This window comes from Mixophyes fleayi, chromosome 2 (assembly GCF_038048845.1).
Source record: "Mixophyes fleayi isolate aMixFle1 chromosome 2, aMixFle1.hap1, whole genome shotgun sequence".
In the NCBI taxonomy this organism is placed as follows: domain Eukaryota; kingdom Metazoa; phylum Chordata; class Amphibia; order Anura; family Limnodynastidae; genus Mixophyes; species Mixophyes fleayi.
This window is the reverse complement of record NC_134403.1, coordinates 246,872,515-246,944,603: the sequence shown is the minus strand read 5'-3', so window position 1 is coordinate 246,944,603 and position 72,089 is coordinate 246,872,515. Positions and strand designations below refer to the sequence as shown.

The window sequence follows — 72,089 nt, the reverse complement described above, 5'->3', positions numbered from 1 at the left end:
AAGGGAAGACTTGTCCAGGTGCAGGTAGGTAGCGGGAGAGTCAGTGCTCTGCGTATAGCAAGTTGTACCACTGCTGTGAAGGGAAGACTTGTCCAGGTGTAGGTAGGTAGCGGGAGAGTCAGTGGTCTGCGTATAGCAAGTTGTACCACTGCTGTGATGAGGTGAGGACTTGTCCAGGTGCGGATAAGTGGAGGAGTGATAAGAGTCTATAACTGTATAAATACAATTGGAGAGCAGAGGAGCTAGTCCCAAACAGATATGCAGCATCACAGCTAATAGTCTATAGCGGGTATGTATACCGCTGCTGAGTAGAGAGGCTTGTCCAAAGCGGATATGCAGGATAACAACTGATAGACAATAACAAGTATGCATACCGCTGCTGAGTAGAGAAGCTTGTCCAATGAGGATATGCAGGCACAGCAGGGGAGCTGAGAGACTGTAGCGGGTATGGGAACCGCCGATGAGTAGAGCAGGTAATCCAGCAGACAGCTGAAGACACGAGCAGGACACAGGAGTCAGTAGTGGGTATGGGAACCGCCGATGAGCAGAGCAGGTAATCCAGCAGGAAACTGAAGATACGAGCAGGACACAGGAGACACCTTCAGAGACTCACAGGGAATGAGACTCAAGATCAGGCAACGATACAATGGCCACAGGTGCCTTAAATAGGGAGAGGTGATTGATCCACCAATTAGGTTAAAAGCAAGGTCATAAGAGTTCACGGATGCTGCGCATGCGCAGTCCATCAAGATGGCGGATGGCCGCGGCTCAGGACAGACGCCGGCAGGAAGGATAGAGAACCACGCACCAGCGCAGAGGCACTCACGGTCCGGTGAGTGACACCTACCCATCTGTCACATAATTGTGCCAGGCTCTCCACTTAATTAGCGGGGACGATGTTGAAGTGGAATATGGGACACCCAGGGTTTCCATTTCGAAATATGAAATTGATTTTGGAGATCACCTTGGCCAGGGTAGGGGGGAGAAGCTGCTTCCAAGCCTGAGCTATAGCTGCTTTGGTTGCTATTAATATCTAGCCTGTCACGTATCTATCCCAACTGGGAAGAGTAGGGGGATAGTATTGCAATAAAGCTAACTCTGGTGTGGGGAGGACCGAGTGATGAAGGACTGAGCTTATCATTTGAAAGGCCTTATTCCATATAGGCCTTGCTACAGGGCATGACCAAAATATATGGAAAATATCGCCACGCTCAGAACAATTACGCCAACATAGTGGAGATATGGAAGGCCAGATTTTATGAAGTTTGTCTGGGGTAACATACATTCTATTCAATAATTTTACCAGCATCTCAGTATGGTTAAGGCACTTGGACATTTTAAAGGAGTTGGCAAAAATATGTTCCCAGTCTTCTTCTGACAAATCTAACTGAAGGTCTGATTCCCATTGGATCTGAGGTTTAGACTTAGGAGCAATATCCAGACTCAATAAGGTTTTATACCAGAGGGTAATACTGGCTCTACTACTACCTTTAGGTAATGGGGAGTAATACCTGGCTAAGGGAGGTGTCACGGGCACTAGGAGTCTTTGCCCAGGATATCACCAGATGATGTTCTTACCAGAGTAATATAGCTGGTACTATGGTCCTCTGGTAGCAGGGTGACAACGGAACAGGAGAATCAGCAGATGGTGAGAGAATGCTCAAGGAAAGTCTATGACTAGCAGCAACTGGTAATGACTTAGATGTATGAACACGAGGAACCAGATGGACAAGTAAACGTGAGGAGAGTCAGTGGTCTGCGTACAGCAAGTTGTACCACTGCTATAGTGAGGAGGAATGTCCAGGAGTAGAGAGGAGGTAGTGAAAGTCAGTGGTCTGCGTATAGCAAGTTGTACCACTGTCTATAGTGAAGGAATGGGTTCCAGGTGCAAGTAGGTAACGGGGAAGTCAGTGGTCTGCGTACAGCAAGTTGTACCACTGCTTATGTGAGAGGATACTTGAAACTGGTGCCAATGGGAAACAGGAGTCAGTGGTCTGCATTCAGCAAATTGTACCACTGCTATATATATGTGAGGAGGGGCACGAGGAGATGAATAGAATACAGAGGATACACGGGCGGCACACGGAACTTGATCCCACGATGATAACCACAATACAATAATAACTGACAAGCGCTGCTTGAAGTATGCAAAGTCACTATAGAGATCCAGGTAATAGGAAACAAAGTCAATAGTAACAATAGCTTCAGTAGATGGAAGACTCCGGAGATGAACACAACACAGTCCAGACGGATATGCAACACAATAGCAAAGTCAATGGAAAGTATGCATACCGCGGTTCAGGAGAGCAGGCTGTCAAGGAGAAGTGCAGGGATACCTGAACGGCTGAACGCCGGCAGGAGGAGAGACCACTGGAGGATGGAAGCGGTAATCAGGTTGGTGCAGCGCACGAAAGGTAACCGGTAATCAAAGGAGCAATACTCAGGAAGCAGTAGTAAGTAAAACTGGAAACATGATGAACACGGGAGAGTTGAGGCTGTCTGTTATCCGGCAGTAGTAGCGGAGGCAGCGGAGGGGAGACACGCTGAACACAGGAGAGTAGAGGCGGTCTGGAATCCGGCAGCTGTAGCAGATAGGAATCAGTGGAGAGCTGACACGATGAACACAGGAGAGTTGAGACGGTCTGGAACCCAGCAGTAGTAACGGAGGCAGCGGAGAGCAGACACGCTGAACACAGGAGAGTTGAGGCGGTCTGGAATCCGGCAGCAGTAGCAGATAGGAATCACCTGAGTGCAGACACGATGAACACAGGATAGTTGAGACGGTCTGAGATCCGACAGCAGTAGCAGATAGGAATCAGCTAAGTGCATACACGATGAACACAGGAGAGTTGAAGTGGTCTGGAAACCACAATCGTAGTAGACAGGAATCAGCTGGAGCTGAGTACACGAGGAAACACAGGAACACCTTCAGAGGCTCATGGGGAATGAGACTCCAAGATCAGGCAACTAGGTAATGATCACAGGTGGTTTAATAAGCGAGGGTTGCCTGATCATCCAATTAATTAAAAGCAACAGGTACTGAAGGTTTCATAAGGGCTGCACATGCGCAGACCCGCAGGATGGCGGACGGTCACGGTTCCTAAACACAGGAGAAATGGCACTCACAGTACAGTGAGTGACAGGAGGGCCTATTGCCGGAATACTCAACGGTAGGGAAGGTAATAGATGTCTGATTTGGAGGTATTTGTAAAAGTCGCCTTTGGGCAACGGATACAGGGCACTGAGGTGTGAGTAGGAAAAGAGCCCACCCGAGTCCAGCAAGTGTCCTAGAGTCTGAATACCCCTACCAATCCATCCAGAAAGATTCAAGTCTGGTATATGTTTGGCGACCACCCGTAGAGACACACCCGTCGTGGGACGCAGCAGCCCCTCGGTACTCCAGCATAACCAATCCCACACAGTCAAGGTATCTCTGATAAGGGCCGGCAAGGTCTCCACAGGAGGTCTCCACTGAACAGGTATCCATAAAAGATCCGTTAAGGGGAATTCTGGAATAAACTCTAACTCCAGATCTACCCAAGGTTTCCAGGCACATATTTTAAAACCTTACTTTGTGACATGGTTTTGCTAAATTTCGAAGTGACAAATTTATTGTGCATTACCTTGCTTCAGAAATCTGGCCCTCTAGGTCCCAGCATGGCCATGCAGCCATTGAGTATTCTTGGCCTTGTAGTACTAGTGCTACTTTGGTTAAACCTGGCCATCCTGGGACCTATAGTGGTCCATTGAACTTTTACCATGGAATATTATTAACACACACACACACACACACACACACACACACACACACACACACACACACACACACACACACACACACACACACACACACACACACACACACACACTATAAGTTAAGGGGGGGGGGGCTAGTGGTACATCTCCCTAGGGATAATTAACCTTTGTGGGACCTTTGTCTGTACAAATGTAATTTTTTATTTATGTTATGCTTTATTAATGGATTCCTGCTATCCTCATCAATGACTTACTGAGGAATGAAATTTTATGCAACACAGAGGGTATAGTAGTGCCCTTAACAGTGAGAGAGATTGCAGGGCAGTTGCTGACTCTGGAATAAGAGACAATAAAAAGCTCTGTTTAGAACATGTTGAGCTTTTGGTATCGTGACATCCATGGGGCGAATGTAGAAAGACAGTGGTTTACAACAGATAGTACCAAAGGAAATAGGACAGGGAAAGCAATGTACATTTGGGTGTTCTCAGCGTATAGGTGGTATTGGAGGCTAAATGAGCAAATTAGTGCCCCAAGAGAAGAGGTGTACATTATTAAAGTACAATATTTAGAAAAAAAAGGAGCCTTGTGGGACCACAATAGAAAGTTGGAATGTAGGGGAGAATGTGCAAGAGGTGGATACACTACAGGAGCGGTTCGAGAGAACTGTGTCACGGTGGACAATGGAGTGAAGGGTGTGTTCAACAGTGTCCAAAGCAGCAGAGTTACAGGAGAATGATTGAGAATTCAAAAACATTATATTTATTCATAAACACATTTTCTGTAATCAAATCAAACAAATTAAAAAAAACTAAATACAAAATCCTTAAAAAAATAAATAATAAAATGTATATATATATATATATATATATATATATATATATATATATATATATATATATATCCACCCACATCAAATACAAACGCATGGATGTTGGATTTTTTCAATGGTCAGAGGTGTTGCAAGACAGGTCATGCTGGAACCCAAAAAGTCTTTGTTATCTGTTTAAAATATTATACAGATGTGGCTGAGAAATATCCGGTCAACGGGTGAGTAGCAGCAAGCACTACAGCATACAGCAGGAGGCCGGTTTACCACAGATGTGGCTAAGAAGTATCCAGCCAACAGGTGAGAATCAGTGGTTACTACAGCATACAGAGGGAGGCAGGTTTACCATGGATATGGCTAAGAAGTATCCGGCCAACAGGTGAGGAGTAGCGGTCACTACAGCATACAGCGGGAGGCAGGTTTACCACGGATGTGGCTGAGAAGTATCTGGCCAACAGGTGAGAAGCAGCGGTCACTACAGCATGCAGCAAGAGGCAGGTTTACCACGGATGTGGCTGAGAAGTATCCGGCCAACAGGTGAGAAGCAGCGGTCACTACAGCATACAGCGGGAGGAAGGTTTACCACGGATGTGGCTGAGAGGTATTTGGCCAACAGGTGGGAAGTAGCGGTCACCACAGCATACAGCAGGAGGCAGGTTTACCACGGATGTGGCTAAGAAGTCTCCGGCCAACAGGTGAGAAGCAGCGGTCACTACAGCATACAGCAGGAGGCAGGTTTACCACGGATGTGGCTGAGAAGTATCCGGTCAACAGGTGAGAAGCAGCGGTCACTACAGCATACAGCGGGAGGCAGGTTTACCACGGATGTGGCTGAGAAGTATCCGGCCAACAGGTGAGAAGCAGTGGTCACTACAGCATACAGCGGGAGGCAGGTTTACCACGGATGTGGCTGAGAAGTATCCGGCCAACAGGTGAGAAGCAATAGAAGTAGTCAGAGACCAGTGCAATGAAGCTGGAATACTGAGAGTAACTGCAGCCACAGGAACGGAGTACACAGCTGACACGAGGAGGTGAGAATCAAGATCAGACAATTAAGGAGTGGTCAGAGGTGCCTTAAATAGGGAGAAGGCTAATGGAGAGCCAATACCAATAAAGGAAAAGTTATAAAGGGCCATCCTGGTCTGCACATGCGCAGAAGCACAGTCAAGATGGTGGAAGGCTGTGGCGCAGCACAGGCGTTGGCAGAGGGGCAATTGGCCCAATTCTAGGTCTAGAAATCCGGTGAGTGACAGGTACCTTTAACCAGTGAGAGCAAATAAACATCTTGCTTCAAAGAGTCGTACAGGTTATATTGTTTAACCAAGGAAGCTAGAGTCAGTGAGCCTTTGAAGGAGGAAGGGTTCATTTTTGAAGAGGGAGGAGAAGATTTGTCTAGGGAAGGGTCAAGATCTACATTAAAGTCTCCACCTATTATCAGGTGTCCTTGTGGTAGTCTCTCAATATAGTTAAATAGATTAGTGAAAAAAGGACTTTGTCCTTGGTTGGGGCACAGACAGATACCAGGGTGATTGGGTAAGAACAAAAGCGCCAGTTACCATCAGAAAGCGGCCATCTGGGTCTGTATTTGAGAAAGGTACCTTCCTATGAATAAGTATTGCTATTCCTCTTTTTTTGCAGTCGGCAAAGGCAAAATAAGTCTGTGAGAACTGTTTACCTCGGAGTTGAGTGTAAGTACCTGTGAGGTGCAATAAGGACAAAGAGATAATAAGAGAGGCAGTTAGCCTTTCCAATAGAATAGGGGGGGGTGGGCGAGGAGAGAGGGATAAAGATAGCCACATTGAGAGAAGGGAAGGAAAGAGGGAAAGGAAAGCCCAATTGGGCAAAAACCCTTAAACATAGGAACCCAGGAGGGGTTCAGAAGTGCGACACAGAAAGTACTCATTATAATCACAAACTAAGAGGGTGTATGGGGGTAGGCCTGTGGTCTGAAAGAGGAGAATCAGGACCAGTGGCCAGGCTTAACAGTATAAAGTGAGTAACAGATTACCATGGACAATGTGCAACAATGTGGTAATAATAAGAAGATCAACAAATATAACTGATATATTTAAGTGTAAATATGGAGCAAGGAGAGAAGAAGGAAGCGGAAGGGAGGGGACAGAGGGAGAGTATAGGGGGAAGTGAAGAGGAAGGAAAGGGGGAGAAGACTGGGGGAGGGAAGGGAGGGAAAGAATGAAGAATGGGAGAGCGGTATGTCTTCCAGAAGGAAGGAAGAAGAAAAAAGGGAGGGGCCCGATTCATCAAAATTCGCAAACGCATCTGCTAAATGGCTCTGCGCATGCGCGAAACGACGCTTAAGCAGCGCAAAACACTACATACGCTACTCAAGCACGGCAGATACAGCTCTCCAAAAGGCGACTCAATCTCAAACTCCAACGCAAATAGATTTGAGATGACTGCTGACCACTTGAGAACATATGGGTGGGAATGGGCGGAGAGTAGGCGCGGACTGGGCGGAGATGAGATAGTACTTGAGTAAAGTAGGCGTTATGCTTTTTCACTTGAGAATAGTAGGCGTTCCCTCTGCCCAGATGAGTGAAACTGACGTCACTCCTGTCTCAAATCTTTCACAAAAGTTAAGGAAGGCCAGGGTCATGTTTAACTCCAATACAGCTAGCTAAAACCACTATTAAACGCCTTTAGGAGCATCTTTTGCGTTTAAAATGCAAAACGAAATATGCACAACATACATACATATCAATACAGACTGCCTGTGGCAATTTTTTTATTTTGTTAAAAAAAAAAATTTATTGAGCTTTTACATATCTTACAAATGTTCCATTAGTATGTTTGTGTAAATTAAGCTTGTTTTGCTTTAAATACCCCTTTCTAATCAATGCAATTCGCAAGTGCAACATGTTTGATGTTATTTTGGCCCTTTGGCCTCAATCCGGAACTGCCGGAATGCCGGAATTAGTTAGCTGGAAATAGCGCCCTCTGCTGCTTACTGCCTCTTCAGTAAAGAGGACTGCCTTTTATAGGCCTGTACACTGCTAGCCACATATCTTCTCAGCATTATGGGGAGAATCCAGGTCACAGTGCATTCCGGCTGCCGGAATGGTTGCCTCAGTGCATTCCACATTCATTCCACTGCCGGAATGGTTGCCTCAGTGCATTCCACATTCATTCCACTGCCGGAATGGTTGCCTCAGTGCATTCCACATTCATTCCACTGCCGGAATGGTTGCCTCAGTGCATTCCACATTCATTCCACTGCCGGAATGGTTGCCTCAGTGCATTTCACATTAATTCCGGCTGCCGGAATTGTTGTGCACACTGCATGGGTAATTATTTCATTTTATGTAAAATGTCTCCCAAACAATAGACTTTGTCATAAATATTTATGATAAATCTCCAACCATTCTGAACAATTACCAATATCATTAGTCTCAATATGTTACATGCCTGATTTGACAGTTGGTGATGGTGCGTTTGCAAGAACAAATAATATTAATAGACATATAATAACTCGAAAATATATTTTAGGGTTTTACACACATGATTTATGCAAATTTAAAACAAGTGTACTATTACCACAGGGACACTTTTAACAGCAACACAAATTGTCTAAGGATATTAATGATCCCTAAGAGCCGAGGGCTGGTGAGGACTCGAACCCACGTAGCAAGCTGGCAAGGTGGATTGGCTAACTGCTACACCACTGTACAAGTGGTGATGTCAAGGGAATAGAATACAAATTAAAGATGACCAGCAACTTCTAGCATAAGTTGTTTCCCTTAAAACATGGGGAAAATGCCAATACTTGGAAATATTATACCCAGAAAGATTTGGTGCATGCAGAGTCACAATTTATGCATATCGAAATATATCCATGTTGATAAATACAAATCAAAAATAGAACATTTATTGCTCCCATTTCTACAATTTGATTTGGTGGAGCACTTAGCTTTTTCCACTGTTGCCAGTACAGAATTCACATATCTTTGAAATCCAAAGTCTTTGCCAACAACTGCTTTGCTGTGTTGTAGCTGATAACACTGTTGAACATTACATATAGCCACCTTACACACCAAAACATATACTAAGTCACAGAGTGGAATAAATACCCTCAAACTTGTAAATATACCAAGGTTAGCCACATACACGCATCATTCAGGGTTCAAACTCATTACCTTGTTGTTGCAAGCTCATTTCTTTATTCACTGAGTTATACTTCACATTGAAACACCAACACCAAACTGCACATTAACTAGTTAGCACAGCTGAATGACTGTCTTAGACCTGATAAATTGGCCATGTTGCAATTAATATGAACAGCATGATGGATAACGTGGTATTCAAATATTAACCCTAGATAAACACACACATTAATAAAAACACTGTTTTACTAAAGCAGCAGAAGCTGCAAAAACGTCACCAAACAAACGCGAATTAAGCGCGTTTGCGAATCTTACGCTAAATACAAGCAGTTGCATATAGTTTTTTACTTTTAGGAGTATGCTTAATAATGTGTTTTATTAACTCACTTGGTGCTTAGGGTTGACCTGGGGCCTCGAACTTCTGCACTTAGTATTGGGGGGTGAAATACATAACCACTACACTATCGTGGCACATCTAAATGTAGCACATGCAAATGAATAATACCTCATAGAATTGTACTTAAAACTATTTTACCCATACTATTGCCACAACACTAACAGCTTAGCTCATTAATGACATCTGTAATAATCGTTATAATCTCTACTTACCTACAGAAAATAAACGTTGCTCACATGTCAGGTCACTTTTACACAAAACCACACTTGGCTAATTAGAACGCACCTGCGTGCTCCTAATGACGTGTCGGGCATACTCTCCGGCCTACTCACCTGCATTTAATTCACTAATTACAGTGTTACTTAAAAAGACCTTGCTTGGCTTTCTGTGTTGTTGAGAGATTCACAATTCTGGGTAAGTAGCCCTTAATGGTGAAATGTTTCATAATCTCTGCAGTTTATTGCTGTACCTTGCTCAACACTCATGTTTATTTGTAGGAAAAGATATTGGTGAGATACAGATAGAAAATTATGCTGAAAGGTCATAATGGTTAAGAATTTTATGTTGAAGGTTAGTGGAAAAGTCTTTAATTAGCTGCAGAGTTTGAATATTGAGGCAACTGTGTAGACTTGGGATGTGTCTCTGCATAGATACCTCTCGACTGTAGTGACACACATAAAGATTATCCATCTATATTGATTTATTTTGTACCTGTTTACCCTCCCCTCCACAGATCTTGTTCCTGGATTGTGTTTTTTGGGTGTCTAGTGATTGCTTATTGACATTCCACATTTGTCTGTGTCTGGGGTAAGTAGAAACCAGATATTGTTTTATTACATACCCCTTGTTAAAATACTTTGCATTAAGAATGTCCATACTGTTTTTTGTTTTTTTTCTCTTTTCTTTTTCTAATACCTTTTTATTTGAAGTGTGGTTTTTCAGACCCTACCTTAAAGACACATTAACACTCTGTGCTTGAGTCATTAAGGAGAGCAAAGGATAAAAAATAAGTAAATGTTCTAGTGGACAAAGCATGTTACAATGTAAGGGGTCAATGTTGTAATTTTTTTTATTTATTTTTTTGGAACAAAACATAAATATCTTCACATTTAAAAGATCAGTGGTCAAATCATGTGCAAGCTTAGTCAAGGGTTGATTATCTAAGGTATGGTTATTCAAAATGGGAATATGAATAGACATGGTCTGGTGTGTTACTGAAATGGTTTATATGTGTAATAATAGGGGAAAAACCATGCCTACCTGTATTTTACCTTTACAATGTGTGTAGAAAGTATAGCTTCATGCCTCCAAGTTTAGCCTTAATGTCTTTAGCTAAATGCACGTTAATGGGGTAGTTTAAATCAACAGCCTAATGTGGCAACATAATTGATGTTTGGTTTTTCTACAGTTTATTGATCAGCACATATAGTGTTGAGAAGTGCACATTATTGACACTTTATTTGTTTTTCTTATATCTACAGCCTTTAGATTACACTTGGCCTGCAGTGCTGGCTTTTCTGCCATTGCACTTCCCTTTGGAGTTGGTGGATGTTGCCATGGTGAAGGGTGTTTTCAAATGTAAGTAGTATAGTGCTATCTGCACTAAAATGTGATTGGCCAGTGAGTGTGCTCCATACAATAATGTCGTCGTTACTAAGCCTGCAATGTGTGGTTGCACAAACAAAACATATGGGCAGATGCTAGCTATGTAACATATGGGTTTGGTGTTTCAAATTAAGTCAAATAGTGCATTCAGAATCCTAGGTATAGTCCAAACACACAAGCCATTATTATACACTATAATATTACTGGCTTTTTTACACATGCCAATACATTGCTCAATCTCTTGATATCAAAATGCAAGTTGTCTGACCTAATATTGCCATATTAATTTGTTGCCTTTCGTTCAACAGGGTGTGTTGGCGTGGATTTTGGATTTGTGCAATTCGTGTCTCACTACATGTTGTTGAATTTCCCCAGAGCTCCAAGCCTGCTTATGTCTCTCTTCAGTCTGGCCAGATTGTCATCTCTTAATCCAAGGAATTTTTACACACACAGACCATTACCTTGTTTGCTTTGTTTTTGTCAGCACATTTGAATTCATATATGTAATAAATCTAGCCTATGCTGCAAATGTGTCAGCAATCAGTTGTCATGCCATTTTGTACCATTACTACAGTGCACTGAATAATATTTTAATACCCATAAATCCATGTGTAGTGCTTTCAAAACTATTGTGGAACAGGTTTTATTTTAAATGAATATATGAAATCTAGGTGTGGTTATTTTCTCCTTTGCCACAGATACACCATAGCCTACAAACACGCTCAATGGGGTAAATGTATAGTTTTAGAAAATGGCTATAGTGTGGAGGTTTGTATGTGTGTTTGGTGCTTAGTAGTAAATTGTTTGGACACTTTCAGCTTTTAGAGCGAACATGTGATGTGCATAGGAATATAGGCATCACATTACAGGTAAATGTATATAAAGAAAGCAAAAATGTTAGCAGTGTCAGGTCACACACTACCAACTTTTGGCCCTTGGCCAAATGGGATAACAATATTTTTCGCTTGTGCTAGTGGCACTTTGTTTCAAAGTGTTCCAACACCCACATGCCAGACACAAACCCCACACTAACAATTATGGGGAATGCATTAGGGCACTAAGCTAGTGGAGTCTTGCTACAAGGCTATAATACCATCACCTAGGGCCTGAATCATTAGTAATCTTCTTATATTGTGCAAAAGGTAAGATGCTTATTGTTACGAAGAAACGGGGAGATAAGAGTGAAGCAAAGATGGATTTTCATCCTAGCGTAAGAAATTCGTCACTTATGCAGTGGCTTTTGCTTCTTATCTCCCTTTTCTGAGCATGAACAGAGTGGATTAGCTTAAGATAAGCAAAAAATGACATAAGATCCTTAATGAATCAGGCCCCTAGTTTGCTAATTGGTCAAGGCAGCTATATGTAAACTTACAGCCACCATAGATACTCCACATGAGAACTAGTTACATTAGTCTGATTACCCATTGTTAGGCAGCAGTCACTTGATCTGTTTGCTGAACCTGATAATGCAGGTCTCCAATGTTATTGTGGTGTAGAAATGTGAAATTTATTCTCAATACCATTTTCATGTAGCTTGCCCTCTTAAAGTGGAAAGTAGTGACAAATTAACATTCCACCTTTGTTTCTCTTCAAAGTGTGTGTCGTAATACCACCTATGTCTGTTTAAACATGCTAGTCAATGTTAACAATAATTTGCAGCATTTGTCCATGCCTTGGGCAAGGGAAGTACAAAGCCTTAATGTACAGATATCCTCCCTTTAGGATTTTGGCTCCATGTTCAAATTCCTTTACCACCATCTAATCCAGGGGTGGGCAAACCTGTCCTCAAGGGCCATATCCAGTTCATGTTTTTAGGATTTCTTTAATCATGTACAGCTGAGTTAATCTATTTGGCTGGGTCAGTAATTATCCCACCTGTTTCTACAGACAGAAATCCTAAAAACATGAACTGGATATGGCCCTTGAGGACAGGTTTGCCCACCCCTGATCTAATCCAAGAGTGTTGGGCCGAGCACACAGTATTTTGAGGGATTAATGTCTGGTAGATATTGTTGATGTTTACATTGTTAGGTGAGGCATCCAGTTTTTTTTGGCTTATAGAGGGTGAACGTGTGCAATGGGTACCTGTGTCTGTATTGGCAAGAAATCACAACATACCAAGCTTCACATGATAATATGTTGCCTGTTATATAAAATTGCTTGGCCTTGCATAAATGTTTTCCAAAACTGGAAGGGAGCCAAATCCAAGTGACGTGCCCACTTTAACAATGAATGTATCAGTGTACATTACGTAAGAAACTCTAGGGTCTGTTTGTTATAATAATGTATTCAAGGTTCCAGATTGGTTTAAACTATCATGGATTGGGGGGATCAGATCATAGAGTTTTGAAAAGCCTTTACAGGATAGAGGTGTTTGGTGTACAAACTACCTCTTGGAGTCTACTTACTTGTATTACAGAGTGTGCTTCTTTGCCTGACCAAACCATATCTATACTCAAAGCTTTTTCATTTGCGTCTTACATGATTAGTCAGACACACAGCACTACATACACCCTTATAGTGTGTCAAACTGTCACGTTAGTCTGTATTTCTTGATCCGAATCAGGGACCCTTGGGATTACCTGCAGCAGGTCTGAATCTGAACAGAGCAGCCTGGATGATCTTCCTGCTCATGTTCTTGCTGATTGTCCAATCTAGTAGGGGAATGAGCAGTCTGAGAATGGGGACACAAACACTGATTTTGTAATGCAGCCAGAAACACTGGGGCCAATAACTATCCACTGGAGAGAAGTGTGTTGTTCAGGCAATGAACAGATCACAGCAGCAGCTTTAAATGGTTTGTCCCAAGCAACTATTGGCTGAGCACTTAATGGGATCACAGGTGCTGAATCTGGTTGATCTGGAATGATCACCTGACTGCATCCAAGATGCCTGTGCACATGCAGCAGAACAAACAGTGTGTGTTTGATTACAAACGGAGCTGTGGAGGACGGGAATGTTGCTGACGACCAGAAGGCACCCAGGTAGCCGTGATATGACAGCGGCTGATGGGGTAAGTGCACCTAAGATCCAAATGTGAGACCCAACCTATATGTGCTTAGTGCAATAAGGTCATGAGGTTACATGTAAATAACTGTTATGCTAAATGACGTCGAGTGTACCACACACTGTGCATTAGCACTAATCTTAAATACAAATCCCTTATTAGATTTTTAGAATTAGCACAGATTCGTACCTGTACAAAATAGTAGTTAACAATATTTGTCCTGTGCCATCATGGGAAAAAAAAAATTAAAATTTATTTGGGTTACCTTAACACCTGTCTTTTGTGGCTCCTTTGTGTCAGGTTACAGTTTGCAAATGCAATACTTTCTTGACAGAATGATTTGCCCTACCTCTAAAGGGGCACTGTAGTTGCATGTTGTGTTTGCAATTATTTAGTCAGGCAAATAAAGAAACACTGTGGCAAAAGCATTAAGAAGCTTACCTTGATACACTTCTTGTTTAAGTCTTCTTCAGCAAACCATGGGCCAGATTCATTCTGGAAAGGTAAGGCAAAGTAACTAAGCAAGGGCAAAGCATGTCAGTTTGGAGGGGGATGTAAACCAAAAATGTCATTGGAGATGTAATTTTGGGGTAGGAGAGGTCCTACCTGACATGAACATTTCAGTGTACAAATAAGCTATCAAGTATTTGTGCGGTACATTAGGATACAGACATTTTTTTTATTTTTGTGCTCTAAACCTATTGCTATTTTGCACCACTTGCATTTTAAAAGGCTTTTGAGCAGCATTCAGAAATATGTATCCTTGACATCTAGGTTCATTACTCAATCAGGGCCATGGCATGGTTTTGGTCAGCACACTGATATTAGATACATATTTGTTTGAATACGTTAATGAATCAGCCAGTTTGTTTGGAGATTATACTATGGTTAGACTTGATAACAAGCATTGTTATTACAAAAAACATTATGGAATCTGCCGTAAAAAAGAAATAGACATTTCAGTAGTAGGAATTTTTTTTATTATAAAAAAAAAAAAAAAATACATATTTTCGTCATATATTAAACTATATTTGTTCGGTTAAAACAATACAAATTACTTTTTCCGTGTTTTTTTAAAGCCGGTTGGACGGGAGGCTCCCCTACTCCGACTTCTTGTCACCCGTGATGTAGAGGAGTCAGAGGAACCAGGCAATGGGGCAAGGCAAGCGGGTTGTGTCCGACGAGGTGAAGGTGCAGGGTCAGGGGATGGGGATGGGGCCACGACAGGCGAGGGGGAAGTGGGCACAACAGGGGATTGGCCATAGCCACGAGCAAAGGCTAAACACATAAGACGACATAGTTCGGGGTCAGGGAGGGCGGAGGCGACAGACACATCAGGGAGGGCGGAGGCGACAGACACATCAGGGAGGGCGGAGGCGACAGACACATCAGGGAGGGCGGAGGCGACAGACACATCAGGGAGGGCGGAGGCGACAGACAACTGGGTATGGGGGCTGCCGAACAAATAATCTGAGCTGGGTGAAGGGATTGTGCCGGAGGTGCGTTGGGAGTGGACGTGCAAGATATCACCCAGGAGTGTTGCAATATTTGTCACTGAAGTATTTAAATTATCAATTTTGGTGGCGAGTGTCGTCAGTAAAGAGGTGTGTGTGCTCATGAAATCGGAGAGTGTGTTAGTGATACTGGTGATTTGCTGATCCGTGTGTTGGACAGTGCTTGATATGTGTGACAGGTGAACATTCTGTGCAAGAGTGACGTCTTTAAGATTTTCGGCTGCGCGTGCGAGTGTCCGCTGCCTTACATATTCAGCTGGAGGCAGCTGAGGCTCCTCCACATCACGGGCAACTTCTTCATCGACTGGTGAAGCAGGCGCCTGCTGCTCACATGCTGTAGAGAGATAATAAGTAAAATAAAGTAATTAGAATCAATGAGTAAGGTGCGATATTATATTGGCAAAAACATCTTACAACGCGTGATGTAGCATTGGTAAAGTGTCAGCTTCCCTTGAATGTGCTAGCAGCCCTTTCCGCTCCCCAAATACAAACATTGCCACTTATGGTCTGACATTTTAGGATGAGCCCTACATATTGAGACCATTTGTCTTCAGTGTGTAAATGTCATTTCCTACTATGTGATAGGCAAACACATTGTGCAATTGAAGTTTACCTTCACACACACACATCCTGAGAGTTGACACTTTTACTCAGACAGATACAAAGCTTTACAGACATTAAGAAAGCAAACTCATCATGTACCTAGTGGAGCGGCCTCTCCTGTTCGGGGTGGGCTAGAGCCAGTGTCTATGTCGCCCACCCCAACTATCTCCACCAGGGCTATTGCAGCCCTCGCCCGCTCCTCGAGGGGTGTTAAAGTAGTACATAGTCGAGGCCCCCCACCAGTGCCTTGAGCATGCCTGTGAAGCTCAACAAGCTTCGCTTTCAGGCGTCCTTTATAGTCTGCCCATCTGTGGAATAGACAAACATTATTGCCTCACATAGTACCTTCAACTCAAAATGACACATTTTTCAATCAAATACATTGCACGTTTGCTAATCACAACAATTTAACCTTCACATACAGTAATAGAGATTTTGCTCTTTTGAAGCGCGTATAATGTGGTAAACATATTATGTCAATGTGACCAAGGGCCATGGTGTTAGTTTCTGAAAACAAAGGGCCTGATCAACAAATGCATTGGAGTCACAAGGTGGTTTCACCTCACAGGTGACTAATGCTACTATGTCACAATATCCATATTTATCTCTAGCGATATCTATATATATTATTTGACAAATACACACAGTCAGTAAAGTTAAATAGGGCTATTATTTTTAAATTTAATTCATACCTTTTCTGTACTTCAACCTTTGTACGCTCATACGGAGATATTTCATTTATGAGCCTTGTGATTTCCTGCCAATGGGTTTGGCGCTCGCGTCTGGTTATTTGGCGGTTCCCACTGTGGAACCTCGCCAGAACCCCTTCTACCAGCACCTCCAGCTCCTCCTCTATGAAGTTGTTTTTACGCCTAGTTGGCAGCCCTGGTGCCTCCACATTACTTGGGCCAGCATCAGACATATTCCTATTTCAAAGATAAGTTGTGTCTTTATAGGCAATGCACACAGTCAGGTGGTGATACAGAATCTAAGCACATTCCCCCCCTACATAAGGTACAAACTTCTAACTAGGTCTAAAACACATGCCCCTTATTATAATAAACATTGTGGTTTGTCTATTTAACGGCCATTTAGTTTGACCACTGCATTTTGACTGACATATTAGTCAAATACTATAGCAACATTCTCCTACTACTACTACTACTCTTCACTTTTCAAACCATAACATTGGTTTACAGGTTAGCAACACACCAAAATGAAGGATATCACTCAGTTGCAAACCCTATATTGTGTAATTATTATTAATATTTGGTTACAAATCAGCCAACATTTGGACCCATGTGTCCATCAATGCAATGAGCTAGTTATTATGCCGTTGAACAAGGATAAGTTTCAAAAGAACTTAGCATACTGTAGGCTACTATTGAAAACTTTACATGTTAAATGTGAGGCCAGGGGCCCTTTGCTTAGCAGTTTTTTTTACATTCCGGCCACACATATTGCAGAGCAAACAGTTTACTACATTAGGAGATAAAAATATTTTGGAACTATCCAGAAATTTCAGATAAATTCTTATACTTACTTTTCTCCAAAGTTTGGCACAAAAGACAAAAATTATTTTGATAGTCAACTGGGTAATGCGTGGTATGGGCTGCGAAAAAAAAAACAAATTAATTTTTATAAGCAAGAAAAGGTAATGTGGTAAACAAAGCTAACCTCCTAATTTGAATATGGATAAGGTTCAAAAGAACTTAGCATACTGTAGGCAGAAAACTTTAGGAGAACACAAAAAAAAAAAAAATCTTTCAATCTTTGATTTAGTTTGGTACTTACTGTTTGTTGTTGGCTTTTTAGAACAATCATCCAAATGTAATGTAATGAAATCTTGACTGTGCTCTATCCAGGCTAAAAATCGAATGAACAGGCACTAGACCAAAGCACAGGTGGGTTTAAATGGAGTGTTGAATTAATAAACCAGGTGTACACTCTTCTTCCTAATTGCGGAGCACACTGTACTCGTCTCAGTGCAGGCGCCCGCCATGTTCTTGGTGGGAGAGACAATCAGAGTCACAACACAGGTGTGTGAAAGCTCCGCGTGTGATGTGAGCACGCCCATACGTGCTCAGCGAACCAATCGGAACGCAGAGGCCCCCATTTTGTGTTATAGACATTATACCAAAATGAGGGCTGCAATTTTCAGCAGGCGTGAGCTGAGAGTCCTTGCAGAGGGTATGGACAATGTACCCTCTGGACGGTATGTGTCCAACGAGGTGAAGGTGCGGGCCTATCAAAGGGTCCGCAGACGCCTCCGCCTCCGATACAACATTCGGCGGAGCACCGTTCAGCTCCAACGGCGGTGGAGCGATCTCCGGCGCCGCCAGCCCCAGCTTCTGGAGGAGCTCCGTAGGGAGATCAGAATAAGTGAGTTCTCTACTAATCGCCAAAAAAAAGTCAACATATATATATATTTGCTCTATGGCCCTGATTCATGAAGGATCCTTAACTTGAGAAACTTCTTATTTCAGTCTCCTGGACAAAACCATGTTACAATGCAAGGGGTGCAAATTAGTGTTCAGTTTTGCACATAAGTTAAATACTGACTGTTTTTTCATTTAGCACACAGATACTTGATAGATTATTTGTACACGGAAGTTTAAAGTTGATATTTGTGTGCTACATGAAAAAGCAGTCAGTATTTAATTTATGGTCAAAACAGATTACTAATTTGCACCCCTTGCATTGTAACATGGTTTTGTCCAGGAGACTGAAATAAGAAGTTTCTCAAGTTAAGGATCCTTCATGAATCAGGCCCTATGTTTGTAAATATGTTCACCCTAAACACCTGACATGGCCTACATAACAATGTGCAAGCACACTATAAAGGTCATGCCCCTTCCAGTGCACCCAAAAAGCTTTGGCTCCTGTGTCCTAAATGTGTCTGCTAACCATTTACTGACCTAAATGTTTTTGTGTGACAATTCTCACCATTAAGTGTGGTTTAGGAAATCAGGCATTCTAAGTCTTGACCCGAGTGCTGTAACTTGCTAGTCTAACCTTAAAAACATTTTGGAGTGGAAGATGTGTTGTCATTATTGGGCCAAGATTTAAAAGGCACGTTTCAAATACAAAACACCTTAGTGTTTAGACTGATTTTTGCAAGCTCCCATAAGATGCAAACAGATTAGATAGTGTGCTAGATATAGCTAATCAATTATTACTTAACTGCCTATTTAGACTCTTTTAGACTGTAAGGTAGTCCCAACAAAGGGTGATTTCCAAAGTATACTCAACATTCAAAGCTTTTTGACCTCCATCCACTAATTCGGTGGTCCTGTAGAGAACTAATTGACCAGGGCCAAGGGAGTTTGATGACTTAAAAGCACCTACATTAAAAAAACATACTACGGCCAAATGTGAACAAAACCTAATTAGGCGGCCAGTAGTATGTTTGGGGAGTGTGGTAGACAACACATGCAAATATGGAGCAAGCCTCCAAACTCCACACATATGTAACTATCATCAGGGAGTTGAACTCCTGACCCCAGTGCTGTGAGGCAGACGTGCTAACCACTAGACCACTGTGCTGGGCTGACAAGTCATGTGAAATGCTTTGTGTTCATCATGTTTACCTCCTTGCATTGTTAGTAGCAAATATTTATGCCTGCTGACAATGTAAAGTTGATTAAATATGTATGATCACCTGAATGTCAAAATACAATAGTTTTTTTCAAATGGTGATTGTGTTAACATGTCCTTTTGTTTATATTTCCTTTTTTCAAACAGACCGAGCACGCTGGGAACGCCGCCAACGCCGCCGGGCATTCGTCGAGGCGCAGGCAGTTGAGGAGGAGGAGGAGGAGGAGCAGCAGCCAGTGGCGGTGGCAGTGCCACTGTCATCGGAGGAGGAGGAGGAGGCGGTGCCAGTGGCAGTGTCGCAGGAGGAGGAGGAGGCGGTGCCAGTGGCAGTGGCAGTGTCGGAGGAGGAGGAGGCGGTGCCAGTGGCAGTGGCAGTGTCGGAGGAGAAGGAGGAGGCGGTGCCAGTGGCAATGGCAGTGGAGGAGCAGGAGGAGGAGGAGGCGGTGCCAGTGCCGGTGCCAGTGGCAGCAGCGGTGGAGGAGGACGAGGAGCAGGCTGACCGGGAGCCCCAGGATTTAGCGGACTCCACATCAGGCAGCCAAGAGGCAGTGGAGTTGGAAGATTGTAAGTATTTGCGATAAGTGATGGACATAGTTATACAAGATTGACATGTGCATTATACTTGTACATAATCCCTGCTGTGACATATGTTGATTAAATGGTGCCTTAAATGCCACAGGTCGAACACTTATAATATCTGCCTATACATTTTAGGCGCATTAAACACTCAAACCACAGCCATAGCCATCTTAACACATGGGCACGCAGGGCATTGGGCAAAACAATGTGGCCGCTAGCCTGGTCAACTCGTCAGTATATTAATGACTTGTTTATAAAATCTAATATACACCAAAATCGTTTGAATTCCTGTGAGTGATTGTATAGGTAGTGGCCCATGTAGTGCATAGACCTGGGGCCAATAATGCTGGATAAGACAACCCTGTACATGGCCCTCTCCCCGTGGCTCACCAGAATTTAGTACATTGATTCGAATGCCTTCTCGATGTCTAATGTGCGTGCAAATGGTTTTGTGGCCAGAGGCCTAAGTTTTGAAAGTAATGTAACAGTAAACATCTCTAGTAAATCCTGTCTGTTTGATGAAATATGTATCCATGTATGTAATGTTTAATTTCTGATTTCTTTCAGCACCCACTGAGGAAGCTGGCAATTGGCCTCCACCACCACCCACCGCAGCAGAACTGATGGCCCACATGGGTCAAATTGTGGAGGACCTGGAAGGCCTCAACGTACATATTGGGAACATTGTAGGCAACCTGCGTTTTAAATTGGCCTACTGGGCCTCATTTCTATGATATTTTATTTATTTGTTCTCTGATGTATATGTAAATAGTTTGAAAAGATTGTTGTGTTTTAAAAATATATAACTTTATAAAAAAACAAACCTTGGTGTGTGTGTCTTTATTCATCTCATTACACAACATGTGGGTATATATAATAGTCCGAAAAGAGTAATGAAGAAAGATGTTTTGCTTATAACATCATTTGTAAAACACAAAAGGATTTCTTTTTACCTGTTTGCATGTAATCCAAAAGTAACATGTGCCCTCCACGAACAAGCCACCCCTATAAGAGGTATTGCATCTGTAGGCCCTGTGTGCAAGATAAAATCCAAAAATGTCAAACGCTCTAGCTAGTTACCAATTCCCCCAAATACATATGTCATTGTAGTGATACTCCAAGGTAACGTTCAAGTATCAGAGCAAAGCCAGTGACACATTGAAGAGAACCTCTAAAGTGTACCCAGAAGTGGCGTCAATGGTGTAAGGCAGAAGTGCAAGCGAGGCAAAGGACCATGGTACTGGAGTGTGGAGAGCGGCCTGTTTGGATAAAGCTGAGTACATGACATAACGTGTACGCCATGGATCCAGATGAAAGTCTATTTGCTGACAATGTTGCATTTACCTCCAAGGAAGCTGTCACCTACAACACCCCCCCCCCCCCTTAGTCCATTTAGAATACTCAATGTCAGCATGCACCTAATACTGTGCATGTGAAGTATAGGCCGTGAGGCTTCTTGGATTTTCCCTCCAAATAAATATTTACTTTCAATACAGTATAAATCAGAGGGCATATTTTACAATATGGTTGAGCGTGTATAACAAATGCAAAAAAAAAATAAAAAACATTGTGTCCCATTTCTTGTTAGGATAATGATTCCAGTCCACACATTAGTTATGGGTATGCTCAGTATTTGAACTCATGTCTGCTGTGTTGTGAGTCCAAAGTGCTAACCAGTGAGCTACCTGTGATATTGGTATTTTGTAAGTAATTTGTGTGAATAATGTAGAGTAGTATTAAGTGTGAGGTGTCTGTGTAGCACGCATGCTGTATTGTTGGTGTTGTCTGTGTATTTTCATGTCTCAGGTTGGGGTAGCGGGTAGCTGTCCCCATTTGCATACAGTCATTCCTGAGTTGTAATCCAGACAGAAACCCTTCCTCTGTGTGGAGGTTGTATATACACTCTTGTGTGTATCCTTTATGGAAGAGTATGCTATGCATTCATTTTGCTGAAAAGGCAAAGATGTATTCACACCACATACATTTTAATACATTCGTTATTCATGTGTTTTCAATGTAGCCATGTGCATGCATTTTGCATACTATACGGCGACTTGAAATCAAAGAAATCCTAAACACAGATCGTGAGCAATGTGTTTTTGACAAGTGTGTATTAGGTTAATTGGTAGCAAAGGAAAAACAACCGTCCAGAGTGTTGCACATCATTGTTATTTGTCAGTGATTAATGAGTAGAGAGCTATGTCGTAAAAATAAGCCCCAGGCACTTATGTTGTGTTGTGTGTAAACAAACTGTTGGGTCCCTCCCACAGTGGGCGTGAGGTTTGCATTGCTTGGCTTGTCGACAATCAGTTGAGAGCCGTCGCTTATGCGTGTAGCATGTTTAAAGATCCGCAGGTGGGTGTGTTTTCTAACGTTTGCGCTGCTTATTTCCGTCACTTAGACCACATGGGGGTGTGTTTTTGCTGTTTGAGGTGCTTATTTCGGTTTACGTCACTCAAAGTATGCAAGGCAGATGCGTATGCGTTTGCGAATTTTGATGAATCGGGCCCGAGGTGAGAGTAGATTTGAGCACACAGCTTATTGGAACGGAGAAACAACAGGATATAAACTTCAACATGTTATGAATAAAAAAAAAAGTGACAACATAAAATAACCAAAATAAGTTACTATGGACAACATGTGAGCAATTGGCATTAGGATAAATACCCAATATAAGTGGCATCTTAAGAAATGGAGCAGAGAGGGAAGGAAGAGACGGATGGAAAGGAGCAAAGGGAGATGGAGGGGGTAGGGTAACAGAAGGGAAATGGGGAAGGAAAGGAGAAAAGTGTAAGATGGAGCTTCCGAAAGGAGAAAGAGAAAAGAAAAGTAAGAGCAAATATGCACCGACCGCTTACTAGAGCGGAGTATGCTGCGGTGTACAAACATCAACATATTGCAACTGTAAATTATGAAACATTGGTAAAAGAACTAAGTGAGACCAATAAAGTCCTCTTCTGAGGATATACGTCATCTGTGATGGGCATCAACCTGTAAAGAGAGAGACAGAAAAAGTCCACCCCTCTCAGAGGGTCTGGAAAAATACTCTCAGGGAGAGCATCAATTAAGTCATGGGGGGAGGGGGTAGCATCTTTGACTCGTCGATGAGAGACCCTGGACCATTCAGAATTTGGAGGGGCAGAGTGTTGGGGCTTTGGAGAGCCAGATTGGGAAGAAGGTGCAGTAGGAAGGATAACCAATTTTGCTAGTAGATCTTGGCCCTGGGCCAAAGTTTCGACGTAATGCCAACTATTAGCAGCAAAGACTTGTAACTGGAAAGGGAAACCAGGGGTTTCCCTGGTGTATGCATCGGTATCTAACGTTGTGTTGGCGAAAGAGTTTAGCGACTGGCTGTAGGTCTCTATGCTTTTGAATGGTGGAGGGTGGCAAGTCTTGGAACAGTTGTATATCCATTTCACGAAAGACGGTGGTAGAGCTATCTCAAGTAGCCATAACAATCCGCTCCCTGGAGCAAAAGTAATGAAGGCGGACGATAATGTCACGCAGGGGCTAAACAGAGGCCGGTCAAGCTCTGAGAGCTCTGTGAGCTCGGTCCATGAGGCAATCCGCATCTGAGAGGTCTGGGAGTATATGGTCAAATAAGTCTTTCAGAAATGTAGGGAGCTCAGTCGAAGAAATGACTTCTGGAACATTATGTACGTGGATATTTTTCCGCCTAGAAAGATTTTCTGAGTCCTCTTGCTTTTCTTGTATGACCTCTAGATCGTCGTGAAGACTAAATATTTCTCTGCTGAGGGCATTGTGAGAGCGACATACGTCGTCTGTTTTGGATTCGAGGGTGTCTGTTCTATTACCTAGAGACACAATATCGGACTTGAAGTCGTTGACCGCTTTAATGAATTCCTGCTGGAAGGTGGTTTTGACACCTTCAATTAGATTAGTCATGATCGCTTGTATCGGCGGATCAAGTTCCATATCTGCAGATGATGAAGGACCTGAAATCTCGAGTTGATTGGATGTCTGGGAAGCAGGTTTGCCTTTTGCACTAAAGAAATTGGAGGGAGCAGCTTGAGGCGGTTTCTTATGTTTTTGTGATATAATTGATCGGTCAATAGAGAACGTAACCTTTGCACACGATAGTGATGCAGGAGAAAGGAAAAAGGGGAAATTAAAGGGAAGGATACTGTTGCACTTCATCCTATGGAAACATGAGGGAGGACCGCTCGGTCCAGGACCGTTGTTATGGTATTACATCAGAGGAACTGTAATAGTAGAGACGGAGTGGGGGATTCCACACCATCCACCGTAAAGGGATGGTGTGGAATATTAAGAGAACTTGAGAGAGTCAATAGTGGTGAAGTGTGACAGGAACTACTAGGTGGCAGCCAAGAATTTTGAGGATTGTGTGTTCAAGATAACTCAGGTTATTTGAACAGGTGAGCCAAATGAGTAATAGTCAAATGTCATACAATTAGCTTAAAAGGTAAAGCTGAGCAGTACCTTCATTATTTGCAGGAGACTGTATGCAGTGAATGTGTGAGGTGCCAGCAGAGATCAGAAGCGGTGGTGTCAGAGTAGAAGATGCCTGGAGATTTCTGTCTTGTACTAGGTAAGTATTACTAACAGGCAACTGCAGCTGTGTGACAGGTGTGTCGACAGGCTTCATAAGTGCTGGTCACCAATATAGTGTTATGGAAGCAGTTTGTGGATGTGATTACCACGATTTGAGTGTGGAGCAGACCCAGTAGTACAACCTTTTTGAATGGAGGTGAAGGGTTACACTCACGGGACCGCACCAACAGGCAGAAGTCTGTGTCATCTGGTGTAATAGAAGACAGAGATGAACTGCATTCCGATGAAGAACTTTGCGGCAGTAGTGCTGTGTCTGCTTGCAGTCAAGGAAGAGCTGGGCACATGAGAGGCTATCCTGCTCTTCCACCGTGACCCCCGCGGCACTCCCACACGACCACACCGGCTGCACGATCGCGCTCCCAAGACTCTGCGCTAGGAGTCCACCCAGAGAGGCACAGTCGGGGGAGGTCGAGGCAGGCGAGTCTGATGGTCAGCAGTAATTTCCACAGGAGCTGGGATGGCAATCACGGGCCCGGGTTCTTGGCGGGAAGACAGACCAAGCAGTCCCAGCAGAGGTCAGTACACCGCAGAGGGTCCAGATAAGAATTGCCAAATGCCACGGAAAGGCTGTAGCTTCTCCCCCAGTGATCGGAGATCAATTATAGAGAGTAGGGGGGTCCTAGTAGGAGATTTTAGGGACAATAAGACCGGAGCTTTTGCAGCACATGTCTGGCTGTGATGGCACCCAGACCACGTCGTCTTATGTTTTTTATTATTATTTTCAAATGTACATCACAAGCCCAAGAATCCAGTGGCACAATTGGGGACACAGAGGAGGCAACAGACATCCAAGGTGACGTTTATGTGACCCTGGAAACTGTGCTGGATGTCACTCAAGTGCTCCAGCATGCTGAGTCTGCACCACCAGCCTCTCCTGAAAAACCCCCCACAAAGCCAAGGACATCAGCCATCTTTCCCTAATTTGCCACAGTCCATACACCAGTTCAGTGAGGTGCAGGCTAATTTTGAGGCATTCGTTTAAACAGTGTCCCTGCAGGGTCCCAACATTGCCATTTTAAATTGAAAGGCATGAAGGGCGCACTGACGTCAAACAGTGGTGCCAGAGACCTGGACAGTCGGAAGGAGGTGCTGTCATCCTTCTGCTGGCATCGGAGATCTGCACAGTCGTTTTTCAGGTGAGTCTGTCATTCTAGCTGTCGTTTTTTTATTCAATCGTTTTTCTATTGTAGGTATCCTCTGTGTCGGTGTTATCGTAATAGTTGAAACAATTACCACCGCCTATGAACCAGGTGTTATAAACCAGGATTGACACCCATATCCAGAGTCACCTACAATTAAACATAAATACATGTTGTTCCAAAACACTCAACAAGACTTTTCCTGCCAACACCATTTTCAACCACTCTCAGAGTAATTGCCATTTGGGTCCCTTTTTATAATCCTCATTAGCCTGTATAGACCAATAGCTGATGTGTTCGTTAATCACGCCTTTAAAATGCTGCGTGTTGTAGTGCCACAATTATGTACTTTAAAAGGTGACCCACATCATACAAATATAATTATTGCCCCACTGGTGATGAAATAGTAAGCCATTATTATATTATAAAAATTAAAAAACAAACAAAAAAAACCTTACATATAGTCATTACTTAAATTTGGCCAACTCGTTTATTCTTAAAATAAATTGTCCTCCGTAATGAATAATCATTTTTGCTCCTTTACAACAAAAAATCATGCTTTATTAAAACTCCTGTGGTGCCTACTGTTATGTTAATATTACCCAGCAGTGTAACAGTGATGTGTTTGCTAATCTCACCTTTAGAAAGCAGCATGTTGTTTCTGGCAACTTTCAAATCAAACTCAGGTCAGTTTTCAAAATCACAGCTTCATACATCTGGCGATTTGAATAGCTAGAGTGGCAAAATGTCGGGACTGCAATTTGTAGCGATTTTGAGAACGGCAATTTTGAAAACAACGCTTTTGTGGTGATTTTACATCAAATCACCGCTGTGAAGATACCGGGTTTTCTGGCCCAATGCTACCGACTTCACTTTGGCTGGCCACCCACTGGTGCCAGGGAAGTCTGCCCAGTACCTTCTAGGATTCGTATAATCACTCAGGCAAATGCAATTAGAAAGTTAAGCAATACATTTATTGTAACAAACACAATCACTAGATTATTATGTACTCACAGTAAATAAATGCCAGTGAGATTAACCACACCATCTGTCCCTTACCCCATTAGCTTAAGGAGTTACATCACTTGGCTGTCCAGACTTGATGACTCATGGATCTCTCTCAGCTGCATATGTAGACTCTGTTAGAGATTGACAACTCAAAAACCAGATCTTGCACCTTCCATGAATGAAATCCCAGAATGACCACCACCTTCCCCCCGTGGAGTGGCTCCTTATATCTATGGTCAAATTTCCACAGTACTTTCCCCTCAATCGGCAAACCCCTGGGTCTCTCTCTCTTTAAACATTGGTAGTATCAGACGCCGTCCCCGCGCCCCCTCGCTAGCTGGGGACGGAGTCATCGAGTTCTTGGTTCTTCCTCGTTCTGTGAATTCTATTATTCTAGGATTACCTTGGCTCAAGCTTCATTCTCCCCAATTCTATTGGAATCGCGCAACGGTTATCTCATGGGGCTCCCGATGCTTCGAGTCCTGCCTTTCTGGCGTTAAATCTAGACAATCCTCTCTCATGTGTCATCTGACATCTCCTCAAATGGATTTGCTGTCTCCCTACATCTCCTTCTTGGATGTGTTCTGCAAGGCTGCTGCTGAATCTCTTCCTCCTCACTGCCCCTGGAACTGCGCTATTGAGTTACTACCGGATAAACCGCTTCCCAAGGGCAGAATCTATCCTTTGTCCCTTCCCGAGAATTCGGCAATGGCTAAGTACATCTCTGAAAATCTCCAGCAAGGCTTCATCAGGAAGACTACCCCCCTGCTGGCGCGGGGTTTTTCTTTGTTAAAAAGAAGGATGGCACCTTACGGCCTTGTATTGATTACCGGTGACTGAATGCCATCATCGTTAAGAACAGGTACCCTTTACCACTTATCTCTGAACTTTTTGACAGAATCGCTGGATCCAAGATCTTTACGAAGCTGGATCTGTGAGGGGCGTATAACCTTAGCCGCATACGCCCAGGAGACGAGTGGAAGACTGCTTTCTGTACTAGAGAAGGACACTTCGAGTACCTTGTCATGCCCTTCGGCCCTTGCAATGCCCCTGCTGTTTTTCAGTCCTTTATTAATGACATTTTTCAAGACCTCCTCTACGTCTCTGTGGTAGCCTACCTGGATGATATTTTAATCTTTTCTCCTGATTTGCCTTCCCACCGCCAGCATGTGAAAGAGGTCTTATCACGCTTACGTTCTAATAAGTTATATTGTAAACTCGAAAAGTGTGTCTTCGAGGTTCCACAAATTCCTTTTCTGGGCTACATTGTGTCAGGAACCGGTCTCCAAATGGATCCTGCAAAGTTATCCGCTATTCTCAATTGGCCTAGACCATCAGAGCTAAAGGCAACTCAGAGATTTATTGACTTCGCCAACTACTACCGACAATTTATTCCACAATTTTCCTCCATCATCGCCCCCATTACTGCTCTGACTAGAAGGTCGGCTAATCCCCAGAACTGGTCTCCGGAAGCCATCTCTGCCTTTGAATCACTCAAGAAGGCGTTTTCGTCTGCTCCAGTGCTTGCTTAGCCAGATCAGAACAGACCCTTCCTAGTAGAAGTTGATGCTTCCTCAGTTGGCGTCGGGGCAGTATTGTCTCAGGAATCCATCTCTGGGACTCTCCTCCCCTGTGGCTTCTTCTCTAGGAAATTCTCTCCCTCCAAGGCTAACTATGGCATTGGTGATAAAGAATTACTTGCAGTAAAATCTGCGCTTGAGGAATGGCGTCACCTCCTTGAAGGCGCCCTCTACCCGGTTACTGTCCTTACCGATCATAAAAACCTCATCTATATTTGGGATGCCCGGTGTTTGAATCCTCGTCAAGCCAGGTGGTCTTCATTTTTTGCTCAGTTTGATCTGAGACTTACCTACCGTGCTGGTACCTTGAATTGCAAGGCCGATGCCCTCTCCCTTTCCTTCGATATCTCCGATGTCCCACCCATTGCTGAACCTCCACCGGTTATCGAACCTTCCTGTATGGTGGCTATCACTCGTTCCCTTCCTGTCGGTTGTCCCTTTCTGGAATCTCACCTCCGTCTGAAGGCTCTTCGTTGGGCATGTTTCAAAATTTGCCGGACATGCTGGTACTGACAAAACTCTCTCGCTATTATCTAGGTACTATTGATGGCCAACTGTCAGTACGGATATCCGGGACTTCATAGACTCTTGTACTATCTGTGCCCAGAACAAGGTTCCCAGGCAAATCCCCGCGGGTTTGCTGCAACCACTTCCCATTCCTGATCATCCATGGTCAAGCATCTCAATGGACTTCATCACTGAATTACCTCCCAGCTGTGGCTTCAACACCATATGGGTAACAGTGGACAGATTTTCGAAGATGGCCCATTTTGTCCTACTAAAAGGTCTTCCGTCTGCCTCCAAACTGGCACAAGTTTTTATCAAGGAAATCTTTAGTCTCCACAGTTGTCCTCAGGAGATAATCTCTGACCGTGGCGTCCAGTTCATATCCCACTTTTGGAGGGCCTTTTGCAAGGATTTAGGCGTTGCACTCAAATTTTCTTCTGGCTATCACCCACAAACCAACGGGCAGACAGAACGGGTGAATCAGGACTTGGAATTATTTCTTTGCTGCTTCTCATCCCACAATCAGTCCAACTGGAGTCTTCTGCTGCCTTGGGCTGAATTTGCCCACAACAATCATAGACATTCTTCCTCTGGATATTCTCCCTTCTTCACTGTGTATGGTACCCATCCCATTTTTCCCATGTTTTCTTCTCAGTCTCCCTCGGTTCCTGCCATGACTCAAGATATGGCTAAACTATGGGCTTCCACAAAGCAGAACCTCCTAAAGTCCAGACATCATTATAAATCCTCCGCTGACCACCACAGGAGACTTGTGCCAGTCCTCCAGGTTGGGGACAAGGTGTGGCTGTCCACCCGGAACCTTAGACTACGGGTCCACTCCATGAAACTGGCACCTCGCTTCATTGGTCCTTTTCCGGTGATTCAAGTAATTAATCCAGTTACCTTTAGACTCCAACTCCTTCCTGCTCTGAAAATCCATAACACCTTCCATATCTCGCTCCTTAAACCTCTGGTACACAACAAATTCTCTCTTGCCACCTCGGTTTCTCGAGCCATTCCGACCACTACGGGTGATGAATATGAGGTTAGTCAAGTTCTTGCTGAACGCAAACTTTGAGGACGTTCTCAGTACCTTGTACACTGGAGGGGCTTCGGACCTGAGGAGAGGTCTTGGGTTTTTAAAGAGGACTTGCATGCTCCACGATTGTTGGCCGCCTTCCTAAAGCGGTGGTTATTATCCGTTAATTCCCCCAATTGTGTGGGGTGGATACTATCAGACGCCGTCCCCGCGCCTTCTCGCTAGCGGGTGACGGACGTCTCATCTCCACGGAGCGCCCTGCCCCGTTGCTAGGCAATGGGGACGCTCTTCTGGTGGTGCAGGGTGCATGCCATAGCAACGGGTCGCGCATTCCGGCTTCCATTCCGAACCACTGCCCACCAATGAGGATTGATTACTTCCTATATATAGCCTGCTCTGACACCACTAGGGTGCCAGGGCAACTAGTTTCTTTATAGATCTAGCCTCCAGCGTTTATATACATTATATTCTGATGGTTCCCAGTGTACCGACCCGACTCTCCCTGACTCTGATTTGTATTCTCCCTTGGCTCAGCACTATACTCTCCGGATTGACCTTGGCTTGTTTGACTACTCTTTGTTTCCTGATTTGGTACTTCATCTGCTCGCACGGTTCCAGACCTCTGCTAGTACGACCACGATTACCACCGCCATCTCGCAGGTAGCTCCTGGGAGGGCCGTGACCTGCATGTTGTTTGCCGCGAAATCCAAAATTCCTTGCGGGGGTCCCTGGTGAAGACCGGCGGCAGTGCCAATACCAGCAGGTGCCGCAATCTTACCTCATGACAGGTAGGTTCTGGATCAGGGTTTTGGAGATGGGAGTGGAGATGAGCTGTGCTTACACAGAAGCCCCCTGCTGGGACGCAGACAAAACGTCTGAACTAGTTCTATGGAGAACTGATAATAATTGGCTTCCCCCACCTCCAAAGATAAGGTAGCATTCAGCCCCTCCAGCAATAAACCCCTTACACTACTTTGTAATGGCAAAGAGTCCCCAACCTCACTGCCATATCATCAATATACAATACACAATATACATATTTACAATGAGCTACAATGTACCCTTATCCACATGTAATTAGACACTGCAGTTGTAGTCTGTTGAGCTGGGGAACAAAAAAGCAAGGGCTATAAAAAAGTACATGCCATAATCCACATTTTGTGAGAAATGAGGGACCCACTGATTAGGGTGATATTAATACCTTGTTTCACCACAGCCGTTTAACACATCAGCGAGTTTAAACTCACCCGAGAAAATCGCTGAAAATGCAAAATCAGCTAAAAGAAGTACATGGTTAGGATTCATAAAACATTTACATAATTTTTTCGGGCCATACATAAATTCATAGTTGTCAATTTGTCTTACATATTACATATTTTTTGTTAGTGTTTTAATCTCATTGCTTTCGTAATCTCTAGTTTCTGAGGTTTCTACAACAATAGGTGACCTGCGATGTAACAGAAAACACTTTATGATCATGTAGATTTTTGCCCTTAACGTTGCTCATTTGTTTAAGGTTGTTGAACTTCTTATTAATAATTGCAGCAAATGACTTTATGATGATGATGTGGGAAATGAGGTGCAAGACATGCCTCCTCTGACGGTGTGCCACTGAGCAAACTATCAAGTATGGTAGAGGTGCCCAATCACAGTCCTTAAGAGCTATCAACAGTTCATGTTTTCAGGATTTCTTTGATCTTGCGAGTTAATCAATTTTTTTGTGTCAGTGCTTATCCCACCTGTTTCTACACACAGAAATCCTGAAAACATGACCTATTATTTGCTGTTGACGACTGGGTTTGAGTACCTCTTAAGAATAGTATATGGGTGGTGGTTGCTTGCTTGGAGAGACACCAGAGATATTATAATTATTATTGACTTTTATTTACAATTAGCAAACCTGGAGCTTACAGACACACACTATGGTTGATTGCCTCAGAAGTCAATTAACCTGCCAATATGTATTTTTTTTTGTGGAAGGAAACCCAAGCAAACCTGTGAAAAACATACAAAGTCTACACAGTTTGTATATGCACTGGTCAGAATCCCATGCCCGCAGAGTTGTGCTAACCGCTGTGCCACCGAATATCTTGAAACTGCATTTAACTGAATACTGAGTGCAGTTGAGAATGTTTAATAAGGTTCAGAACTTGAGAAGAGCATACTAAACTGAAAGCTGCAAGGAGTGCAAGTAATGGTTCCACTACATGTGAGTGACAGCTTTTTAGCCAGGTTTTAGTTCTATCATTCCTGCCAACAATTAAAAATCCCAAATAAGTACACAGCCATGCCTCTCTGAAAAGGGGTTTCTATCTCACAATAGGTATGACAATACCCCATGGGTGTGTTTGACTCTTATGAGGAGAGCTAGGATGCCCCCAACATCATCAGTTATTTATATAGCGCCACTAATTCTGCAGCGCTGTACAGAGAACTCATTCACATCAGTCCATGCCTCATTGGAGCTTACAGTCTAAATTCCCTAACATAGACACACAAAGAGAGAGAGACTAAGGTCAATTTTGATAGCAGCCAATTAACCTACTAGTATGTTTTTAGGAGTGTCGGAGAAAGCTGGAGCACCTAGAGGAAACCCATGCAAACACAGGGAGAACATACAAACTCCACACAGATAAGGCCATGGTTGGGAATTGAACTCATAACCTCAGTGCTGTGAGGCAGAGGTGCTAACCACTAGGCCACTGTGTTGCCCTGCAAAACACCCTTGAATTACAAGATAAACAGGGACATTCATCCCAACTTCCATTAGCAGGGACAAATGTGCAGACTGTGGGAAGGTGGGATAGTCCTCTGAAATCCGGACTGTCCCACCGAAAACAGCACATTTAGGTGGTATATTCTGAGTACTGATGGGAAAAAATGTTTACTACTGTATACTACAGTCATGTAAATGTGATGAGAACTGAGATGTTAAATGATTTCTTTCATCTGAAAAATAATACAGCAAAGTAGCTTGCTCTGTCATGTAAAACAGTATATATAAAAACAAGTAATTATACACTAACACAGATGACCTGGTTCTCATTAATTACACCCTAGGTACTGTGTACCGATACACCTGCTACATACAGGGCCGGCGCTCCCATTAGGCAGCCTTAGGCAGCTGCCTAGGCCGGGCGCCGGCCTCTGGGGGGCAGCACTAAGGCCGGGGACCCAGTCATATTTTTTTAAATGAATGCGGCGGTGCAATCGCCTAGGGCAGATCGCCCGCCCGCCCTCAATTAAAATCTACCCGGCGCCTGCCTTCTGGCAGCGTCGTGATGTCACGACGCTGCCAGTGTAGAGGAGCCGATAGGAGACAGAAGATAGAAGGAAGAAAAATGAAGAAGCTAAGGTGAGTACAGGAAAGAGGAGGCTACAGAAAAGGGGGGAGAGAACAAAGGCTGCAGAAAGGGGGGAGAGAATGGAGGCTATGCAAAGGGGGGGGGAATGGAGGCTATACAAAGGAAGGGAGAATGGAGGCTATACAAAGGGGGGAGAGAATGGAGGCTATACAAAAGGGGGAGAGAACGGAGGCTATGCAAAGGGGGGAGAGAACGGAGGCTATGCAAAGGGGGGAGAGAATGGAGGCTATACAAAGGGAGGGAGAATGGAGGCTATACAAAGGGGGGAGAGAATGGATGCTATACAAAAGGGGGAGAGAACTGAGGCTACAGAAAGGGGGAGAGAACGGAGGCTACAGAAAGGCAGAAAAAAGGGGGGAGAGAACGGAGGCTACAGAAAGGGGGGAGAGATTGGAGGCTGTACAAAGAGGGAGAGAGTGGATGCTACAGAAAATGGAGGGGGGGGGGAATGAATGCTACAGAATATTAGGGAGGGGGAGGAGGCTGGAGAAAATGGGGAGATGGGGGATTACACTTAGAAATGTCCTTGAGTTAGAGACTATGGGGTCTATGTACTAAAATTGTGCCGTGACAAAATGCAGCTATGCATAATGAAGCACCGCTTTAATTCACCTTGCTGGGGCTACTCTAGGATAGTTAAGGAACCATTTAGGTTTTTTTAGTATTTGCCCTCTATTTGGCTCTCCTTTGTTGCCCTCTATTAGTATAATTAATTTTACATCTGCAGAATACATTAACAAATGCAAGTAAAATAGAACGGTCTAGATTATCTGTCATTTAGATTACCTTTCTCTATTTATTTGCACATGTTAGTATATTTAATATATCACCTGTAGAATACATTAAGACAGCAACAGAGGAGAGCCAAGTAGTGGGCAAGGGGGCATGTGAGTAAAGCTGGTGTCGCATATGAAGCCTGGACAGCATTCTGCATCAGACATCAGTGCTGCGTCAGACATCTGGACTACATCCTAGCCAGCCAAGAGGAGGTAAGAGTTATTATTTTTATTTTAGAAATGTCAAGTGTGTTAGGGGCTGGGAAATTAGATTTTTTTTTTGGGGGGGGGGGCGGCAAGCTTAAGCTTTGCCTAGGGTGCCGAGCAACCTTGCACCGGCCCTGGCTACATACACATTACATCTATGTTATCAAACTTGTGCACGTGCAGTGAAAAGTGTTATCTTTGGGGACAACTCAAATCAGAGCGAGGTGTCACTGAACATTACCTTGATGTTCAGATGCGCCTATTGATGGCAATTGCGAAAGGCAATCTCTGTTAATTTCTCTGTGCACCTCTATGGGAGGCTAGAAAAAAATTATTGGAACTTTCTGTAAAAACTGTGACGCAACGTGTCTCCGTGCACTGTTACGGAGACGCATCTCATCACCTTGCACCAAACTGAATCTGCTCTTTTATACTACAAAATCTTTAAATGGGAGTGATAGACCTACAGCTGGGTGATTAATCAATTGTATTATAAACTAGGAGTTAAGCATAACACACTACCACCACCCACCAAAGCAAACAGGGGTTACATATGTGCATTGCTTAATTCTAGTGGCAGATTGCATATGCATTGTTGTTGACACATGTTTGGCATTTAGAATCTTCACGTTTAGTCCCCTAACTATCTTTAGTAACAATAATGTAGCATACATAAAATCAAAGCCACACGTAAAGATGTTACTGTAAATCGCATAAAATACACAAACAATATGAAAGGGTTCAATTAAGAATGATATCTTAGTCAGGCGCTTTTCAGGACGCCTCAGCTGGGGTCCTTACAACAGAGGGAAGTACGCCAGCTCTGCGCATGCTCCTTCCTTTCCTTCTCAGGCCGTCGAGAAAGCTGCAAAGGTAAGTTACTACCGGTGCTAATACAATCCGTTTTATATCCCGGCCATCGGCCCGGTTTCGGGTCTCGGTGTTTATGATACTAATAGAAGAGCTTTGGAGAGAGAATAAACCTTAGTTATAAATTGAAGTTGTTGTGTGATGACTCTATAATAGTTTAGGTGGTAGTTGCGGCCTGCTCTCCAGTGTTTCCAGGGTGCTGACTGTCTGGTAAGAGGTTCCTCTATAACAAAGCACGTATTATGTTGAGCACATCGGTCCCCTCGATGCAGCAACCCGAATTCACCAGCATGTACGTTTATTTTCTATTTACGGATTACAAACCGGATGTTTTTAGCTTCGATATCTTAGTGAATGCGTTTACACCTAAAACATAAATATGTCCCAAAGCTTTGTGTTTTCTTTCATTTAATATCTTTTCGCCATTATGTAAGTTTATGCAGTGGGCAGCATAGGTGGCCTGGGTCATGTATTTTATTCTGACCGGTAGAAACATCAATACATGTGTGCAGTTTGTTTCTTCACGTGTTTGAGTTGGGTTTCTTCCCATATTTCCGAAGTACTCTGGTTAGATGGCTTCTGAATAAATGGGATCCTAGTTTGTGATACATATCCCTATGCATGCTTCAGTGGAACAGGGGCTGATGTGAGTTATTTAAATATATACTCTGTAAAGCACTATGTGATATGGTGGTGATATTTAATATTTGTAGTTTTACTGGATGTGCAGTGTTTTACATAACATACAATTTGAATTGACATGCAGTTTAAACAGCGATCAAATGCTTTGTGAAGTATATGGTTGTGTTCCTTGAAGTCTGATGTGGTTGTTAATCTGCAAACGTGTGTGTTAAAAGGCAATGCAAGATTTTATAACTCACTATAGAATGCAAGAGCTCACAGATGGGGTCCTCTCTATCCTGTCTCATGGTTTGTGGCATATTCCATTAGCTTTTGGGATCTGGTTGCATATAAAGTGCAAGTACCGCCACATTGCAGATTTCCCTTTGCAACCCTGTGGGGTGCGAAGGGAAATCTGCGGTGTATCGGGAAGGAGGAGGCTGCATTCTCAGAAGCTTATTGAATATGCCCCTTCATATCAAGTCTTGCTTAAATTTTTGTTTGTTTACTCGAAACTATGGGGTTTGTATCTTTATCCATGCTAGTTGTAACTGTTCATGTATCTTCTATTTCTTTTATTCATATATCATGTCTGTACAACTATTTCCGGCACTATGGAATCTATGGTGCTCTAAACCTGATGATACCCTAACTTCACAAAGTAGGGTTCCCATGCATTTTTATAATCCTTCTGATCCTCTGCAAAATTGTGTGTTTATGAGTTTGTAAATGTTTTCTATGTACATTAAAATTATTAATGCTTTTGGGAGACTGCTCTATTAAGGCCAATAGATTTACATCTTCCAAAACCCTTAAATGATCGTTTTGTATTTTTTAAATGGAGTGTCCATGTTGGTGCCATATACTGTAATCTATTTTGTTTACCCCTTCTTAGATGTTGATGCCCAAGAAAGATCGCATAGCTATCTATGAGCTCCTTTTTAAGGAGGGAGTCATGGTAGCAAAGAAAGATGTGCATATGCCAAAGCATCCAGAGCTGGCTGACAAGAACGTGCCAAACCTTCATGTCATGAAGGCTATGCAGGTATACAAGCAGGGACTCTTGTAATAAAAGGAGGCTAAAAAAATGTACATCATGTTTCACATTGTGGGAATTATAGCTGTCTGAATAGGTTTGGCCAAACTACCATATAATGAGTAAATATTCTCTGAAATGGGGATATGATTCTTTAAATAGTGAAGAAAATTAGTTCAAACTGTGTTTGGGAAATTTGTAATGCCCTTTTGCTAGATAAACTTGTCTCATAGCTGTAATGACACATAGTTGTATGTAGTCTGTGAAACGTTAATCGTTGTCTTATGTTTTTCATAGTCTTTGAAGTCTCGTGGATATGTGAAGGAGCAGTTTGCCTGGCGTCACTTTTACTGGTACCTGACAAATGAGGGCATCCAATATTTGCGGGATTTCTTGCATCTGCCTCCAGAGATTGTTCCTGCAACTCTTAGGAGGAGTCGTCCTGAGACAGGCAGACCACGACCTAAAGGTAAGCGTTAATCGCAGTTCTGTGGAATAGTAAATGGCTTTGCCAATTGATGTGGTTTAGGCTTCCTGGATGCTTGATTCGATATGTTGCTGCTAACTGTTCTTGGACAATGCAGAGAATTTCAGTGTTGGAATCTTATTTGTTTATGGCACTTTGTTTTTTGTTTTCCTCCGCAGTTTCTTGCTGCATTTTGCTTCCCAAAATACTCAATGTTGTGTTTAGTTGTCAGAATTTTAGCTGCTTGCAGTGAGTGATATATTTGTGCCAAAGCTTATTGTGTCATCGTTTGACCACATTTTCCAACATGGCCTATTATCTGAGAAATTTCCTGTAGTGGTAAGCATTGCGTTTGTTTAGCATCCACCCCTGCTGTGTTATGCCAATTGGATTGTTTACTGCACCTTGCTTGGGCAACTTTGTCGTTTTTTTTTCTTTTTTTATAAATCTATTATCAATCCAACGGAAAAGCAAAGTACGTTGGAGACTGATATAGGTCATAGAAAACCTAGAAAAAGCTTAAAACCTGTAAAATGAAAAAATCTTACTGAGATAATGGAGTTATTAGGATGTGGTCAGCTGTATGTGTAAATGCTGCAGTGTTTCATTTAGAGCCATTTGATCTGAATATACCTGCCTGTTTAAAACAATTGTACTTTAATCACTAGCTGTTCAAGGAGAAAAAAATACTTTTATCTCTTCGGTTAGTGTACATATGTGAAAAGGTAATGACCCAATGTTCTCCCCAGGACCTATTTCCTGGTTACTTGTCACCCGGCTCTCTTGGAGTCCGAAGAAGTGCTATTATAACAGGACAAAACATTGTTTATTCTATTATAATAAGCATTGTGTGAGCGCTGTAACCACCAGTCTGAACAGTCCAGGCAGGCAGCGTTTCAGCTGCCAGGCATGAAAAAATAAATTCCTTATAAAAATGAAACAAGTGGGTAATTGCCTCTGGCGTATTTATAAATGATATAAGTGTTTGCAACAACCTCCAACATATCTTTTTCTTTATTATTGCAAAATATTACACTGACCCCACCCGGCGGCTACTGTTTAAAAAAAAAATAAATAAAAAAAATTATAAATGGTTATGACCACATAGATGAGAAAAATCTCAGCAAAACATTGCATTAAAAGACATTGAAGGTGAATCGACTGCAGAACATTGGTCCGTATTGTCAGGCAGAGCAGCCTTTAAATGACCAAATTTTTAACATAGGGGAAAGAGAAGACAATAGGAAAACAAAAGGGGGGGGGGGGTTTGGGCAGAGAGAGAGCGCAAGAAGAGTTGTGGCAAGAACTGCAATTGAGAAAAGGGAAAGATACCACATGAAGGATGTTGGATGTGCTTTAAGTAAAGGGACCACCTAGTTGCTACTTAATGCCACCAGGCTGGCAAAATTTTCTGGGGAGACACTTATTGAGGGAGCCAGGGGGAAGTGGCAGAATGCTGCTGGGCACCAGGTGGAGTTATTTATAAAGCATCCACCTATTACATGTTAGGGGTAGATAACACTACATGTAAGTGTGCAAAAGAAGAAAAATACACAGCGCTGAAAAATGGTTCCAGAGAAGTGAATATCACACGATACCAATATCTGAGTGAAAGTTAAAAATATCTAAGGCAATGTGAAATACAATATAACATTTTAATATAAACAATTAAAAAACACAATGCTCAATATCAAGAGTATATATTACTGCAGTAATAAAAAATTAATTGATATGATTCAAATATAGAGCATCAATCATAATAACAAGTGTAAACACCAGTGGAGCTATTATATAAAGATGTAGATAATAGATTGGTATCCACCTTGAAATAATATGTATAGCAAATCCTAAACTGGTTAAGAATAACCGGAAAATAGCAATATTCTCACAAGTATAGATATTGGAGACTGATACATTCCCTCCTCCGTGAGGCAAATACCATTCCGGAAAAATGACACTGTGTCTGATAGAAAAGCACACTGGACCGTCCAGATAAATAATGTTATCGGAGCTGTGGAATCTTGCCGGGGACTTAGATGGATGTAGGAGATATTAGCAAAAGTATGCACTCAGTCTCTGCAGTATCACTCCACATGAATCACGGTCTCACGCTGGCTCTCCAGTACTCGTCCGGCTGTAATGAACTCCTGGTAATAATGCAGGTGCGCACCTGTATAAGTTCCGTGTAACAAAATACCGGCTTATAAGTTCCTGTTTTGCATTGTCCGCTCCAGTAAGGGAAATCGTAGAGTACACATCTGAGAGAGGCTTGAGAAAGTCAACAGTGTGGTGGACGAAACGCGTTGCCTATATCTATTCCGAGTTTCTACAGACCATCAGTTCGGTGTACTCTACGATTTCCCTTACTGGTTTGGACAATGCAAAACAGGAACTTATAAGCCGGTATTTTGTTACATGGAACTTATACAGGTGCGCACCTGCATTATTACCAGGAGTTCATTACAGCCGGACGAGTACTGGAGAGCCAGCGTGAGACCGTGATTCATGTGGAGTGATACTGCAGAGACTGAGAGTGCATACTTTTGCTAATATCTCCTACATCCATCTAAGTCCCTGGCAAGATTCCACAGCTCCGATAACATTATTTATCTGGACGGTCCAGTGTGCTTTTCTATCAGACACAGTGTCATTTTTCCGGAATGGTATTTGCCTCACGGAGGAGGGAATGTATCAGTCTCCAATATCTATACTTGTGAGAATATTGCTATTTTCCGGTTATTCTTAACCAGTTTAGGATTTGCTATACATATTATTTCAAGGTGGATACCAATCTATTATCTACATCTTTATATAATAGCTCCACTGGTGTTTACACTTGTTATTATGATTGATGCTCTATATTTGAATCATATCAATTAATTGTTTATTACTGCAGTAATATATACTCTTGATATTGAGCATTGTGTTTTTTAATTGTTTATATTAAAATGTTATATTGTATTTCACATTGCCTTAGATATTTTTAACTTTCACTCAGATATTGGTATCGTGTGATATTCACTTCTCTGGAACCATTTTTCAGCGCTGTGTATTTTTCTTCTTTTGAGACTATCTATTCTGGGATGAGACACCATCCTCACACAGCTGTTATCTGATTCCATTGAGTGTTTTTACTATTCTATCTAGCACCAGGTGATTTTTTTTTTTTTTTTGTATGCAAGTGTGCAAGGCTACAAAGGGAGCAGCATAGAATATAACAAATATATGGACAGTACATCCTGCTTGGTCTGTGGAATATGACTGTCACTGTATTCCTACAGTGAGGTAGTCTCTATTCCCTACTCTCACCTCTGTTATAAAGGCTGAAAGAGGAACTTTCTTTGCAGAATATTGGTCCTTGGTGCTGTAAGTTAACAGGAAGTGAGTGGTGGTTTTTTTTTGTTTTTTTGTTTTGTTTTAGTGATGGGCCAAAAAGTTGTCTGGGTGAACGTGGAATTTAAATTCCACGACATATGATATGCTTATTAAGGCAAGGCATACATATATTGGGGCTCAAGGATTGTCGGCATGGTTTTACAAGCGAGGCACAAGGGAAAATTGCAGTAGTAGGCCATGATGATGGCAGCCATTTTGTGTGCTGAACTAATATTTATGAGAATGCAGACTATCATTTCACTAGAGACGAATGCCTTGCAAGTATTGCTTAAACGGTGCCTCAGTGATGTCATTGGCTCTTACAAAATTGACATGCTCTGTACTAGTTCAGCCCACAAAAGTTGCCTCTACAGTGTGTGTGAGAGATCAGTCTACTTGTGGTGTGAGCTAGCCAGTGTAAAGGTATAACTGTCTACAGTGTTTAAATATTTCGATCACTAAGGGGTAAATTTATGAAGCTGCGGGTTTGAAAAGTGGAGATATTGCCTATAGCAACCAGTTTCTAGCTATCGTTCTGTATAATGTAAATGACTAGAATGTAATTGATTGCTATAAGCAACATCTTCACGTTTTAAACCCGATGAAACTCGTGGATTGATAAATTTACCCCCAAGTCTGGTATATTTGGCACTTGTTATAAGTTTAGTTTCTCAGATAATTTGTTACAGTAATTACATTTAACAGAAACCATTAGCTACAGTTTTGCTTACTCCTGTCAACTTTTTAACTGTAAATTCTTGGCTGGGTTTTCATTTCGGGAATAATTTTATATATTGGCGAAACCCAAGCAAACTACCTTCTTTCCACTAAAGGTAAAAAAAAGAAAAAAAGGAAACTTCATCTTAAGATCCTCTTTAAAATTATATTTTAAAATGTTTTCATATGGTTGGATCTTTGTTTATAATGGTACAGTGGGGTAAGACTAAGAGGGACTTTATTTTAAGCAGGCACCCAGGTCAATTACTATTAAAGTAACGATCAATCTATTAGGAGTGAGCAGTTGTCCTAGAACCAATGCAGCTGTAAACTATTGCACGCAATTTTTTTTTTTTTTTTTAAAAATTCCCTTAATGCTTGCTTTGTAGGTTTGGAGGGTGAACGTCCTGCGCGCTTGTCCCGTGGAGAGACAGACAGAGATACATACAGACGTAGTGCTGCTCCACGTAAGTGTCTACTAGAAAAAGTGTTTGAAAGACCCACTAACTGAATGAAAGCCCTGTGATATTTTGAATTAAACAATGTTTTCCTCTTCAGCTGGTGCAGACAAGAAGGCAGAGGCTGGGGCTGGTGCAGCTACTGAATTTCAGTTTGTAAGTAAAAGTTATAATGACCTTTTTCCCTGGCAAGTACTTTCATGAGGCTAAAGCAGACACTACATTTATACACATGCTAAGTTTGAAGCTGGCTAAACATAATCACACAAGTTGTTTTAAATATGTTCTATATGGGAAACTATCCTCTGTTTTATACATGCTCAAAGCTTGTGAGACAGTTGTTTATGAAAATGCCTTGTCAAAGGCTAGACTACAAATATCCAGGCACACTACCCTGCACTACACACTTTGTTGAAGTATTAAATGCAATAATGTGCATTTGTATTATTGAACTGTTTTTTTTTTTTTTTTTTTTTTTTTATTTCCTTTTTTCAGAGAGGAGGCTTTGGACGTGGTCGTGGACAGCAACCTCCCCAGTGATGTGGGTTACCTTCCCTTTGTGAATAATAAACTTTTTTGGTGCACCATAGTATTTTTGTCTGTTTTATTTGTTTGGAAAGTTCTGTGCATATAACCTTTTGAGCAAAAGCCAGAAAAGACAATGTTGCATAGTTTTACTTGCATGCATATGTACTCCTCCTCCCTCTTGCTCTGTTCTCATTCCCGCCCCCCAAAAATATGCACTCAGGACTACACTTGTGTCAATCCTGTACTTTTATTTGTACCCTTATCACCTTCTATTCTGCATCATATTATTTTTATTTCTATCTGCGTTTAAAATGCAGTTAAGTTTTTGGCTTTAAATCACACCAGAAAATTGCACAACAGTTGGAGTCCTCACTTAATAGAATGCAACTCCCCATCCACTGTCAGGACAAATTTGAGTTGGGTCCCTGAATTTGAAGCGCACTCTTTTGTAGCAAGTCTAATTGTAGGTTAAAAAAGGGGACCTGACTTCCGGTGGGCGGGGCATCTGGAATGGCCGCTTTTTAGAAGAGCTCCGTACAGCGATCTGCTATCCACAGCCATCAAACAACTGGCACACTCTAAAAACAATATAACACGGCTTATAATAAGTCCATGAGTGTGTGGTAACCGTATAGCCTCACGGGACTCTCATACTGAACATCCCCGGAGTCAGGCTCTGAACGAGAGCCACACTAACGCGCTTTCCACGAGGTGGTAACCCTTCTGTGAGCCAAAATGGAAATATTGGCCCGGCCTGATCGTACACCACCAGTGTGGGAAAGAACCTGATCGCCCCTTAAAAAGATTGAGTCTGTGTGGAAGCTAGGGTTACCCTGCCCTCCCAACCCTTTCTGTGGAGCGAGGCAGCGGCCCAACCGAGAAAAAAGGCGCGAAAATTGGAAGAACTTGGCCCAACCTGATCGTATGCCATTAGTGTGGGGAAGAACCAGATTACCCCTTGAGAAGATCGTGGAGGCTGGGGTTACCCTCCTTGGTAGAGTGAGACGGCGGCCCGGTGGCCTGACAGAAGAAAAGGAGCGAAACTGAAGTGCTGAGACTTACCTGAAAAAGCTTCCTGAGAAAAGTCTCCTTTCAGCAGAAGAGAGGTGGCAGGTGCGAGTGGAACATCTAGGGAGAGTCCAGCAGAAGGAGGTGTTGACTGGCCGGAGAGAAGGTGCGTGGCTGGAGGTGCACGTGAACGCATGGCGGCTGCGCTGGAGGGTCCTGATCGGGCAGTGGAGGTCGAACAGAGGCTTCCCAGGGAGAGAGTGGTCGGGAGATCCTACGGCGGGTGAGGTGGTATCATTGGAGGCGCCCCCTGTCCCTCCCCCCCTTCCCACAGTGCATTGGAGCGGGGACAAGAGGAGAGAGAGGAGAACCCAAGCCAGCAGAGAGTAACCCATCTTGAGTTCCATGACATTTACCATTCTCTGGCTCACAAACATCTTGAGAGAGGTGAACGTATGATAGAAGCTGGAGACTAAACACCTTTTGTATTTTCATTTTGTGTCACAACTGGTTTGGACAAAACAGACTTTCTATGGATCCAGCTATACACGCTCTCCTAGAGTAGTCAATACTGCAGTTTAGAAGTAGCTTTACTGTGTAATTTTGCCTTTCTCTTAACATGGTTTAGATGATGCTAAGTGTGTGAACAGAGGAAAACGAATTCTTGTATGTTTGCTAAAATAACTCATGTGCAAACTTTTATATATGATAAAGGGATAACCTTATTGTTCTAGTGACCAGCCAGAGTGTGAGAATCTCGAACATATTCTTATAACTAATGTACAGTTAACTGATGCAATTGTGGTTTAGGGATAAGATAAATCGTGAAATATCTTGTCAAAACTGACAAACCAGGCACACACACTGCGTATTAGAGATTCTGCTCCCACCTAGTGGTGACAATTACCCGCATACTTTTAAAAAAACTAAAATTAAAATAACTGGGCAAAACAGTTAAAGAAATAGAAGATTGCTTACTATTGTGTGACCAAAATTGAATATTCAGTCTATTAGTTGTAATATCTTGCATATTTGTGACTTTGCTACCATTTGGTGATGGTGAATGATTTATGCCTTTGACATCTCATGCAAAACTGTATAATAGGCTGTTTTATACAAACATTGTGACTCTGCTGCCACCTGCTGGTGGAAGATATTCAATGTTTTTGAGTATCATAGGATAACATTGTATTACAGTATACACAGAAAACCAAAAGGTCGCTTGGCTAATTCAGTGGCTACTGAAATAGTAGAACCAAAAGGTCACACAACATACCTTTTGATTTATACAAGATAATTCAACTACATAAAGTGACTTACTGACTAAAACAAACAATGCAAATGTAGTCTCTCAAGGAGGGAAGTAAATGTAAACTTTAATCTTAGAAGTGATAACCTAGGCATGCCACCTCAACGGCGGTCCCCCTTTTTTACCTATCTTGTTCATGCCATGGATAAATACCTACATAAACAGGGTCAAGTGCACCCAGAATCTCTTTCCACAATAGGAAAGCCAAAATCACAAACTAATAAACCTGTACCCTCCCCACCGTCTCCCCCACTGTCAGATACTGTTCAATTAAATAACTCTGATCCTACGGTGGTCCCATCGCAAAGCACTTCTCCTTCCATCTTGGCAATGGAATTCTCGGCCATATTAATGCCCCAGATTGATAAACAATTCCAGGCTCTGTGTGATACGGTCGGGAATGTCCGATCTACTATTACGGCTAATACAACCCGCATTGCTGAGTTGGAACAACGCACCAGCGATGTAGAAGATAAAAAAACAATCGCTAGAGGGGAAAGTGAATAGCCACTCCCAAACTTTACAACCACTAATGGTTAAGATTGATGACCAGGAGAACAGGAACCGGAGAAATAATCTCCCATTCATAGGTATTCCAGAGACAATTAAGGGTCAACAACTTACTCATTACCTAAGTGTTTTGATTCCCCTGGCGCTAGAACTTGAGGAAACAATGGAGAAACCCTTAATTGAAAGGGCACATAGAATTGGTCAAGAAAGAGGGAGACAGGCCCAGACCCTGCCCAGTTATAGCCCGGTTTCTATATTATAGAGCAAAAGAATCGATACTTGGGGTGTATAGAAAACGGGTCACTGATTATTGAAGGAACAGAAATTCTAATATTTTAAGACTTCTCAGTCATAGGGGGGTATTCAATTGTCCGCTTATTCGCATAATATATCGCGAATAAGCGGAACCGCGGACATCGCAAAAAAATCAACTTCCCGGAAATTACGGTATTCAATTGTAATACCTATCCCAGCCCCTTATCGCGTAATATCCTTGTAAGATGTTTGGGTTTTTTTTTTTTTTTTTACACTTTTCCCGCCGTTTGCGATTTCCCGCCCACATTTCTATTAAAAAAAATAACTTTTTTTTGCAAAGTGCCATTTTGCAGAGATTTTGATGCTGGTGGCTGATTTCTGAGACCCTCTGCTTTTGTGAGATTCTGGATTTTTCTTTTTGCAGCTTTATATACATTTTTTTTTCATTATTTTCACATTATTTACATACATTTTATTTTGCATTACACAGTCCTTTAGTAAGTTATATTTTTACACAGTACTAACACCACACACTACATCAAACACTACACAACACCACACATATTTTATTTTGTTGCAGACACCAATATACTGCATACAGAAAAAGTGTGCAATAGTCACAATTAAATAAAAATTTAGTTACTTTTTAGCTCCTAGCATTAGTTTTATTTATTTCAGCTACATAGCATATAGATATAGATATATCTATCTATCTATATCTCTATATATCTATATCTATCTCTATATATCTGTCCGTATGTCTAGGGAGCATAGGGAAAATCTTTCTGAACAGGTACACCTGGATGAAGAAGATATCAGCAGTGGAGAAGAGTGGCAGCATGAAACAGAGGAAAGAGATCGAGCACAAGAAAGACAGAGATTCCTTCAAAAAGTGTCTACCAGACCCTCGCAACAATCTACAGTGGCTGAAGAAGATGATGGTGATGATCCTGAGGAAGGTGGTAGTAACATCACCAGAGCACCTCGTTTCTCTGAGCAGCAGAACAACATCCTGGTGGACAAGATAGTAACGAACTATGATGTACTTTATGGTAAACGGGCACATGTCGCAAGTCATCAGCAGAGGAACCAGATCTGGCGTCAGATCTCTGACATGGTGACTTCTTATGGGCATGTTCCAAAATCTGTTAAGCATTGCAGGAAACTTTTCCGGGACTGCAAGCGGATTGTAAAGAAGAAGATGGCTGCGTCCAAGAGGCATGCGAAAGGAACTGGTGGTGGGAAACCTGCAAATATCAGCATGAAACCCTGGGAAGTGAGGCTGTCTGAGGTCCTGGATCCTGTACTCGTGGAAGGTGCTGTGGACACAGAGGAACCTTCAACATATTTATCTGAAGGTATGTTTATATTGCCCACATCCGTCCCTTTCTCTCTCAGGTTGCCACAAAGACCATCATACACGCACTCATCATCTCCCGCCTGGATTACTGCAACCTCCTCCTCACCGGCCTCCCCCACTCCCATCTCTTCCCCCCTCCGCTTTGTACTCAACGCGGCCGCTAGACTTCTCTTCCTCTCACGCCGCTCCTCATCTGCCTCCCCTCTGTCTCGCCTTACACTGGCTCCCCTTCCCCTACAGAATCCTTTTCAAACTCCTCACCACCACTTACAAGGCTCTCTCCCACTCTACTGCCCCCTATATCTCTAACCTCCTCTCCATTCACACTCCTGCTCGCTCCCTGCGCTCAGCCAATGATCGCCGACTCGCCTCCACTCTTATCACCTCTTCCACTCCAGAATCCAAGACTTTTCCCGTGCAGCCCCCCTTCACTGGAATGACCTCCCTCGTTCCATCCGCCTCTCTCCTACTCTGCTCCTTCAAACGTGCACTAAAAACCCACCTTTTCCTTTAAAGCCTACCAACCATCCGTATAACCCCTTCACCTCCACTCGCTCTCTCCTTTGCCTCATCTGGCTTTGTCCTTGTGTCTTTCTGTTTTCCCTCCCTTAGGATGTAGGCTCAAATGAGCAGGGCCCTCTTCCCTCCTGTCTCCTCACCTGTTTTTCTGCTCCATGTTTATTGCTTTAACTTGCCTGGAGTTTCTGAAGTACTGGTATTTTTGTTTGTTTTGTGTTTTCACCCTGTATAGTGTACTGTTTGAATGGTGTACGGTGCCGTGGAAATCTTGTGGCGCCTAACAAATAAAGGATAATAATAATATATCTATGATGATGTGTTTTTTTTAATTTTTTTTTATTTAATTTTAAACACTGTTAAATTTAATTGTAGAGCCAACTTCCAAGCACCTATCTAAGAAAAGGTCAAAAGGACGTCCTGACACAGCTGCCAGCCAAGTTGGTAAGTGTTTTTTGTTTGACTATATTCATACTTATATATTGCCAGACACACACACACACATATCTCATGTCTAAAATATATTCTCAAACGAAAATCATGTTATAATTGCCCATGGGTATTTTTACTGTACATTTGTGTTTGTATACAAAATTTATTTTTCAATGGACACACAGCTGTCCATTGAAATCTGTATACATACAAACCAATATGTAGATGAACCCCACCACGACAATAACATAGGATTTGGGTGTGTGTATATCATGCAGCCCAAATGCTTTTTTCAATGTAAATTAAATATATGTATATATTTTATATGCACACATTCTCAATCACCACTGTTTTATGTATACTCATTTCTATATATATATATATATATATATATATATATATTATATATAGATTAGGGATGTGCACGGGCGACTTTTGAGGTCTCGTGTTTTGTGTTTTGGATCCGGATTTTCTCGATGTTTTGGGTTCGGATTTGTTTCGCAAAACACCTGCCGAAAGGTTTTGGTTCGGATTTAAGGTTTTGGATTCGGATTCTTTTTGAAAAAAGCATAAAAAGTTAAAAAATCAATTTTTTGGGCTTATTTTCACTCCTACGCTATTATTGACCTCAATAACATTCAATAACAAGCATTTCCACTAATTTACCGTGTATTCTGAACACCTCACAATATAGTTCTTAGTCCAAAACGTTGCAACGAGCTATCTTTCTGGATTGCGTAGTGGAGTGGTCCCCACAATATAATAAGAAAACCATCAACTGGTCTTAATCGCACCAAAACATGTACCTGGACTGCGTAGAGGAGTAGGTCACCACAATATAAATTAAAAACCCTGAACTTGTATGATTCGCACCAATAATGTACCTGGACTGCGTAGAGGAGTGGGTCACCACAATATATATAATAAGAAAACCATCAACTGGTATAATTCGCACCGAATAATGTACCTGGACTGCGTAGAGGAGTGGGTCACCACAATATATATAATAAGAAAACCATCAACTTGTATGATTCGCACCAATAATGTACCTGGACTGCGTAGAGGAGTGGGTCACCACAATATAAATTAAAAACCCTGTACTTGTATGATTCGCACCAATAATGTACCTGGACTGCGTAGAGGAGTGGGTCACCACAATATAAATTAAAAACCCTGAACTTGTATGATTCGCACCAATAATGTACCTGGACTGCGTAGAGGCGTGGGTCACCACAATATAAATGAAAAACCCTGAACTTGTATTATTCGCTCCAATAATGTACCTGGACTGCGTAGAGGAGTGGGTCACCACAATATAAATTAAAAACCCTGTACTTGTATGATTCGCACCAATAATGTACCTGGACTGCGTAGAGGAGTGGGTCACCACAATATATATAATAAGAAAACCATCAACTGGTATGAATCGCACCGAATAATGTACCTGGACTGCGTAGAGGAGTGGGTCACCACAATATATATAATAAGAAAACCATCAACTTGTATGATTCGCATTAATAATGTACCTGGACTGCGTGGAGGAGTGGGTCACCACAATATAAATTAAAACCCTGAACTTGTATGATTCGCACCAATAATGTACTTGGACTGCGTAGAGGAGTGGGTCACCACAATGTATATAATAAGAAAACCATCAACTGGTATGATTCGCACCAATAATGTACCTGGACTGTGTAGAGGAGTGGGTCACCACAATCATTATAATAAGAAAACCATCAACTTGTATGAATCTCACCGAATAATGTACCTGGACTGCATAGAGGAGTGGGTCACCACAATATTATTAAAAAACCCTACACAGGTCTGAATTCCACCCAAAAAAAGTTTATGGACTGCGTAGTGTAGTGTTCCCCACAATATTACTTAAAATTTTTGCAGCAACAGTCAACGTTGTTTAATATCTGATACACCTCTATCTGGACTGCATAGTGGAGTGGCCCCGGTACCCAATTTGGTACCTGGGCCACAATACATCCTCCAAACATGCTACAGACCATTCGTCATTGAGATCCCATCAAGTATGTTAAAGACAGACAGGGTCGAAGTGTTATTGGTTGACTTTGTAAACCAAAAAACTGTCCCTGTTGCACATAGTCGTGCAATGAAGACTGACTTTCATTTAAAGGCACCATCTTTCAAGTGTAGTGTTTGTAAGTCATATTATACTTTTGGTAAAATTGGTTTATTTTGTTCCTCTTTATGGTAACTACTAATAGAATTAAAGTATTAAATAGAGTGGTCCCCACAATCTAATAATAAAACCCTCAACTGGTCTGAATTCCACCAAACAAGTATCTGGACTGCGTAGTGGGGTGGCCCCGGTACCCAATTTGATACCGGGGCCACAATACCGCCTCCAATTTCCAAGTGTAGTGTTTATAACATCTTAACACTACACTAATTCTAGCACGTCAAAACCTCTTGTTTTAAATAATGACAGAGCATTTAACTTTTGATTTAATTTATTGAATTGGTTGGCATTTTCTTTTATTTTTTGAACATGGCAAACGACTGTTGAATGGTCACATAATGCCCAAAAAAAAAGTTGCAAGATGGAATTGTCCTTGGGCCCTCCCACCCACCCTTATGTTGTTGAAAGAGGACATGCACACTTTAACAAACCAATCATTTCAGCGACAGGGCCTACCAAACAACTGTGGCTGAAATGATTGGTTTGTTTGGGCCCCCACACCAATAAAACAATTCATCTCTCTCTGTACAAACTAACAGGCTCTACTGAGGAAAGATGTCGTCCTCATCCTCAACCTCTGATTCCTCTCCCCCTACAGTGTGTACTTCCTCCTCCTCACACATTATCAATTCGTCCCCGCTGGACTCCACAACCACAGTCCCTCTGTACTGTCTGGAGGGCAGTGCTGTACTTCATTGAGTAATTGATTATTCATTTTTATAAACATCATTTTTTCAACGTTGTGAGGAAGCAACCTCCTTCGCCGCTCACTGACCAGGTTCCCCGCTGCACTAAAAACTCTTTCCGAGTACACACTGGAGGGGGGACAACTCAGCTAAAAAATAGAGCCAGTTTGTACAGGGGCTTCCAAACTGCCTTTTGGAGTTCTAGCACGTCACTACCTCTAGTTAATTTAGATAGCAAGGCTTGTAAATATAAATACTTTGAAGATAAAAAAAGCAGGCTGCACAGACTGGAGCTAGAAAGTGAAATTAAATGGACCACGTTACTTTGGTGGCTATCTATGCCCCCCCCGCCCTACACTTGTAGTTGAATATAAATAAAGCAGCCTGCATAGACTGTAGAACTAGAAATTCAAATATACAAAGAAATGGACAAAGGCGGTTTGGTATCTGTCTGCATCTGATCCCCTCTCCACTAGGAGTAAAACAGAAAACTACTCAGCCGTTATATAATCTAGAATATAAATAGAAATTGAGAAAGGCAATTTGGTATCTGTCTGCATCATAATCATCAACATCCTCCTCAGCGCCAGCTACATCAATATCCTCCTCCCAGTGTACAACATTCACACCTTCATTAGCCAAATCTGTAACTGGACTGTGGGTGATCCTTCCAGCATATGCAGAGGGCGTGCTGCAAATGCTGGATGGAGTCACCTCTTCCCGTACAGTGATGGGAAGGTCAGGGTTCACAACCAACAACACCCTTGGACTCGCCTTGGGGATTTGTGATGTCATCTGTTTAGAAGGCAGAGTTCTTTGCTGTTTTGTTGTTGTTGCTGACAGCATAACTCTCTTAAATTTTTTGTAGGGGGGGGGAGGAGGGCTTAGATCCTTGGGTGAAGCTGGACCACTAGTCATGAACACGGGCCAGGGCCTAAGCCGTTCTTTGCCACTACGTGTCGTAAATGGCATATTGCCAACTTTACGTTTCTCCTCAGATGATTTTAAGTTTCTCTTTTTGCTACTTTTTGAGAACTTGGGCTTTTTGGATTTTACATGCCCTGTACTAGGAGATTGGGCATCGGGCTTGCCAGACGACGTTGATGGCATTTCATCATCTATGTCATGACTAGTGGCAGCAGCTTCAGCATTAGGAGGAAGTGGGTCTTGATCTTTCCCTACTTTATCCTCCAAATTTTGGTTTTCCATTATATGTAGCACAAGAGAGCGTACCCCTAAGCCACACACACTCGGCAAAGCCTTTAAAAATTATATGCGGCACAGGAGAGTAGCACTGGACTTATACTGCTGAATCAGTGAACTTTGTAATAGCCATACCACTGAACTTATACACTGCTGAATCAGTGAACTTTGTAATAGCCGTACCACTGAACTTATACACTGCTGAATCAGTGAACTTTGTAATAGCAGTACCACTGGACTTTTACTGCTGAATGTGTGAACTTGGTAATATTGCAGTACCAATGGGCTTATATACTGCTGGATTGGCTTTGCAAATTTGGTTATAATTTTTTTTTTTTTTTTTTTTAAAACTTGGGAATAATGGGGAAATAACTATGCCCTTAGAAGCACAGAGCACAGGACACAGCACCACTGGACTGAACAGGACACAGCACAGGACCCAGCAGCACCACTGACCTCAGAAGGACAGAGCACAGCACAGCACAGAACTTAACTGAACAGCACAGAATTTAACTGAACAGCACGAGATATAGCAGGACAGAGGACCACCTAACACACCCTCCCTCTACCCTGATCAATGCCCGAGTGAAGATGGCGGCGACTAGCGGGGAATTTATAGGATCCGAGTATCGCGAGATCCGACAACGGGATTATGAGTCAGAGCCTCAGTTTCAGATTTGAATTTGGCGCCAATACCCGGATCTGTCTCGGATCCGACTCGGATCGGCAACGTTCGGGTGGGCTCGGATTTCATAAAGCCGAGTGCGCTCATCTCTAATAGATATATATCTTTGTGTGTGTGTGTACATATATTAAAATATATACACATACATAATATGGTGTAACAGACAAGAAAACAAACACACATACACATAAATATGTGTACGTTTTAGAACATAAAAACAGTATATTAAAGCTAGATGTGTATATATGTGTGTTTATTAACATATAAATGGATCAATATAGCCATTGTGGTTAAATTGTAGATATTGATCCATTTTTATCTTAATAAGCACCCTTATATGTACACGTCTACATTTAATATTCTGTTCTTATGGTCTAAAACGTACACATGTTTGTGTGTGTTTTCTTGTCTGTTACACCATAGTATGTATGTGTATATATTTTAATATATGTACACGCACACACACATACTTATATAGATGGATATATATACATCAACATACTTAGATATATATCTAATTATTATAATATATATAATCTAAGTATGAGTGTGTATTGATGTATGTGTTAGGTCTAGTGTGTGTGTGTATGTATATATATTTATGATACTGTCAAAGAAGGCATATAAAGGAGGAGTTTGGTCTCGAGCCATATATTTTTTTAAAAAATTTGATTCTAATATATTTAATGACGTGGCCCATGATTCATTAAGGATCGTAAGTTTAGAAACGTTATTTAAGTATCCTGGACAAAACCATGTTACAATGCAAGGTGTGCAAATTAGTATTCTGTTTTGCACATAAGTTAAATACTGCCTGTTTTTTTCTGTAGCACACAAATACTTGAGAGCTTATTTGTACACAGATGATATTTGTGTGCTACCTGAAAAAAATAGTCAGTATTGAATTTTTTTGAAAAACAGAATAATATTTTGCAGCCCTTTCATTGTAACATGCTTTTGTCCGGGTGACCAAAATAAGCAGTTTATAAAGTTAAATCCTTAATGAATCAGGCCCCTAGTTAACAATTTTTTCTTTTTTTGCAAACATTAGTCATGGGTCAATTTTGAGTGTTGGGCCAATTTTTTTTTTAATAAATATGTGTATGTCATCAATCAATATCTAAATAGCATTTTTTTTTTATTTTTTTTTTGGGTAGTTCAAACACACAAAGACATAACACTCGCTAAGAAAAAAGAATCACGTGCGACAACTACAGGTATGTATGATAATTTTTTTATTTTTTTTTTAAATATTATATCGATGTCTTTTAATAATCTTAAACCAAATTCAAACAGAAATGCCAAGAAAACGAATTATTGAATCATCATTTTCTACGGTGACTAACATCCCTGAAAAAAGAGGTTGGTTTAAAAAATAAATAATAATTTCTTAATTTATTAAAATCTTATTTCATGCAAAATTTTAAGATTGCTTTTGTTTCAGAGACTGCATTCGAAGAGCAAACATGCAGCTCAAGGACAGAATTGGCGTCATTGCAGAACATTTCGGAATCACTTACAGGTGAATGATAGTCCAATATACATTCTACAATAAACATTGCAATGCATTTGTTTTTTTGTTTGATAAATATTTCAAATTGTCATTATTTTAAATAATATGTTGATGAGGAAATAAATCATTTACAATTAGATAATAGCAACATGTTTTATTGTTTATCCTTAGAAAACCTGAGAGAAGCGACAAGAGCTGCAGACAGTGATGTAACCCCTATTGAGGATACGGAAATATGTCATTTTGCTGGAAATGGTTAGTAAAAATTTTCTTTGGACAATGTAAGTATAGTGTTTTATGTTAAAGGCAGTTGACAAACCTGTGGTGTATATGTATGGTGGTGTGCTATACCGTCACTTATCTTACTGCTTTAATAGTAAAACTATAAAATCCATTCAAATTCATTTAATATTACGTCACTTCTAAATTTCCACTTTGCAGCTATTTCTTAATTTCATCATAGGCCACTGATTAAAGGTATATAGGTTAGTCGTTTACAGGGGCATCTTTCCCGTTGGGCACAATGGGCGGGGGCCCCCTGCAGCCCAGGGGGGTCCGTTAGAAGCAGCGCAAGAAAAAAAAAAAAAACAACCAAAAAAAAATACTTACCTTTAGGACAGCTGGCGATCCGGCTCCCTCCCTGTTCTCTTCCTCCGTGCAGCGCTGGCAGTGCATTTTGGGCGTGACATAACGCCCGCCAGTCAAGCATTGCGGAATGTGATGGAGGAGGAGAACAGGGAGGAAGCCGGATCGGCAACTGTCTTAAAGGGAAGTATTTTTTGTTTTTTAGGTTCGGCTTTTTGTTTTTTTTCTTGTGGTGCCTCTGGCGGGCCCATAAATAAATATATATATATATATATATATATATATATGAGCCAGGTGCACGGCTCTTTGTTAAGAGGGCCCTGGTCGTTTATGATATAAATCAAACGTTTTGTGTACCTAGCAGTACATTTACATCATCAATACAAAGTGCCAAGTTCATACTGACCTTATTATACTGATAAATGTAACTAACGTCATTAAAGAATGTAATTATGTTTTATTTATCCAAAATCAGAAGAGTCCCATCAGTCTGTTTCTTTAACGGTTTCACCAGAAATTCCTGTGGTTCAGCGTAAGTGTAGTCATAATTTTTTATTTATTTATTAATAATGTAAAACAACATAGCATCTTTCTAAATAGGTGTGTTTCTATGTATGTATGTGTATAATATTTATTTATTTTTTTTCAAAATAGCTACAACAACCACAGCTTTTGAGGCCCTGCAGCAAACATTTCAGCGTTTGGAAGACACCTCACAATCCAGAATTCAACGTGGAGAAAGTGCACCTTCCACATCTAATTTTCCTAGACTTACAACATTTGCAAGAGAAATGGAAAACTCGCAGGAAGTGTTTCGGAGAACAATGGAAGAGAACATGAGGGGAATCAAAGATGCCATTGTTGGACTTACAGAGGAAATGTTAAAACAGAGGCAATTACAGATTAACACCAATAGAGACATTGCCACTATTCAGTTCTTTCTTGGGAGGCCAAGATTCCAGAAAGAAGTGAGTATTGGAAGAATTTCCAATACTCTAGACCGAATTTCACAGAACCAGCAACAGACTGCAACAGCCAATATCCTCATAGCCACCAACCTTCAAAGTTTAGACGAAGAAATGCGCTCAAGATGGCTTTTGGAAAATCTTTCTCTTAACTTTCCAGAGTGGAATGTGTCGGGAACCATCCCTCAAACAGGACAACCTCAAAGTGCTATAACCAGCTTAAGGACACCAGAGATACCGTTGGATTTGACAGTGCAGTCTGCAAGGCCAAGCCCAGAAGAATTGCAATCTGCACGAAGAAGACTACTATCATCATCATCATCAGAGGATCCAGTGACGCAATCTACCCCCAACGTAAGTCAGATGTTAATCTATTTTTTTTTATCTAATACTTCAATATTTATTACGTTCACTAACCCAATTTATGGTCATATTTCATATTAAATAATTAGTAAGACAAATGTATGCAAATAAACAACATTTTTAGTAACAATATATTTCTATAATTTTTTTTTTTTTTCAAAATTCTTTTTTTCAGAAATAGAAGATATATAATTGATCAATTAATAAATATGGAGCAACAAGTTTTAAAAGTTTTCAACGTTTGAACAATTTGAAATATTTCATTTTGATCACAATGAACCTTACATGTAAAAAGGTATGTATTTGGATATTTTTAAAAGTTCATAAAGATATACATTTCTGTTATCTACTATATAAAAGCCTAGTGGCGTGTCTGTGTGGGAAAAAAAAAACAAGCTGCAGCGCCAACTGCTGGGCAGAGTTATACACTGACCTATATATTTCTTGAAGGAGAAGTGACAGTTGGGAGTGGTTGGTGGTTGCCGGGGTGACAGTGGGGAGTTTTTAACACCTTAAGTAGCTTGATGAAGGATGTGTAAATGAAGATGAAGGATGAGGTGATGGAGAAAAATGATGAGGTGGTGACATGTGGACAAAACCATGTTAAAAAAGGGCGCTTGCGTCGGGAAGTAACACTCTTCCCCTGAGGAGGCCTGGGCTAGGCCAAATGCATGACAAGAACCTTTTTAACACCTTAAGTAGCTTGACTTGACTAGAATGCATGAGTATCATGCACGGGTTAATATATATATATATATATATATATATGTGTGTGTGTATATATATATGTATATATATATGTGTGTATATATATATATATATATATATATGTATATATATATGTATTTTTATATATGTGTATTTAAAAAAAATTAATTTTGTAGTTGAAAATACACAAAGTTAGTATGAAAACATGCAAGTAATCCTTTAAATAGTGGAAGAATATTTAACAATGGTAAGTGTAATATATATTTGTGTTTACATTAATCTGATCATGTTACATTTTATATTAGGTATTATATATAATTTTTTTCTGTTTAAATCCCTTACACAAAAGATTTTATAATTATCTAATGGTCTATGCTACGAATCTTGATGTTATCCCAAAGAACTAAAGACAAGAATTTAGTTTAACATATAATTAACCATGGTATATTATTGATATATAAATGTATATGAAAAATATTTTTATACGCTAATGTTTTTTATAATTGTAACAATCATTGTAAAATATTTTCATTGTAATGTTATTGATGTTAACAGTGCAAAAAAATACATAGTTCCAGAAATATTATCACTAATTTTTACAAGATCCTGATGAAAATTAAAATAGAGGATTGATTGTCAATGATGCTAATGTTGCAATTTTAATTCAACTGTATGTTTGTATGTTTTTTTTAAAAAAAATTAAAATATTTTTTTTCCTAATTCACAGACGACTGAAGAGGATAGAAGAACTACTGTGAAAAATACAAGAAATTGGAGAAAAGCAAAGACCACAGAAAACTAAAATACTTAATGATATAGAAATTTTATTGCACAAAGAAAATATGCTAATTATTAAAAAATATTTTTTTCTCTTTAAAACATGTGTCTCATTATTATCTATATAGATTGTTGTACAATATAATAGGAAAATAAATATTTGTTAAACTCATCAAATTGGTTATAAAAAATTTAATACATTTTAAAGAGTGATTTAACTTTTTTTGGTACAACCAAACAATCATTTCTCATAGTTTAGATTTATGTGGTATTTCAACAGTATACATTATATATAACAAAAAAAACCAATACAAGTGGGTCAATAATCCATGCAGTATTCAAAATCCAGTCGCTGTATCCGTCTGCAATCCACCGTCAAATGGTTGTGACAGGTAGATTTTGGAGAAAGGAAAAGATAAAAAAAGAGGATTTTTACTCACCGTAAAATCAGTTTCTCTTACTACACTAGGGGACACTGCGTTACTTTGGGGGTATAGTAGGTGGGACTGAAGTTAGGCACTTATAAACTTGTTTGTTCCCCTGACTCCTCCCCCACTATGCCCCTTCTCTGTAGCTGACTTCAGTTTTGTATAACCAAGCCAGGAAGAGAGAAGAAGCATTTAGAAAGCAACACCAAAGACAGCACTACTTTCAGAGCAAGGGAGGGCGCGCAGTGTCCCCCAGTGTAGTAAGAGAAACTGATTTTACGGTGAGTAAAAATCCTCTTTTCTCTGTCCTACCACTGGGGGACACTGCGTTACCTTGGGGAGCTACCAAAGCTGTGTCCAAGGGCGGAAATGCTCTGGAACAGCTGTGCGCAATATTTTGTGGCCAAAACCCTGCATTTGTGAATGCAAAGGCATGCAACAAAGAAACAATATGCAGCAGAAACAAACGCTGCCACTCTGTACAACTGCGCCATTGAATGACGTTGTGTCGTACAAAAAGCTGCAACCCTCCTGGAGAGTGCACTGTAAAAGTCACTGGATCCTGCAGAAGGGTACAGACAGAATGTTGGTCGTGATGCAGTGGCAAGTGACCACCTAGACCCTGCCCTGCCCCCTACGCTCTTTAGCGCTATAGAGGCTAAAGGGCATAAAATTCCTAAACAGGATCTGTGCGAACAAGAGCACAAACTATCTCCCGTTGGAGAAACATTACACACAAAGAAGAGGCACAAGAATGATATACCGCAATCCCTGTGTCAGTGGTATGCAGGCACTAAACGTCAACCAATAATGCCTCGTACAACGCGCCACTAATTTTTTGTGAAATAAAATGAGGAAAAAGTTTCTGTATGAATGGTATTATCAGCTATATACAATGTAACATCCAAAAAGTTAAATCGATGTGTAACTATGGATACTTGTGAAACGGAGATTAAATTCATTATTAAGATGAGTGAGAAAAGAAGATATAGAAAAATCATTCCCATCCCAGTATTAAAGTACTATGTTTAAGGTTGCTCTAATTCAGTGTATATAGGGGTTAGGGCATTCTGAACGAAGATGTATGTTTATATATACATACATATATGTATATGCTCTTGGTTTTTAATTGGTTCACTCCTGATCGATTGTGTTTTGCTGGCTTGGCTATTTTAGCCATGTGTAGATGAGGACAATTTGAATCACCTTTTTCTAATTATACTACTTCTGGTCATGTGACCTGATCTGACTATAATTTAACATGCTTCTGAAACAATCACCATCCCTCTGATGAAACCGGATTGTCCGGAGAAATGCGTTGGTTTGTTTGCTTTGTATCAGCTGACTAGCTAACCCCGCCTGCCTACCCCAGGGTACTGTGTGCCGGACTGTTGGAGTATCTCTCCTGTATCTACGGAGTTAGCGATTACTACACATCAAGTTGCAAACTGCGGAGGACCATTTAAGATCATATGAGCTAAGTAAACCTAGGTTTAACTTGACACAGGCACTTTCAGTTGACCGAGGCTTTCAAGTACATGCCTATATGGCTTCTGCCGTCTAGCTCATTACGGTTGGCTCATTACACTGACTGAAGTCAGGCGGCCACTGCATTCAAGTGCCGGATAAACAGGCTTAATTCTATATAGGTTCTTTAACCAGGAATTCGAATGCTTAATGGTGAATGGCTGTATGCTTAAATCGCTGACTATTAACTGACTTGTTTTTGTGTTTTTACAAACCGTTAACTGCCGCCTTCATTCTACACGCCAGTACTTAATCAAGATAAAATTCTGTTCACCTCGGCTGACCTTGCAATATGCTCATTAACGCTTGAGCTGGATTAATGCTTTTGCCCAATTGTGCTTGACTATACATGTTCATTTTTTTTACATGCTATGCTCAATGTTTTTATACAGTCCTATGGTACTATATCCTGCATAGGAGTTTCGTTTTGCTTACCTACTGGTCTGACTATTGTAATCTGATTGGTCCGGACCACAGCATGGTTTAAATTTGCTTGGACTGTATTGACACCGATAAATACAGGTCAATGTTATACATACTGGTGCACCAGTTTATTTGAGTGTAATGTGTCGGTGTCTCTATTCTATTGAACCAATAACCAATGTATGCATGCTAGTTAGTTTTGGTGTTTTTATATCTAGGTCTTTGATGCTTCAATGTGTATATTAATTCATTTTTACAGTTGAATCTGCGCTTATCCTCTATCTAGCTAGAGGTAGCAGCGGTCAACTGTATTTAATACCAACGTATGTAGATTACTTAGCGCCCGTTATTGATTAAATTTTTTGTGTCAGGCCATAAATGTTGGGCGTCAAACTAGATGATGGAAATCAAAAAGGGCCGAACTGCAAGATGAGCCCCGCTCTGGAACCGGAAAAAGAGGGACGTCAACGCTAGTCCCCTAAACCAGGAGAACACTGCTTTGCGAGACACGGCGGACCACCAGACTAGCTGGGATGCGCCCCCTCCTAGGAACTCTTGAACACCCACGAGAAAATGGGACCTGTAAATAACATGTACACTCCCTAAGTTCTAGGGAGACCCGACTTGGCTATGGACAAATCCACTTGAGGGTCATTAGATTGAGAACAGACAGACAAAACAGGTTAACATGTCAAAAGAACCTGGGCTCCCTCTCGGAGAGCCCTATGACCTAACCAGGAAGGCACAAAGGTATTAAACCTGGAGTGACCCACTTTATCTGGTAAATGACTGATTGCTAAAGCATTCGGCCCTCCATAAACATATGTTGGACTAACTTGGCCCATAGTATAGCACAAAGCACACCCCTCCGAACATACTCAGGTCGACCCCTATCCTGCAATTAGGATATGGATATTCCAGAAGTGCTAAAAATATACAACAGCCCTGCATTATGAGACCAAATCTCTACAGGTTTCCTGACCCCCTGCACAAGAACTGACCCACTCAAAAATCAGTATGGCTAAGCACCACCCGAAAGGTAAACCAGTGGATCAGGGCAGAAGGATGCTTTGGCCGTCCAAAACAAGGAAGGTAGCTTCCCTTGATGAGAATCTCCCTGTTGAGACATGGGAGATGTTCCGATGAGGAGTGCCAATGATTTACTAGAACCTTGGTATCCTATTTTATAAAACATAAACTCATGTTACTGAAAGGAAATTCTGCCAGGAACATTTTGGCACTGTGTAGAAGAGAGACGAGCGTGTTCTTCGGTAGGAAGATACGAAATGTTCCATTCTAGAAGATAAGGCAGAAGCCAACACTTCTGGTGTGGTAGAATAAGCGAAGACCTGGGAAGGTCTAAAGTGACCACCTGCGAACTCAATAATGCAACCCTGCTGTTTGCTGAGGCTGCAAGTATAATATTCTGGCTGAAAACGTCTAGCTATAAGCTAAGCGTTGGTTGTAATAAAATTCCATGTACGGTGGATGCCCCCCAGACCTGTGGATGTTTACCTGACAGCCACTGTACATAAACTATAAAGTACCCCTGTAAGGCTAGGCCTGACCCGGAATGTGGTACCCTGACCTTACATCAACAAAAGATGAACGTATTGAACACGTAAACATCATGGCCTGGTGTCGCTGACATAAAAATAAAAGAAAGCACACCCACCGCCAGAAGCCTTTGAATACCCGTTTGTAATAGTGCCAATTGAAAGTTCCAATATTGGAACGTAGTCCTGTAAGCCTGTGACAAACTAGTGTTATCATAGCTGGATGGCTATATTACTACCAGCTATGACTCCGCTGGGTGAATAGAAACCACCTCAGTAACCCTTAATGTAAATAAAGGTTAGAGAACTACTTCTGTCAGAACTGCTGTGTAGGAAAAAACTCCTTAGTCCGCTCCCGCCAGGGATAGAAGAATACGAGAACTGAACAACCACAGGGTTGTCACCAGCCAGGATTACTTCCCTTGTATTCACTCTGACAAGAAAGGGAGGGAAGATGGAAAATCTGGCCAGTCTATTACCGTTTCCCTGGTTTTTGTCAAAAGACAGACACCAAGAGAAATATATGAGGAAAAACATTTTCTCAATAGGGTGGCACTAAGGCTTAGATTGCCAAATGAAATAATGACTGGTGTTTTGCCAATGCTAAAACTGTGTAAAGTTTAAGCCGGAATAATCCACCTCGTGTGTGTAACCAGAGGGAATAATGTTCTTGTTAGTAAAACCAAGATCGAAATAGACATCCTCTAGTGAGAAATGAACTACATCCTGATTCTGACTGTGACAACAGTGAGAAATAAAAACCTGCCCATCTGTGGAAGATGGTGAACAACAGCGTCTCTGTTCAGATGGTTTTTTACCTGAATAGCGGAATGCCGCTTCTGTGTTAGCGGACAGAATAAGCTCTGTAGGGGCTTAACCAACACAGTGTAAACATGTGTAGAAGCATGAAAAAGGGTAAACTCACGTACCATTTCGGACTTTAAAATCGCCTTAATGAGCTCGACCACCCAAGGCGACAGTGATTCAGGCCAGACCTGTTTCTGCAAAACTGCTGACACCGAAATGGGAACACCCTGTTTGTAGACCCTGAGCCATTGATGCTGCCGTAGATTTAGCCCAGCTTGACATCCACGGAACTGCAGTCACCGAAGTGGATGCACCTTGTTCGCCAAGCTAAGTCTCAAGCTGTACAGAGAGCATCCGGGCTAAGCTGTAGAAAAGGTGATATTAAAATATCCATTTTGTACAGACATAATGCAACTCAGGTGTACCAAGGAGGTACTCTGACACCTAAGACAATGGTGGGCAAAGGGTCAGGAAATATAAATGAATCTCGTCATTTGTACATAAATATTGTCCGTACAGACGGAAATCTCCTAATGGGGGAGTTTTTCCAGCCAAAATGCAATGGAATTATAGGCGAGACCAAATACATCTGTATGATATGTCTTGGGCACCTTAATTATATACACATTGCAACATGCAAATGCTCATTCTTACCTTGGTAAAGCATAAAACATAATATATATTCTTTTAACTAAATACATTGTGTGTGTATAGGTATATGTATTACACATATATACATATATATATATATATATATATATACATATACATACAAACACACATACGTGTGCATACAGCATTCTGGATAGGCTGGTCCAGAAGTACATAGGGCACCTGTGTATCCTAGTACAGACATAACAGAAAATGTCTATTAAACTTGGGAACTCTGCTGCAGACACAGTGAAAATTAAAGGCACAAGTTGCAATAACAAGCCCTTTATATATATATTAGAGGTTCAATGCAGCATAGAAACTCCTCTAGGCTATATACCAGGAAGTTTCTAGGAATTAGACACCAAGTGAGAAAAACAGTCCTAGTCTAAATCCAAAAAGACTGAACAAGTTAACTTTTGTTTAGCAAACAAATTAAAAACAATACAGAGGTACTGGCAGTTTTGGAGGCAGAGGGATTTCAGCGTGCGGCCCGATGGCTCTGGCACACCTCCAGGCATGGGCGCCATCTGTTGTTCAGTAGCTGAAAGGGGGAAGGAGTTCAGACTTCCATCCGTCCCCAAGATGGCCGCCTCCACGCGCCGCCGAACTGCACATACAAAGTATGTCAGTCGGCTTTAACAAGGCATCCACCGCCAAATTTTAAAGTTCCCAGGCTGCGGGGAGCATGACTGCGCTAATCGCCTTTAGTGCAGCGCGATTGCGTCTCTGTCCCCCCGCGCGCTGCCCACAGGGGGAAGGAGGCGGGGGACCTTGCTGGCATGTCCGCAGGGGGAGGAGAGGCTATTGTAGCTTCACTCCCGCCCGATAAATAATTAAGGGCCCCGGCCGTTCTACTATATATATATATATATATATATATATATATATATATATATATATATATATATATATATATATATATATATATACACATACATACATACATACATACATATATACTGTAGCCACTCCCGTGGCTGCTGCGATATGCTGCTCAAAGGGCAGTTACAATAAGAGGGCCAACTACTCATTTCTAGGGGGAGACTGCCGGCAATGGTGCAAGTAAGAGGCAAGCTGCTTCTTACCTTACGCGGGTGAAGTAAACCTGACAGGCTATTCACCCACTCTGGGACTTGGGCTGGATCCCCACGCCGCACCTGCAAAAAATAATAAAATAAAAACATGAAACCTAAAACCAAACTAAGTATATACAGGAGCCTATACAGAAGTGACCTTTCTCCAGAAGGCACTTACAACAACAACTGAAGTCGGCTACAGAGGTGGGGCATAGTGGGGGAGGAGTCAGGGGAACAAACAAGTTTATAAGTGCCTAACTCCAGTCCCACCTACTATACCCGCAAGGTAACGCAGTGTCCCCCAGTGGTAGGACAGAGAAAGGGTAATTTCAGTGTGAATAAGTGTCAGTAGTGATACTTTACATAAGGTTACATTACACAGAACATAGCATAGTGCAGTTTAAAAATGATGACACCCACCTGTCCAAGAAGCTGACTCTTGCAAAGTGTCATGGCCTTGGTCTTCAAAATCCAGTCGCTGGTTCCGTCTGCAATCATCCTTTTAAAATCTTAACTAACTGTTATTAACATTAAACTTATTTTAAAATAAAAACATATATTTAAAAAAAAAAACTTTAACCGAACGCTGAACAACGATTGTTTGAGATATCTCACACTAATTAATTTGAAGTCCTGAAAAAGATAAAATATTAGTTATTATTTAAATTATATTTATAAAAAAAAAATTATGACATAAGAAAATTCACACTTACATAAAAAAAAAATCCAAAATTAAACGCTGGCGCTCACGAGTTCCTGTTTCTCGACCAAATGCTGTGGCTGAAGAAAGGTCTTGATCCTGTAAAACAGCAGGATCTATCTCTACCTCCAAATTATTTGCCAAACAGATATTGTGCAGAATGCTGCAAGCAATAACAATAAGGCAAACTTTTGATGGTGAGTACAGAAGCGCACCGCCGGACCTGTCCAAACAGCGGAACCGGCTCTTCAGTAGCCCAAAGGTACGCTTAATTACACCTCTGGTGGCTATATGTGCTGCTTGGTACCTTTTTTCAGCATCAGCATCATTTTTTTTATTACTGTTCTTCTCATTTTAGAAATAATTATTAATAGCGATTACCTTGATATAACTTACCCAGGAGTCATCCATGAGGAAAATCTCCCTCCTCAAACCTCTTGAACAGTCCTGAATTCTGCAAAATAAAAGAATCATGAGAGGAACCAGGGAAGCCAACACAAACATTTAGGATTTTTTTTCTGGCATCGCACACCATCTGCACACCAGCTCTCTTCCATTCTGTGCGGAGGTGTGAGTGCCACATGGGTGCAATCTATTGCACCCAGGACATTTGGCATACGTGCCACACTATAAAAATTGGATTTGACCTCCCGCCATTCTAATTCAGACTGTGGGAATTTAATAAATTCCCTAGTATGTTTTTTCATGGCTTTAAGGACCTGGAACAAACTCCGTGAAAATGTGGGTTGGGAGAAACCCGCAATTACGGACAATGTCGGTTGAAAAGTTCCCGACGCTAAAAATGCAATGTCCCAAGCAGCTTTGCCAATCCAGGCACAGCATGGTTTGTGGGGACTGTTGGTTCCAGGTCCTCTTTAAGGAGGTCATATAAGGAATAAATTGCATCTGAGGATAGGCGATATAATCTTATCACCTCATCCTCTGGGACCTCATCAAGTAACCGACGTGTGCGGCACAGACGGGGCCGTGGGACCCGACGCCTTGCATCAAGTAATGGAGCCACAGCATTCTCTTCCTCACTTGCAGCCACATGCACAGCTACATTCTCCTCTATTTCAAAAGCATTTCCTTCCACTCCCCCAACTAGCAAACCAGCATGTGCATAATCATCAATAGATGCTGCATACATAAACTGCCAAACGGTTATAGAAAATGGCTCCATTACTAATGCCTTTGTAAATTGTAAAAATTTCTATTTAAAAAAACCTAAAAAAAAAGTATTAATTAACTATATCAATACTGCTAGATATAAAACTATTAACAATTTTAGATAAAAATATAGAAATACAAATCCTTAACTATATCAATACTGCTAGATATAAAACTATTAACAATTTTAGAAAAAAATATAGAAATACAAATCCTCAACTATATCAATACTGCTAGATATAAAACTATTAACAATTTTAGATAAAAATATAATAGAAATCCAAATCCAAACAGTTGGCTCAGTCTACAGCTCTGCAAAGTGTTCTCTCAGGTCAGTTGAATGAGAAATGTAACTAATGTTTTAAATTTTAATCCAGTGGACTATACCATTTGCTTTTTTCTAAAGGGGGTGTATTTAAATATCATTTTACAATTAACACAAAACTTAAAACCATATATAACTTAAAATAGAAAGGAAAAGAAATCTTATCAGATGTTAAGATTACGTCTATAAACAACTGTAAGTTTTATCTTTCAATGTTGCCAACAATAAATAAATTGTAGTGATAATCGGAGAAAATGATGAACACTTTGCTGAAAATTCAAACAGCTACTGACTTTTGAAATAAGCGTATTCTTCATACACAAAGTACGATATCCCAAAAAGCGATCTATTAAAAATAGACTTACAGTCAGGTAGTGTTAGATGTTCACGTAGCGGTTACTTTAACAGGATAATAGGCTGTCGTTTTCTCCAAGAAATTCACTGCTGATAATCACGGGTCAGACCGATCTTAGATCCAAATCAGCAGCAGCTGTGTCATGGTCGTCTGAATTTCTTGATCCGATTCGGGACCCTTGGGACTAGCTGGAGCAGGAGTGAAACAGAACTTAGCAGCCTGGATGATCTTCTTGCTCATGTTCTTGCTGATTGTAGAATATAGCAGGGGAATGAGCAGTCTGGAAATGTAGACAGGAATAGTGCACTAGTAATGCAGACAAGAACACTGCACTTGTAATGCAGTCAGGAACACTGCACTTAGGAATGCAGACAGGAACACTGCACTTAGGAATGCAGACAGGAACACTGGAGCCAAGAACTATCCTCTGGAGAGAAGTGTGTTGTTCTGGCAATGAACAGATCACAGCAGCAGGTTTAAATAGGGTGTCCCAAACAACTATTGGCTGATCAGTTCATGTGATCACAGCTGCAGAATCTGGTTGGTCTGGAATGATCACCTGACTGCATCCAAGATGGCCGCGCCCATGCAGCAGAACAAACAGTATGTGTTTGTTTACAAACAGAGGTGTGGAGGATGGGAATGCTGCAGACGACCAGAAGGGACCCAGGTAGCCGTGATATGACAGCAGCGGATGAGGTAAGTGCGGCTAAGATCCCGATTTGTGACAGTACCCCCTCCCTTACGAGTGGCCACTGGACACTTAGATTGGGGTTTAGTTGAAAACTTGCGGTGAAATTTTTTGATGAGAGATGGAGCATGGACGTCAGAAGCTTTGATCCAGGCTCTCTCTTCTGGACCATAGCCCTTCCAGTCGACTAGATATTGTAAGGTCTTATGTCGAAACCGAGAGTCCAAGATCTCTTTAATTTCATATTCATCACCATGTTCAGTCTGCACTTCAGGAGAAACCAGTTTGGGTGTATAAAACCGATTAAGCACCAGTGGGTTTTAAGAGAGAAATATGGAAGGAGTTGGGTACCTTGAGGTAAGATGGTAAATGTAATTTGTAGGACACTGGATTGATGACCCGGGAGATGTTAAACGGTCCAATAAAGCGGGGAGCGAATTTCATAGATGGAACTCTGAGGCGTAGATTGCTAGTAGACAGCCATACTCTGTCTACCGGTTTCAAGCTTGGAATGGCTCGTCGCTTTTTGTCGGCCTGAATTTTGTAGCGTTGGGACGCTTTAAGTAGAGATTCCCGTACCTGGCGCCAGTGGCCTGCAAAATTCTTTAGGAAAACTTCAGAGGCAGGTACTGAGGCTGTAGGAAGTGGAGTAAACAAGGGTACCCTGGAGTGTAGGCCATAGACCGTATGAAATGGAGTGGAAGCAGAAGATTCGTGATGATTATTATGAGCAAATTCTGCCCAGGGAAGCAGATCTACCCAGTCGTCTTGAGAAGATATGTATAAATGGAGAAATGTTTCTAGGTCCTGATTGACTCTTTCCGTTTGCCCGTTGGTTTGTGGATGATAGGCCGAAGAGAAGTTTAGTTTGATCTGTAGTGCTTGGCATAAGGATCTCCAGAATTTCGCCACAAACTGAACTCCTCTATCTGAGACGATTTCTTCAGGACACCCATGCAAACGGAAGATCTCCTTTATAAATTGCTGAGCCAGTATAGGTGCTGATGGGAGGCCACGGAGAGGAACAAAATGCGCCATTTTAGAGAATCGGTCAACGATGACCCAGATGGTATTGAAATTATTAGAATTTGGCAAATCGGAAACAAAGTCCATAGAAATATGGGTCCAGGGTTTGGTGGGAATAGACAGAGGCAAAAGTTGACCAGCTGAAGATCGTCTTTAACTTTTATGTTGGGCACAGCTGCCACATGCGGAAACAAATTGCTGAACATCCTGATGAAGAGTAGGCCACCAGTAGCTTCTCGATATGAAAGATTGAGTTTTGCGGATGCCCGCATGACCGGCAAATCTGGAACAATGTGCCCATTGGAGCAATTTTTTACGCAGATTCTCAGGAACAAAAGTTTTTCCCTGGGGAGGTGTATTGTCGGGTCTACTGACTGCGATGCTGAGTGGCTGATAATAGGCCTTGGATCCACAGTGATGGAATCTTCCTTTTTCACCATAGAACGTGACAGAGCATCGGCCTTGCGATTTTTGGAACCGGGACGGAAGGTGACATGGATATCAAATCGAGAAAAGAATAGTGCCCATCGGGCCTGTCGTGGATTCATGCACTGTGCAGTTTTAAGGTAGAGCAGATTCTTGTGATCCGTGTATATTGTGACAGGATAACGAGCTCCCTCAAGAAAATGCCTCCACTCTTCAAGCGCCAATTTGATGGCAAGCAGTTCTTTGTCCCCTATGGCATAATTTCGTTCAGATGGTAAAAATTTCCTGGAGAAGAACCCGCAGGGATGCCATTGCTCATCAGCTGGTTTTTGGGAAAGAACTGCCCCTACTCCGACAGATGAGGCATCAACTTCCAAGTAGAATGGACAGGTTAAATCTGGTTGTCTGAGTATGGGAGCAGAAATAAATGCTTGTTTCAGAAGTTGAAAAGCTGTTTGGGCTTCTTCAGACCACTTGGCAGGATTAGCTCCTTTTCTGGTGAGGGCGGTGAGTGGTGCTACCACAGTAGAGTAGCCACGAATAAATTTTCGATAATAGTTTGCGAATCCCAGAAATCGCTGTACTGCCTTTAGTGTAGATGGTTGAGGCCAGTTAAGAATAGCTTGCACCTTCTCTGGGTCCATACGGAGACCAGTACCTGAGATGATATACCCCAAGAATGGAATGGATTCAACTTCGAAGGTGCATTTTTCAAGCTTGCAATACAGTTTATTCCTTCTGAGACGGCTGAGGACCTCTTTAACATGTCTGCGATGGGACTGGATATCAGAGGAGAAAACGAGGATATCGTCCAAATATACCACAATAGTATGGTACAGTAAGTCCCGAAAGATTTCATTTATAAAATTCAGAAAAACTGCTGGGGCATTGCTCAGACCGAATGGCATGACTAGATATTCGTAGTGCCCATCCCTGGTGTTAAAGGCGGTTTTCCATTCGTCGCCACGCCTAATGCGAATCAAATTGTAGGTCCCACGGAGATCCAACCTTGTGAATATTTGGGCTCCTTTGACTCTGTCAAATAACTCTGTGATTAGGGGCAGATGATACCGGTTCTTGATGGTAATGTCATTGAGACCTCGGTAATCGATGCAGGGACATAATCCACCATCCTTTTTCTTTACAAAAAAGAACCCGGCTTCTGCTGGTGAAGAGGATGGACGAATGAAGCCCCTTTCCAAGTTCTCTTTTATATAATCAGACATAGATTTTGTCTCAGGGATAGAAAGAGGGTAGACTCTGCCACGTGGTGGGGTTTTACCTGGAACAAGATCAATGGGACAGTCCCAATCCCGATGAGGTGGTAGAGTTTCAGCAGCCTGCTTACTGAAAACATCTGTGAACTCTTGGTAGGCAGAAGGAACTGTCAAAACTTCTTTATCAGAGGTGGAGCAATGTGGAAGAACACGTTGTAAACAGGACCCGAAACAAGTTGGAGCCCACGCCAAGATTTGTGGAGTCGACCAGTCGATATGGGGGTTATGCAATTGAAGCCATGGAAACCCGAAAACCACAGAACTAGTGGCTTCTGGGATGACCAAAAAGGTAAGAGATTCAGAATGCAGAACTCCTATTTGGAGCGTCACTGGAGAAGTTCGATGCGTAATGGTACCCCCTGGAATACGGCTACCATCAACCGCAGAGAGAAAGATGGTCACTGGAATTTTCACTAGTGGAATGGCTAGTTCAGCAGCTAATTTGGCAGACATGAAATTCCCAGCTGCTCCTGAATCCAGCAGGGCTGAAATGTATTGGGAGCCTTGAGCGTGTTTCAGGGTGACTGGGATAATACAGTCCTTGCCTTGTGGGGAGCGAAGGGCCACTCCTAGGCTCACCTCATAGTCAGCTAGGAGGGTATGTTTACCCGGTTTGCGAGGACAATAATGTAGCAGATGTCCGGAACTGGCACAGTATAAGCAAAGTTTCTCTCTAACTCGCCGTTGTCGCTCGGTGGGTAAAAGACGTGCTTTGCGTAGTTGCATGGGTCCTTCAGGGAAAGGAGACAATGCACGGACCCGTTGAATAGGGAGGAACTTGGGGTGTTTCAGCCTCCTCTTTTCTAGAGCTCTCTCACTGAACCGAAGATCAACCTGATTGCAGATGGTAATCAATTGGTCTAGCGTTGTAGGTAAATCCCGAGACGCTAATACATCTTTAATGTGGTCAGACAGACCCTGCCAGAAGACCGCAACAAAAACATCGTTATTCCAAGACAGCTCAGAGGAAAGTGTTTGAAATTGAACGGCATACTGGCCCACGGTCTGCTGCCCTTGCCGAAGCCGCAGAATATCTAAAGCGGCTGACGCTGTTCTTCCAGGCTCGTTGAATATTCTGCGGAAGGTAGACAGGAAGCTATCAATATCAGATAAAATTAGGTCAGATTTTTCCCAGAGCGGTGATGCCCATGCCAGAGCTTGCCCTGATAGTAGCGAAACAATATAAGCAGTTTTGGTACGTGCAGTAGGTAAATTCCCGGGTTGTAATTCAAAGTGTATACTACACTGGTTGAGAAACCCGCGGCAATTCTTCGGATCGCCATTGTATTTAGCTGGCGTGGGAAGATGGAGTCCGGATGAAGTAGGTCGTGAAGCAGGTATTACTGGCTCAGGCGGAGTATGGGATGGTTGACTGGGAAATAACTGCAAGGTATCCATACGTGTAGAAACATCCTGCACCAATCTCAAAATTTGCCCCTGGTTAGTTTCTTGTCTCTCAATGCGTTCAGCTAATATTTGGACAGAGTCCTCCCTCGGGGTATGTTCTCCTAGCGGATCCATTGGCCAGAACAAACTGTCACGGTCGTCTGAATTTCTTGATCCGATTCGGGACCCTTGGGACTAGCTGGAGCAGGAGTGAAACAGAACTTAGCAGCCTGGATGATCTTCTTGCTCATGTTCTTGCTGATTGTAGAATATAGCATGGGAATGAGCAGTCTGGAAATGTAAACAGGAACAGTGCACTAGTAATGCAGACAGGATTACTGCACTTGTAATGCAGTCAGGAACACTGCACTTAGGAATGCAGACAGGAACACTGGAGCCAAGAACTATCCTCTGGAGAGAAGTGTGTTGTTCTGGCAATGAACAGATCACAGCAGCAGGTTTAAATAGGGTGTCACGGGCACTAGGAGTCTTTGCCCAGGATATCACCAGATGATGGACTTACCAGAGTAATATAGCTGGTACTATGGTTCTCTGGTAGCAGGGTGACAACGGAACAGGAGAATCGGCAGATGGTGAGAGAATGCTCAAGGAAAGTCTATGACTAGCAGCAACTGGTAATGAGTAGATGTATATACACGAGGAACCAGATGGACAAGTAAACGTGAGGAAAGTCAGTGGTCTGCGTATAGCAAGTTGTACCACTGCTATAGTGAGGAGGAATGTCCAGGAGTAGCGAGGAGGTAGTGAGAGTCAGCGGTCTGCGTATAGCAAGTTGTACCGCTGTCTATAGTGAAGGAATGGAATCCAGGTGAAAGTAGGTAATGGGGAAGTCAGTGGTCTGCGTATACAAGTTGTACCATTGCT

At 41.9% G+C, this 72,089-nt stretch overlaps 2 protein-coding genes and 1 long non-coding RNA gene across 3 annotated transcripts; all 3 read left to right on the top strand.

Annotated features, from left to right (window-relative positions):
- Positions 1–9,912: 9,912 nt before the first annotated feature.
- Positions 9,913–11,245, top strand: LOC142140340 (uncharacterized). Its single transcript, XR_012688420.1, has 2 exons — positions 9,913–10,678; positions 11,014–11,245. It is a non-coding gene; the product is annotated as an uncharacterized LOC142140340 (long non-coding RNA).
- Positions 11,246–34,986: 23,741 nt separating this feature from the next.
- On the top strand, positions 34,987–42,351 carry RPS10 (ribosomal protein S10). Its single transcript, XM_075195738.1, has 6 exons — positions 34,987–35,092; positions 36,606–36,755; positions 37,044–37,215; positions 41,694–41,771; positions 41,863–41,918; positions 42,258–42,351. Exons 2-6 carry the CDS (start codon positions 36,606–36,608, stop codon positions 42,300–42,302), a joined length of 501 nt encoding a protein of 166 aa, XP_075051839.1. The 5' UTR covers positions 34,987–35,092; the 3' UTR covers positions 42,303–42,351.
- A 142-nt stretch (positions 42,352–42,493) lies between these two features.
- On the top strand, positions 42,494–57,479 carry LOC142138789 (uncharacterized). Its single transcript, XM_075195737.1, has 10 exons — positions 42,494–46,730; positions 47,624–47,692; positions 53,624–53,683; positions 53,763–53,828; positions 53,911–53,988; positions 54,151–54,234; positions 55,040–55,096; positions 55,219–55,883; positions 56,068–56,187; positions 57,328–57,479. The coding sequence occupies exons 1-9, from the start codon at positions 46,130–46,132 to the stop codon at positions 56,071–56,073; spliced, it is 1,686 nt and encodes a 561-aa protein (XP_075051838.1). The 5' UTR covers positions 42,494–46,129; the 3' UTR covers positions 56,074–56,187; positions 57,328–57,479.
- Positions 57,480–72,089: the final 14,610 nt, after the last annotated feature.

Coding starts and splice junctions, on each gene's coding strand:
- RPS10 (XM_075195738.1), top strand. CDS start 36,606: ATGTTGATGCCCAAGAAAGATCGCATAGCTATCTATGAGCTCCTTTTT. Junction 36,756..37,043: donor ATGTCATGAAGGCTATGCAG/GTATACAAGCAG, acceptor TGTTTTTCATAG/TCTTTGAAGTCTCGTGGATA. Junction 41,772..41,862: donor CAGACGTAGTGCTGCTCCAC/GTAAGTGTCTAC, acceptor TTTCCTCTTCAG/CTGGTGCAGACAAGAAGGCA.
- LOC142138789 (XM_075195737.1), top strand. CDS start 46,130: ATGTCTAGGGAGCATAGGGAAAATCTTTCTGAACAGGTACACCTGGAT. Junction 53,684..53,762: donor ATCACGTGCGACAACTACAG/GTATGTATGATA, acceptor AAATTCAAACAG/AAATGCCAAGAAAACGAATT. Junction 53,829..53,910: donor TAACATCCCTGAAAAAAGAG/GTTGGTTTAAAA, acceptor CTTTTGTTTCAG/AGACTGCATTCGAAGAGCAA.